Here is a 65,492-nt window from a genome sequence, read left to right as displayed (position 1 = left end):
GTCATGTGTTCATTCCACTAGGTTCTCTCTCATTGTGGGTGAAATTCTCCACAGGGCAGTTGGTTGATGCATCATTTAAGCCCTTTAGCCCAGATTTTTAAAGCTATTTAGGCATTGCTCTGCTCAATGTCTCTGCGCCTAACTGATTTAGGAATCTAAATCTCATTTTCTAAAGGGCTTTAGGCACTGAGGTGTCTAAATTCCATCAGTCAATATGGTTTAGGTTCCCAAGTACCTAAATGCTTTGTGAAAATAAGATTTAGGCTCTTAAATCAGTTAGGTGTATTGCACTGCGGAATGAAGCAATGCCCAAATAGCTTTAAAAATCTGGGCCTTAAACCTTAGTGGCCATTAGGGCCACTCTGTACTGCGATGAATTTCACTCTGTATACACACAATCTGCCCTACTGAATAAAGGACTTACTCCATGTCCTTAACTTTAATAGGACTTAATTAAGCATATGCCTAAAATTAAGCATATGCTTTCATGCTTTGCTGAATCAGCCAAAACGGGATAATCACATATTCATTTTTCTAAACCTTATTTCCAGTAGATCTTAATGCACAACTGCAATCCATCACTCTTCCAGTTTCTTAATAAAAGATTCACACACTTGGCATCCAAATAAAGATGTACAACAAACATTTGCATAAGGAAATGTAAATGAAAACAAGTACATCTGTTTGCTTGTGTAATTTAGCCATATGCTTGGGGCTGCCTTAGAGATGTACGTTCATGGGGATGGCAAGGACATATCACTACATTCCAGTGGCACATCAGTAGGGAAATACCTCCTTAAAAGGTTAGTTTTTAATGATAAACTAATGGGGAAGAAGAAAGAAAGAAAGAAAGAAAGAAAGAAAGAAAGAAAGAAAGAAAGAAAGAAAGAAAGAAAGAAAGAAATTAGGAGAAACAGTGATATCAAAAATATAAGGACATAACTATGTAGCATATTCAGTTGAGGGCAGCTGACCTGCATCCAATCAGATCCATCATGAATGTTCTTAATAATGCAATTCCATCCTGACTGCATTATTAGTTCATTGGCGTCTTTACCCCACAGCATCTATAGACTTTGATTTGGATCCAGGGAACTGTTTAACAGCTGGAAAATTTTAACAGCTGAATGGGAATATCGGGTTGTGTAATTTTCTTGTCTCTCTGTGAATGGGAGAATTATGCATGTTACTCTGCTTGGCACTAATGGACGTTACCGTCACATTCCTAAGTATGGGGATGGGAAAGCACCCCTGAGATCATGCTGTGTGTCAGCTTGTGTCTATTATCTATGCACAGGCTACAAACAATGGTAATGGATTCAGCCCTGGGATGAAGAATCGTGAAATAGTCTAGTTAAAGTTTAAACCATGATTTTCAAACATGCGTTTAATTTAGACATTATAGACAAATATTCAACAATAAATAAAATACTAACTGTTCATTATAGGCAGAGCAGGTAGCAGCACCTAATGCTAAGGGTGCCTGACAATTTCCATTATAAAACTCTGCTTTGAGTTGCTTAAAGCTTTTCTATACTTTAAGCATGTGGGCGGAAATCTTCCATGCTGGACATCTCACTGAGGCTGAACATTCTTAGAAAGTTTCAGCTAAAATAGTTCAGCCATTTCCAAGAATGAGGTTGGGAAAAATACATTGTTTTTCCCCCATGTTAAAAACATTCTTATAACAATTTCCCTAAGAAGCTCTAGTGCCTCCATGGTTTGGAGCAAGGACTTGAAATTTGGAAGGGAAGCTCCCTCGCGTGAGGAATGTGCTTTTGCCACCCTAGTGAAAACTGGGCCAGGTTATAATCCCCCCAAAAATCTTGGTCCACACATGCTCAGTCCGGCAGCTAAATTCTCCAAAGATTCGGTCTGCACTAAGCATGCTTCATCCCTTACAACTCCTAAATCTGACTGGACAGCACATTCCTACAGTGGACTCTGAGTGCTCCAGCCCAGGGCTGCAGAGGCTGAGCAGGATTTTTCTTATATTTACTCCTCTGTGGTGGTGCGGTGCCATGCACAAGAAATGTACTCACTGGTCCTCTTGATGGTACCCTACAGCCCTGGGTACCCCCAAGAAGTGGCATAGTGGCCCTGGGAAAAGATGAAGGATTCTTTGAAAGCAGCACATATCCCTGGCAGCCCTGAAGTCTCTTGAGCTGTTCCCTTCGAGATTTTGGCCAACTGTTGATCTTGTAAGATTTCTGCCATCCTGAAAGGTGCAGTCTTTGTGAGGCAAACTGTTCTTGTGAGATGTTGGCAGCATCTGAACCTTATCTGGAAAACCAGGTCCTTTTCTGATTTGCACCCAATTTATGAACAAAAACATGCAGGCGAATTTGGATCCACCCCTACCCCATCCCATTCTGTGAGAATTCAGTGAGGATGGGGCCACAAGGGGGGAAAATCAAGCCCTGCATTTGTTTCCCCTCCAGTCTGGCTGTGGCAGGGTGGTGGCTATAGTCCAAGGGTACGTCTACACTACGGGATTATTCCGAATGTGCATAAACCGGTTTTGTAAAACAGAATTTATAAAATCGGGTGGAGCGCGGCCATACTAAGCACATTAAATCGGTGGTGTGCGTCCATGGTCCGTGGCTAGCGTCGATTTCTGGAGCGTTGCACTGTGGGTAGCTATTCCCTAGCTATCCCATAGTTCCCGCAGCCTCCCCCGCCCCTTGGAACTTCCGGGTTGAGATCCCAGTGCCTGATGGGGCAAAAATCATTGTCGCGGGTGGTTCTGGGTAAATGTCGTCAGTCACTCCTTCGTCTGGGAAAGCAACGGCAGACAAGCATTTCGCGCCTTTTTCCCCTGGATTGCCCTGGCAGATGCCATAGCATGGCAATCATGGAGCTTGTTTTGCCGTTTGTGACTCTCACCGTATGTGTACTAGATGCCGCTCACAGAGGCGATTCAGCAGCGCTACACAGAAGCATGCTTTTGCTTTTGCATGACAGCAGAGATGGTTACTAGCCATATTGCACCATCCAAATCCTTCCATAAATTGGAACTGAGGATGATCATGGCTACCAGTCCTTTTGTACCATTTGCTGCTAGTGCCCCTGGCCAATCAGCCAGGGGCGCAAAAGCCAAGATTGGTTACTAGCCATATTGCACCTTCCATCGTTTTGTACCATTAGCTGCTGTCATAAGTGCCCCTGGCCGATCAGCCAGGGGCGCAAAAGCAAAAATTGGGAATGACTCCCTGAGTCAATCCCTCCTTTTTGGTATCTAAAAATAGAATCAGTGCTGCCTAATATAGGCAAGTGTGCTAGAGAACCACCGTATCATAGAACCAGAGAGCACAGCTGCTCTGTGTCAGAGCCTGCAGAAATTATTATCTGTATGCTATTCACAGGGGGTGCTCCTGTAACAACCCCACCTGTTGATTCCGTTCTTCCCCCAGCCTTTCTTGGCTACCGTAGCATTGTCCCCCCACTTGTGTGATGAATTAATAAAGAATGCAGGAATAAGACACACTGACTTGTTAGTGAGAAATGAGTGGAAGGCAGCCTCCAGCTGCTATGATAGTCCAGACAGGACATTAAGCAGTGTGTAGGAGAGAAGCCCAGCATCCCACTGCTAGTCCGGGGGCAACTGAATCTTTTCTTTACACATGAAGGGTGGGGGCTGATGGAGCTCAGACCCCTGTTGCTATGATGAGGATGGTTACCAGCCATATTGCACCATCCATCCACCAGAAAAAATTAGGGCCAATAGGCTGATGACGAGGACGGTTACCAGTCCTTTTGTACCATCAGCTGAGGCTGATGATGAGGATGGATTTCCATCTTTTTGTACGATCAGCTTATGCTGATGATGAGGATGGATTTCCATCGTATTGTACCATCAGCCGCCCATGGCGGGGGGGGGAGCAAGGATGTTGGTGTTGAGTGCTGCACTATCGCGTCTATCTGCAGCATTCAGTAAAGATAGGGTGACATGTAAAAGAGTCAGAGGATTGTTTTACCTTTCGCTTCTGGGGGGGGGTGGGGGTGGGTGAGTAGATTGCCAAGCTATGCCCTGACCCGCGGACACTGTGTTTGACCCTAGAAGCATTTGGAGCTCAGCCAAGAATGCAAATAATTTTCGGAGGCTGCAGGAACTGTGGGATAGCTTCAGTCCTCCAGTCCATGCGCATCCATTTGATTCTTTGGCTTTCCGTTACGCTTGTCACGCTGCAGTGCGCTGAGTCCCTGCTATGGCGTCTGTCTGGAGATTTTTAAAAAAGGATTCTGAATTTCATCTTCTGTAACGGAGCGCTGATAGAACGGATTTGCCTGCCCTTACAGCGATCACATCCGCATGGTCCATGCGGGAGCTCTTTTTTTATTTTGATTTCGGACTGCATCGCCACCCGTGCTGATCGGAGCTCCACGCTGGGCAAACAGGAAATATTCAAAAGTTCGCGGGGCTTTTCCTGTTTACCTGACCACTGCATGCGAGTTCAGATTGCGGTCCAGAGCGGTCACTGGTGCACTGTGGGATAGCTCCTGGAGGCCAATACCGTCGATCAGCGTCCACACTAACCCTAATCCGATATGTTAATACCGATACTAGCGTTACTCCTCTCGTTAGGGAGGAGTACAGAAACCGGTTTAAAGAGCCATTAAAATCGATATAAGGTGCCTCCTAGTGTGGACGGTTTTGGCGTTAAATCGGTTTTACGCTCCTAAAACCGATTTAAACGCCTAGTGTAGACCAGGCTCAAGAGTTGCAAGAGGAAGCAGGCATAGCCTGTGAGATACAAAATTTGCATATGACATGGAGACTGACAAAGAGTGAGGTGGCAAGCCACTGTTTGTGCTTAAGTCTGGTCCTGCTAGGACAAAATCTGCACTTTCTACCTCCTGTGATGTGTGTGTCACCTGATACTTAACTTCAAAATAGCATTAATGGAAGCTCTGCTTGTGTATTCAGAAGAGGATATGAAGGACATTCCTGTTTTTCTACTGGCAGGTAAACTCTGAGCTCAGCTTAATTTCAGTGTATTCAAGTGCTCTCTCTCAAAGCAATCCTGATGCCAATGTGCACTATAGGAATTTGGAGGAGATGCTATGCTTTGAAATAGAAACTTCAAATCCAGCCTAAATCCCATATAAAAGTTTGGTCATGATCCATTCACTGGCTTCCCCAGACGAAGTATTTTTCTTGAATTTTCTAACAGGTGTCAATAAATATTTTTGATTATTCTTTAAAGAAAACTGACTGTATCTAGTAGTTTCTAAAATGGTGCAATTGTAACTCTCAGTTTATGGCAGCAGGAAGGAGTCATGGGGATATGAAACCATGAATACCTATAAAGCATATGGGTTGGCTTCTATTAATCAGCAAAGAGTTCCAAATTCCAACAATTCAGCCTCGCAAGACTATAAGGGAATGGAAACACTGCTTCTTGAGGGCTGAATTCTGCCACCATCACCCACACTGAGAGGTACATTATTTTGTGAGTGACCCCTGAGGGGCTCAATTCTGCCACCCCCCCACACTAATATTTAGCTCACTGTGGGTATGGAGGGCAGAATTATGCCCTTAGAATGTACTGCACATGCATGGGGGGTAGAAGAAGGAAGTTCCTTACCGGGTACAGTAGCTGGAGCTCTTTGAGATGTGTTGTCCTTACGCACATTCCATTGACGGTGCATGAGCGCTTCATGTGCCAGACATCAGAGTGTTTTTGGCCAGCAATACTGTAATGGGGTGCTGCTCACCTCTCACAGGTGCCCTCTGGCTGGGTGTGCGTGTGCCTGCACACTTCTCAGCTTGTGCTGCGTGTTCGATGACTCAGCCCTCTGGCTGAGTCACTCACAATCTGTGGGTGTACAAACAAACTGACCCCTTCCAGGGTACAAGTCCAACAGGGCCCTTCTGGAGAACTCAACAAAGTCTTTGTCTGCATTTAGTCAGTCCTCAATTAGTCCTATCACCAGACCCTCAGTTCCTAATGTCTGCAGCCCCGTCCTGGGCTAGCTTTCAACTGTGTCTTGTCCCTGGTAAGGGGACATGCCCCCAGGGCTTCCTCTCTGAAGCCTGCTTGCCTTTGGCAGCTGGTCTCTGACCTCAGCTGAGTCACTCTTCACCTTGGTCCCCTTCTAAGGGTGTATCAGAGTCCACAAATGCTGACCCTCTTTACGGTCTTCAGCCCCCTTTTCTGGGCCTGTTTAACTCCCCTCTCTGGGCTTAGGCCAGGCTGCCTGTGGCCAGTGGGAGGGAGGGTGTGGGGCAGGCCTGCCTACCACTCTGGGCCACAACCCAGGGATCCTATGAGTATCAGGCACCTGCTGCTTCTGTTTAAGTCTGCACCTGCTGCTGCTGTTCCCTGGGCCATTTCCCATGTAGACCCTTCACCTTCGGCTTTGCCTTTACTTCAGGGTTCTGCCAGCTTCCTTGCTGATTGGCTGTGCCCCGCGGCTCCTCTCTAGGCCACCCAAGGGACTCACCTCTACTGCTCTCTTTTTGCAGTGGGGTGTGGTAACTGTAAAAGCTAGTAGCTAAAAGCAGTCTCTCAGATAGTTGGGATCCATCTCTAAGCCATGAGGCAGTGAGAGAAACTGAATGATACCCTTATATGGCCTCTCAGTGAAGCACAAGGACTGAAGAGCACATGTGTGCCCTATGGGTACTACTGTCCAAAAAGACTCTGATCTCTGGCATATGAGGTACATGTGCAGGGCTGGCTCTAGCCATTTTGGTGCCCTAGGCATCCCCCCCCGCAGGGGGGAAAATGTGTGGCCCCAGGCCTCTGTGGGGGTGCAGGAGCGGGCTTGGGGGGGCAGGGGAAAACTACCCCCCAGCACGAGCCAGCGAGTTGGGGCTGAGTTGCTCCACTTCCTGCTGCCCGGTGAGTGCAGGGCAGGCCCGACCCCGCATTCATGGGGTGGCAGGAAGTGGAGTGACCATCCGCAGCCTGCTCCTCTCTGCTCCCCTGGCTCCCAGACTTAGGGTTTGGAGGGCAGGGTGGAACTGCCCCCCAGCACTCACCGGCAGCGCAGCTGGGAGCCAGTGGCATGGAGCAGGCTGGGGCCAGGTCGCTCCACTTCCCACCGCCCTGTGAGTCCACGGCACGCCCGACCTCTGCTGCAGTCCTCAGGGGAAGGGGTGGAGTGGGGGCTGGGCTGGGGCGGAGCAGGGGTGGGAAGAGGCGGGGCTGGGGTGAAGCAGGGGCGGAGGCCATGGGGAAGAGGTGAGGCAGGGCTGGAGCAGCTGTGTGAGGCACCAGGAAATTTGGTGCCCCACGCAGTTGCATATTTTGCGTATGGGTAAGGACGGCCCTATACATGTGCACCAGTAATGGAATATGTATATGGACAAGCATTTGAAAGAGAACCTAATTTCCAGACAAGGCTGCAAGACAGGCTCTCCAAACTCCATATATGGATGCTTAAAATCAGCACTTAGGGCGCAACTTCCCCACTGCCTTGCTTGTTGCATACAGTAATCCGGAGTGGATATAAAACACTAGAAAATCAGAATGGGAGCATTTTACATCCACTTCACCCAGGTATGAACGTCTGCCCAAGGTACCAGGCAGTGGAGAATCAGGTTGGCCTTCTGATGGCTAGCATATACAGTAACATGACAAATGCAGAGTTGAGAATTTAGCCCTAATTTTTCTTTTAGACCTTATGCCTTACAGCATTTAATAGAAAATAACAATTGTGTGTTTTTTAAATCATTCAATATGTAATTATGCCCCTGCTATAAATGCTATACGATAGTTCTAAAAAACATATAGAAAGTGTAGTGTTCTCTGTTGAATTGTATAGTTTTAAGAGTAAGTAATGTCTGTAGAACCCTATTGGTTTCATCCCTATTAATTTCTGTAGGACTCTTCCATAACTAGAAACAATTATCTTGAAAGGTCATCTCACGCAGAAAACTCCCATTGATTTCAACAGTAGCCTAATTCAATGCAAGACTTGTAGGATCAGAACCAGATGTACTTAGAGAAGGAACTGCAATTTCAAGAGGGGTTTTTATTTGATATTAGATTTGTATATGGCTCACCATGCACAGCAAATTCTTTTGTTTGGCTTTGTATATGCCACAGGATGGGGCAATTAAATCCCTTAAGTTACTTTACTATACTGTATAGTTTACGACGATGGCACAAACATGGAGACATGCTGCCATCTGTTTTATGCTAAAGAGACTGTGCTTATCAGCAAGCCTGAGGAAACAATTCCAGTAACTTTAGTGGCATGACAAGAAGTACAACTACTGTCAAAGTTAATAAAGACTAAATCACTTCAGGAGATAGTAAAAGCCAGTAGCTGAAGTAATAGTGTGAAATTAAGGTTTATTCCTAAATGTAGAAACAATGCAGATTTTACCCCAACCAGCACAGGAATTTGAAAAGGTTACACAAGGTAAAGGGGACTGTGTCCCCAGTATATGAGGGTTGAAACTGTTCAAATGATACCTGGAAGAAAATGCCTGAAGGCATGATACTTATTCTGAAGTTCTGCTCCTCCAGCAGGTGCAGGAGACTTGTCTACACCACAATAGCATTGGGGATGTATTATGAGCAGAGATGGGCCCAAGCTAAAAAGTTCAGTTCTGGCCCTGGACTTCCCAGAAATCAACTCCAGATCTGAGCAGCACTTTTATGACAAGTTCATCTGTAATTATCATAGAACTGTAGGCCTGAAAGGGACCTCAAGAAGTCATCAATTCCAGCCCCCTGCACTGTGACAGCACCAAGTTAACCTATCAGGTATCAGAGGGGTAGCTGTGTTAGTCCGGATCTGTAAAAGCAGCAAAGAGTCCTGTGGCACCTTATAGACTAACAGACGTATTGGAGCATGAGCTTTCGTGAGTGAATACCCACTTCGTCGGATGCAAGTTAACCTAGACCATCTCTGACAGGTGTTTGTCAAACCTGTTTTTAAAGGCTTCCAATGATGGGGACTTCACGAGCTCCTTTGAAAGCCTATTCCAGAGTTTAACTACCAGTATAGTAGGAATTTTTTTCCTAATATCTAACCTAAATCTCTCTTGCTGCAGATTAAGCCAATTACTTCTTGTCCTACCTTCAGTGGACATGGAGAACAATAAGCGTCCTGTTTATAACAGCCCTTAACATATTGGAAGACTGTTCACTGCTCAGTCTTGTTTTCAAAAGACTAAACATGCCCAGTTTTTTCAACCTTTCCTCATAGGTCAGGTTTCTAAATATTTTATCATTTTTGTTGTTCTCCTCTGGACTCTTTCCAATTTGACCACATCCTTCCTAAACTGTGGTGCCCTGACATGGACACAATAGTCCAGCTGGAGCCTCACCAGTGCCGAGTAGAGCGGGACAATTACCTCCCATGCCAGAATGATATTAGCCTTTTTTGCAGCTGCATCACATTGACAACTCATATTCAGTTTGTGGTTCACTATAACCTCCAGATGCTTTTCAGCAGTACCACCACCTCAGTCATTTATGCAAGCGTTCAGTGACTCTTTCATAGAGCTTTTGCATGGCGGTCTATGTTCTTGGAGAGGTGCCCATTTCAGAAGATAAAAGTCTGTTGTTTGCTTGTTTGTTAACCCCTTGATGTGTAAGGGGTTAAAGTAAACCGAAAGTAAGGTTTAGTTATGATTGTTTTATTATTTCAACTCCGTTGTGTCCAAAGCATTTGTCTACACTTAAATCCCAACCTAAATTCCATACAACAGGCAAAATCCTACATCCAGGACTTGCACAAAACTCCCACCTGTGAAGATATGCCCCAGTGTAAATCAGGTCTGTGACTTCATTGGAAATTGAGAGTATTCAACATGTCTCAGCAGGTTGTCAACACCTCAGAGGATTGAATATCTCTGTACCTCAGTTTCCCCCATAAAAAACAACAAGGAGTCCGGTGGCACCTGAAACACTAACGGATTTATTTGGGCATAAGCTTTCGTGGGTAAAAACCCTCACTTCTTCAGATGCAGGTTTTTTACCCACGAAAGCTTATACCCAAATAAATCTGTTAGGCCTGGTCTACACTGGGGGGGGGGTGTCGAACTAAGGTACACAAGTTCAGCTACGCGAATAGCGTAGCTGAACTCGAACTACCTTAGTTCGAACTACTCACCCGTCCAGACGCCGCGGGATCGAAGTCCGCGGCTCCCCCGTCGACTCCGCAGTTCCGGAGTCAACGGGAGCGCGTTCGGAGTTCGACCTATCGCGTCTAGATTAGACGCGATAGGTCGAACTCCGAGAAGTTGAACTCTACGCGTCGACCCGGCAGGTAAGTATAGACCTACCCTAAGTCTTTAAGGTGCCACCGGACTCCTTGTTGTTTTTGTGGATACAGACTAACACGGCTACCCCCTGATACTAGTTTCCCCCACGTGATCCTTACTCGCCTTGCATGGGGTGCTAGGAAGGCAAGTTAACTCCTGTTTGTAAAGTGGTTTATGATCCTCTGATTGAAGACACTACAGAAATGTATCAGAGAGGTAGCCGTGTTAGCCGTGAAACTGATGAGCTTCAGTTCATTTGCAAATTTGACACCATCAGTTTAGGATTAAACAAAGACTGTGAATGGCTTGCCAACTACAGAACCAGTTTCTCCTCCCTTGGTTTTCACACCTCAACTGCTAGAACAGGGCCTCATCCTCCCTGATTGATCTAACCTCGTTATCTCTAGCTTGCTTCTGGCTTGCTTATATTTACCTGCCCCTGGAAATTTCCACTCTTGCATCCGACGAAGTGGGCATTCCCCCACGAAAGCTCATGCTGCAGAACGTCTGTTAGTCTATAAGGTGCCACAGGATTCTTTGCTGCTTTTACAGAAATGTAAAGTATTTATTAGTACTAGCGGAAGGACTAGCTGCTTCTCTGCATGGCTCTGGGGCAGTGACTACATTTTCCCTCTTCAGTGCTCTTCTAGACCATCTTTCATGACTGCATGCACAACTGAAAGTGGAAGTACCAGAATCCCTAGAGAAGCAGCTGAATACTACTTAGGAGGAGAGAGAATGTTGGAGAAGACAGGCTGGTCAGGTGAGGGTGCTGGAAGATTCATGACAGGAAAGTATTAAGGGACCAACAAGAGAGTGTTTGGGGGAGCACAAAGAGCTCAGGGTATAGTTGTCAATATAAATTCCAATCAAATATGGACCCACTGGCTTCTCTCCAAATCAGTTCTCATTTTAGACTGGTTTAATGATTGATTCCATGACGCATCTCATTACCTGCTGTCCCACAAGCTTATACCTTGTCGTGCATATACTCAGTGATGTTCCTTGTTTATGAAGCTTTAAAACTACCCAGGATTATATTTGATCTTTTTAAAAAGTGTTTACTTTTAAATCATCTTCCATGTTCCTCTCCTTTTGTATCTCCTGTGTCTTTTGTGATAACTTCAATGATCGAGCACCCTGGGCTTTAAGCTACCACCTCACAACCCTGACCTATAGCACTCCCCATATTGTGTATAACCACATAGAGGCCTGTGATGTTAAATACAAAAGAGAAATAAGAGTGTTGTAAGGTCATATGTTTCTTGCATAAGGGATTTCAAAGGAAGCAATTGTTTAAAGGATTGGAAGATGACAGAAAATAATCTGTGTAATCCAACAATCAAAAAATGTATTCATTAGCACAGATAACTTTGTTGGGTGCCTCAAAAATGGAAAGGTGAGTAGTCAAACTGAGAGCAGCTCTTTAATTTCCCATATTTCAAGGAGCAAAGAATAGGCTCTGTCAGTTTGGACTATTGTACTTTTGACTTTCATATTTCTAAACCTTAGGATTTAGATCTGGATCTTGAAAGTGATTCAGACTTTAGCCAGTTCTCCTGTCCTCAGCCGAAATACAATGTGGAGTTTTTTGAAATAATTGTGCGGCTCTGACCATTCCTTCAATAAGGCATTTTCTACATGAACAGCATTCTTTGAAGTGCGGAGCCATGAAGACAGTGAAGGCCAAAGGTGAAAGCTGTGCAATAGAAGTTTACATTCCAGTCAGAGATCGGGTTGAAGGGGTGAAGGAATTAGTCTATTGATATTCAGTGCTTTGACCTGCTAACAATAACTGTGGCACAGGGATTCCACCAGTGGCACATCCTTACATTGTGTGTCAGTGGAGAGAAACAAACCTTATCTGCTTTAGTTTGCTTTGGTGGAAAAATCAGCAGGCTTTTGCCGTGTGGTCACCAGTCACTGCTACTGGGGAGAAGGGGGAAAATTTGTTTGTAATTTCTCCACCACTGAACCGGTGGTAAGAATAACTTAGCCACGGGTCTGCAGTGGGATGGGCATTAAAAAAAATGATGCTGGGAAAGAAAGAGATAATAAACTAATAAGGTATTTGGAGCTGGATTTTAAAGGCCATAAATTTAGGAAAGCAACTCCCTGCTGCTTCCCCCTGCACCCCTTAAGAAAAAAAATCCACTTTTTCTTTTTGAAAGTATTTTTATTAAAAAAAAAAACCCAAAAACCTCCACCAACAATTTTTGACACTAGAGAACACTTTCCCCTTGGTATCCAGCACATTTATAACATAGTTCAGCTTCCCTTGCAGAAGCAATTTTGTGCTGGGGATTTACTGTTCACTAACATGGACCCAACCAGACTGAGCACATCCAGTGGAGAAAGCCCTACTCTAGACCCAAGAGAACTGGTTCTAGTTCCAGCTTTGCCACTGACCTCCAACAAGTCACTTTCTCTATTTGTGACTCTGCTTCCCCTTCTGTTCTTTGCTTTGTCTCTTACTATGTGTTTATACAGAACCTAGAACAATGGGGCCCCGTCATTGCTGGGGCATCTAGGTACTACTGGTTTGTCTGTGGGATCTTAGATGTAAGAGATGTAGATGACCTGTTAGGGTCATCTAGTTCATCCCTTCAGCCAATGCACAATTGTTCCTTATTGTATACGTGCCACCGTGTAGTCTGGTTGCCATTTCTTCATATTCAGAATGTGGGGATGATTTTGTATTTAAAATAAGCATGAGCTTGTGCCCTATCTGGGCAAATAAATTCACCTCCCCAGCCCCCGGAAGCTGTAGATCTTCTTGGTCTCTGCAGTAGGCAGGGTTTCTCCTTGTTCAGAGACAGGAATGTTCAATCTCCTGCTGCCATAGAATGCTGGATTATGGATGCTGGAGCTAAACCCCCCAATATCTTATTCCTGGGGTAGGGTCACAGGCTCTGTCCTCCCATAATGCCATACGAGACAGTTACTCTAACAGGAATGGTACCCATGCCCAAAGATGCTCTTTCTGAAGTTAGCTAAAGCAGCCTGGGGGGGCAGGGGGAAAATGTACAAACCCAAAATAACTCTGTAGGGATAAATGAATTTCACCCCTCACAGACCCACAAAGGCAATTAGTGGTACAGTGCTCCACTAATGACACCCAATAGTAACTGGGGAGATGCAGCTGCTTGTGTCTCTTAGGGCTATATTGCACCCTTACAATCTGCCCTGTTTCAGAATCTGATCAGAGAAAAACCTGTGAGTCAGAGAGCTGGCCAGCTACTCCAGCTGGTGAACGGGGCTCCAGCTCCCTGCTCCTCTCCACCTACTTGCTCACAATGGGGAGTATAGGCAAGCAGCCTCTGTTCTCCCCATCAGAGCCAGAGTCACAACCTGAATAGGGAGTAAGGTGGGGCCTTACTCTCCCTTGTCCTTTGCACAGGCCAGGGCTTGGATAGTCTCGCCCTTAGTGTTTTGGAGCAGGGTGGTGAAAAAACAAGCTCCCACTCACCCATGCACATATGAGAGTCACACTCCGTAGTATTCTGCCTGCTCACTGGGGTGGGGAAGATTTCAGATCTGCCAGTGTTGACATGAATCATGCACTAAGGTAAAGCAACCTTCACAAACGCTGTATTAATAATTATTAAACAAAACATCCACAGAATGGAATAACATGCCAAACTAGCTGATTGTGAGTTGTTTGGACAAATGTGGCAGCACACTCCATCCAGTGAGTGCAAACAGTTTTCTGAAGAAGGCCAGAATACAAAGTATTTCAGTAGTCAAACCTGGAGATTGCCATCTCTGAATCAATCTTTGTAGCAACACCAGCTAAACTGAAGCCAGCATTAAGTATAGGTGACCCCTTAGCATGCCACATTGAAGGGAACTCTGATAAGGAATGTGAGCTCTCTCTAGTGGGCTTTTCATCGCTGCACTTTGGAGTGGGAACCTGGATTACAGGTAAATTGGGAGGGAACATGCCAAACCATTCTTTGCCTAATATTCCAGTACATCAAGGCTTGCCTCCACATGACAGCACATAGTAGCCCCTTAGAAATGTGCTTGTTCTACCACAGATTACAGTCGGTCAAAAAAATTGCAAAAAAGAACATGCAATTTGTCCCTTCTTTGGTCAAAATTTCCATGGAAAATGTCAGATTTTGAACATTTTTCAAGTCTCTCTAAAATAAATAAATAAGGTGGATTGTTCTGTGGTTAGGGTATTAGGCTAAAACTGGGCAGACCTGTATTCAAATCCTGCTTTGTCATAGGCTTCCTGTGTGACTTTGGACAAGTGACTTGGTCTCTCTACACCTCAGTTCCCCATCTATGGAACGGAGAAAATATTATTCCTCTACTTCACTGGGTTGTTGTGAGGACAAATACATTACAGATTGTGAGGGGTTCAAACACGAAGGTAATGGGGGCCATATAAGTAAATTAAACAGATTATACCTCCTTTTATTTACTGTAGAAAGTACCTTAACCACTGCAAACGCTATGGCTGTATAATTGCTAATACTTATTTAATTATCAACTGGCTTTTTTTAAAGAGCTGTTGCTAAATACTTTGATGGCAATTGCTAACCACAGCTGAAATCAGAGGATAGAAAGACCAGGCTGAACCCACAGGTAGTTCTGAATCTTTTTTTTACCTGTATACACAGACTGAGCAATTGGGTCAGCAGTGGAAGAGGAACAGAACACCTCAGTTCAGTTTGACTCATAAAAAGGGAAAGGTCAGGTTTTCAACTCTTTTTTTTTTGTCATTTCACAAAGGTTATTAATAGAAATCTGTTAAGAAATGACTACTGCTGTCATTATCTGGCACAACCTGCTCTTAGGAATGGGCAGCTAATACAGGGTATAAAGTGGGGGAGGAGTTCTCACATCTTTCCCTCAGGCCTCCCCCGGCCCCCCCCCGAATTTCTTGTGGTTTTCTTTTAATTTCTCTTGTTGAAAAGACTGAGTGATCCTTTTCCTCAGATGGTCTTGCTGGAACCCCCAACAGAGTGTGAATAATTATTCCCACTCTGTTAGGGCTTTGATAAGACTCTTACAGCTGCCTTTTGCTCAGCCTCTCAGCCTTTGTTCCTACTGAAGTTATTTTTTTTTTATTTCCTAAGAAAGAAAAGTGGTGAAAGCTGTAACTGTAATACAATCAAGCAAACCAAACCAAAAAACAAAACAAAACAAAAACAAAAACCACACACACACAAAACCCCAACCCGCACTCCAAAAAAAAAAAATTATATATATATCATGCACTGGTCAAAGGAAGGACATTTTCCATGGTGAGTAGGTAAACGTCAAGTGTTTACATCTATTTTAAAGAGAACGTATGGACAGTTTAGAAAGAGAATAAGCTGGAAATGGATTTGAAATAAATTATGAATATCAGCTTTGACCTTTGACTGGCAGCAGACAGTCCAGTCATTTAGTTAGCCAGAATACACTCTATTATACTGAATGTATGTCACCGGTTTGGAAGGTTTTACAGCTTTACCGTGACTACATTTGGAAAATGTGTCCATGAATAGACCCAAGGGCCCTATGTGTTTATACCTATGGATATATATGAATTAAAGCACATTGCTGCCTTCTCTTCCCCTTTGAAAAGGGACACAAGAAGGTATTACTGTTGACTAAACAAAAAGCTTTGTCTGAAGGTCTGTATGCTCTGATGCTCATGGGACTAGGCAAAGAGGTTAATCCTAAATTCAAACATCCTTTCAAGCACTGATTAGCTGTCTTAATACAAAGGACCACACATTACAAAGAAGACCATTTTAACCTTTCTGCTTCAGTTCATGTTCTGTGTACCACAGGTCAAACTCTGCTCACTGTTACACCGCTGCAAATCTGGAGTAACTCAATAAAGCTTAGACAGATATAACTGTAAGCAGAACTTGGTTGGTCCTGTCTACATGTCCATCATGATAGGAATATGAAGTAAGCAACAGCTTGACCAGAATAGGTTACCCTCCAAAGTACTGGAAAGCAACCAGCTGTTGAGATGCGCTCCGTTATGAAAGTTAAATAAACCTGAAGCCTATAGGTTTTAGCTGCAATCTTATTGTAGGCGCTGTGGTGCCAGAAAGCAGGGTGAGATCAAAGTAATGGTGCACACAGCTCTACTGGCATTTTGAGAAGATTGGAAGATAAATAATTCATACCTTAAAAATAGAGTTGGGTTGAGGATATTCTAGATTAATTCCATCTCACACTTTTTTTTTTTTTTGCCAGTGGGAGACCTACTGCCCTTGTCCCTTTCTTCTGATTTCTGAATCTGCCACAGGCACTGTTAGAATTACAGCACCGATAAGAAAAATCAGGCGTGGGATTTGAATTAATGCTTTTAGACAAATCTCCATTCCATCTCTAATTCTAATGCTAATTACATTTGCAGATCAAAGTCTGTTCATTAAAGTTTTTCTTTTGAATATATGTAAAAATTTTACTTTATATACATATATTTAGAGAAATATTTTTCCAGTAGGGATCAGATGTTCCTAAAATATATTTGGGGAAGCATGGATTGGCTTCCTGCTATTCTTCCTTTCAATCTTTGTATGCATTGCACGCAGTATTGTTCTGTTAGTTACGTGCAGCCCATCTTGCTGACTTTTAGGTTGAGTGTTAATAAAAATCTTGGACAAAATGCAGTAGTCATTATTCATTATTACTAAGACTGTGCTCCTTAAAATATTTATAAACATGCTTATTTTTCAGTCGAGTATTGCCAGCTCCAACTTTTCAGAACTCATGAGTCAGCCTCCAACAAATCAGACTGTCTTGAAAATAATGAGATTTTTTAAAAATAATAAATGTTGGGTTGTTTCTATTTGCCTCCTGGTTCTTGAGCCTGTAGCATTTGTATTTTCCAACTGTTCCACAACCAAGAAGTCTAGAAACTTAAATTTTATTTTAAAATGAAAGCTGAAAGGCTCATCATATGGATTCTGGGATATGGGCTTTAAGAAAAACCCAAATATCATGAGCTCCGTAAAATGAGAGAGTTGGCAACACTGCTACAAGTCTCATTGACTTCAAGCATAAAGCTAGGCATGTGCATAAATGTTTACAGGATTGGAGCCTTATTTTGCAAATGGCAGATATAGAAATTCAGAGACAGTGATTTTTAGCACCAGGATTGTAGCAAAAGAGAACAAACCAATTTGGAGATGAAATAAAAGGAAGGAAGGAGAGAATAGTGGAATCAGAGTGTGAAAAGTAGGGATTAGGTGGTGAAAGGGTTCCAGTTGCATGCAAGAGGCAGCAAAAGAAGTTCAGAGTGTGAAAAAGCCAATTAGTGGAGTATAAATCTTAAAAAAAAAAAAAAAAAGGCAATTTCTGAAATAAAGAGGTGTTAACTTAAAGCAGCTAGGGAGAAGATGGGTTTAGTGAAGTGACAACCTGCAGTTAGGAAAGAGGGGGGTTGTAAAGAACTGATCAGGAAGACAGAACACCATGAAGAATGAAGCCAAATATATATATATGTTATTTATATGTAAAAGTATGGCATGAAAACTCCTTCCCCTTTCTAGACATTATGCTGGCACCCCCCCTGGAGGTGTGATGCAGATAGAAGGAAGCAGCCAGAATTCTGCGATCTGCAGGCTGTAGCAAAGGGCCTGCTGACTCAGGCAAATTACTTGCAGAATCTCCTTAGATGTCAGACTGTGTGACTCTTCCTATCTCTCCCAGCAACAGGAAAACAGTCAACAAGAATCATTACCTCAGCCACGACAGAGCTATCCAGTGGTTTTCATTCCTTCAGATCTGACAGTCACAGAGTATAAAAGGTCCCCGCTTAGCATGAGGCAGCCTTTCTGTACCTTTCCCCAAACACCTAGGAGTATCTCGGACTCAATCCTATTACAGTAGTCAAAATCCTCCTGTACAGATGACAGTAATAGTGCTATAAACTCCCATTCACCCCTCAAAGTCTTGGGTTCCCTTTCACCAGAAATTGCTTCATTTGGGTTTTGTTTCTCCAATGCATGGATAAAATGAAATACTGGTAAAATAATCTCGTCCCCACTAGGGATTTGCAAAAGTCTTGCAACTCACCCACTCAGGCAAAGGCGATTCTGTTATCCAAACTGTGAAAATAATAAGTGTCAGTCATTGCTGTCTCTCTGGTCCATGCTCTCTGGACAGATCTGCCTGAAATAGGAAATTGAAAAGCCTGGGATTTTCCTCCCTGTTGATATGCAGCCAAACCTAGGTTCCTCACAGACATTTGGGGAAGAACTAAGCAAAACAAAACAGAGTCAAATTCTGCTGTCATACACCCCAGTGTAACACCATCAACTCTGGCAGAGGTACTTCCAGTTTGCATCAGTGTAACTGAGAAAATAATGTGATCTTTGTCCTCTAATGTAAAATTAATATAGATAATGGTACATTCAAGAATCACATTCTCTGAAGCCTGCCTGGACAGGACCTCTGGTTTGATTCCTTCTCCAGCAAGTGTTACCCTCACTGAATACCTGAGGACATGCTCAGATTTTAGATACATGTGGGAGGGCCTCAGAAATCCTCCCAAAGAGCCTGAATCTCAGGTCTTAAGAGTGGACATAAGAGCTGTCAAAGGAAGCCATTTGCAATGCACAACCTAGGTTTTTTGCTCCTAAAAGCCTCAGGAATTATGTTACATTTTCTTGAATGCCAGCTAGTAGCACCTTATCAATTAACTAGCTATTAACACCCATAGCTCACTCCTTTATCAGTGAATATATCCTATGATTGGAGCTGATCAGAAATTTTCCAACTACACTTAGTTTCTTCAGAAATGCTTATTCAGCAGAATGAAATGTTTTGTTGAATCTAGTGCAAATTCATTGAAACTTTTGTAGAACTCTGCCTTTTCCCCAGCTCCAGTGGATGGGTAGCACTGCTCCTGCTATCAGAGTTGGGTGTTTGGAGGAGAAGCAAATGCTCCTCAGTTTCACTGATGGGAAGCTGAACAATTCCTTCTTGGCTTTCTCTTAAATCCCTTTTGGTGATAATTTGGGGGATTTTGATGTTTTGTCCCTCTTTGGGATGAAACTTTCTCAAAACCTTGAACATTTTCATAAAAAGGGATCCTCCCATTTTCAGCCAGCTCTGGCCATGAATCACATTTTCTTATTGCTTTGCCACAGGACTTTAATGGAAAACATTGAACCAGGGGAAATCCTCTTCCCTTCTGTCCCGTCCTCCCCACCCGCGTGCTGTAGGACAATAACTCAGACAGACTCAATCTGCCACAATACACAAGGGTTACTTTACTGCCCAATCAGTTGTGTAAAATTAGGAAGATGTCCTTTACTGAAGGAGAATAAATCAAAAATATAAAATGTAACAAGCTAACTCCTCAGCCAATGTAACTCAACATACTTTCATTAAAGTCAGTGGAACTATGCCAATTTACATCAGCTGAGAATCTGGCCCATTAGCTGTGCCTGATAGCTTACTGTGGGGAACATACATAGTTTTATCCAATTAAATATTCAGGATGGGATAGTGGGAAAGAGTCAAGACACAAAACCAGTCATCATCTGTGCTCCAGCCCTTTTCTCAAGTGATATGTTAACATTTTTGGAGCACTTTTCCTGCCTATTATTGTTATTTTATTTGTATTACCATAAGCACCTAGAGAGACTCTAAAGCCTGATCTACATGCAGTTTTTGTTCTCTGTTATCTATGTTAGAAAGAAGTGTGATTTTTGTACTGCTAGATTTATACCAGTACAATCCCCTAGTGTGGACACAGTTATACTGGTATAGCTTATCTTTACATATCAGAAAAATCTATACTGGTACAAGCCTCTTTATACTGATATGACTGCATCCACTACTAGTTTCAAACTGATGTAGTTAAAGCAGTACAAAACTTGTGAGTAGACAAGTCTTTACATGAAACCTGTCTCTAACATTAATCTGACAGAGACCATAGGGAAATCAGAAGAGGCTGGGGACCAACTAGCGCTAAATGTGCCTTCCATAACAGAATTTATGCAACACTTAAGTCCCACTTAAATCTTAAGAACAGGCCTTCACCAATGCATCAATCCACTGCATTAATCCCTGATGTGTGTCCTGCTACTGTGTTCTCCAGAATGATGGACTTTTAGTCATAAAGTGCAAACCCCAATCAGCTTGTAAAACAGCAGCAATGCCAGACATTTACACTCAGATCTATTTCATCACTTGAAGTGCTATGCCCATTTTGTTAATATATTTCCATTATGACTCGCACACACGTAACTTAGAAGCTATTCTAATTCAACCAGTCAACCAGTAATTCCAAATGAAAACTCTGTCAAAAGGCATAGAGCAGGGATGTCTTGGCTGGTTTTCAAAGATGATGGAAATGGTGATAAGCTGTAATAGCTGATATTTCAAAATAAACACAAGGAAAAAATGAACTGGGAAAATCTGTAGAAAAACCACACAGTCTGTCTTAAGTGTGGAGGACAGAATCTTTGGAGATTTTGGCTATTAAACTCTAGTCTGTGTACTGAGCTAGCATGTGTGAACTACAATTTTTCAACGTCTTATAGCTTAGCCAAATTTTTGGCTATTCGCAGGGACAGCAGAAGGCAAATCCCTAACTGAAAGGACATCCCCAGCTATTCTATATTTCCCTCCATCCTTCTCATCAGCAGACTGTTCCTCTTGGATAACAACTTAGGTCATAGCCTCTGGCCCATCTCACTGCCCAGTATTCCTCTAAGTCATCTTATATAGCTGGGGCATGAGCTATATTCCAGCAGCTACTTTCTGAGACCAGCTGCACAGAAAGCTTCGGTATTAGAAAAACACCGAACTGGCCATTGCCCTATCTATTGCAAAGACAGATTGAATCTCCATGTGTTAAACAAAAGTAATTGTTTTAATCAGAGGAGTTTAAGAAAAAAACATAACTGTCCAGTTTACAAGGACAAATCCTAACCATCTCACAGACTACCAAGCTTTCACATTCCACTCTTCTTAATTAGACGTGACAGTTATCTTACAACAGAAACACACGGTCTCTTGATTCCCAGCAATTCTGCCCCTTTCTGCTGCCCATCACGCAGAATTGCCAGTTCCTTGTGCATTCTTCCACTACGGTCCTGCTCCTTGACCTTTTCATGCTTATTATTTCTGCAGATTGTTTCCTCACCAAAGACCAGTTTGGAATCCATCAAGATGCCTCCAGAACTACTCTTGGCAACTTCCCACTGAGGGCTTGGCTACACTTGCAAGTTGCAGTGCTGGTAGAGGCTTTCCAGCGCTGCAATTAGTAACCGTCCACACCTGCAAGGCACATCCAGCGCTGCAACTCCCTGGCTGCAGCGCTGGCTGTACACCTGGCCAGGTTGGGGTGTAGCGATTGCAGCGCTGGTGATCCAGCGCTGCTCATCAAGTGTGGACACACACCAGCGCTTTTATTGGCCTCCAGGGAATAAGGAGATATCCCAGAAAGCTTTTAACTAAATTAGTCTGTTTTGTTATGCAGCCTCTCTTTGTTTTGTTGTGAACTCCGATCGGAGCTCCGTTGAACTGCTTATCTAAAAAACAAACACTGATCACAGCAAACAGGAGCTATCTGTACCTGGCTGTGAATGATCAAATGAGAGGCAGGGAGTGAATGTTTGCTTGACAGAGAAACAGCGTTGGATGCAGGCTGTTTGCAATTAAGACCAAGGGTTCGTGAACATTTTGTGATTTTTCAATCCAGGAAGCTAAACTGTTGGCTCCAAAAATCCACTCTCTCTCTCTTCCCCACTCCCTGTCACAGTACACCACAGGGAGTGAGTGAAACAGCGGGGAGTCCGTGTTGGAGGCAGGCTGTTTGCAATTAAGAGTTAAGACTAAGGGCTCGCGAACATTTTGTGATTTTTCAATCCAGGAAACTAACACACAGTGTTGGCTCCAAAAATCCACTCTCTCTCTCTTCCCCGCTCCCTGTCACAGTACACCACCCTCCACCCCCCTCTTTTGAAAAGCACATTGTTGCCACTTGAATGCTGGGATAGCTGCCCATAATGCAGCACTCCCAACAGCGCTGTAAATGTTGCAAATGTGGCCACACACCAGCGCTGGTAGCTGTGAGTGTGGCCACACACCAGCGCTGCTCCTACACAGCTGCATGACCAGCACTGCAAACTACCAGCGCTGCAAACCGTAAGTGTAGCCAAGCCCACAGTCAGCATTAACCGGTGATAATCCACATTGGGACTGAATTCCCAGTAATCATGTCATCACCCAAAATACAATGAACGATTCAAAAGGCAAATTAGAGAGGATTCACTTCAATAATTGAGGCTGCCATTGATGTGATTCCACCAAAGCCTGAAAACTTCAATCATTTCACCCAGCTCAACCAAATAGCTGCATAAAACCCATCTCTTGTGGCTATTGAAAAAGCTATACCCCATGCTGGAAACCAGAAACAGAAAGACTATTAAAGGAGCACCACATGTCTGGTGATCCAAGCACTGCAACATCCCTACTAGAGTCATGAATTTAGTGCACCATCAAAGATGGATTAAGATGGGTGAAGCTCTGGACTTCAGTCACTCCAGTTCTGAAGCTTGACAATTGTTGCATCAGCTGGGGGCTGCAAACCCAGTGAAACATCGAAATCCTGAGGAATCAGCTGGTGCAGTCACAAGAACGTTTCTTATGAACTCAAAAGCACCAGGGCACAAGTTGTCTAAGTGCAAAGTGTGCAGAGAGCTCCAACAAACAGCCAGCTGACTACCCACCTCCCTGCCATCACTGCCCTTCATAGCTGAGGAGGTAAATAAGGCCCTCTCATTCATGAAAGCTGGAAAAGCTGCAGAACCTGGTGATGTCTTTCCATCCATTGGCTCTGATGTTTTCAAGAAATTCTGGAAATAGCTGGCAGCATTGTCTTCCAATAGCCATTCCTCAGGGCTTATCCCAAGGATCTGATGCAAGGCTCTGGTCTTTGCCATTGTCAAGTCTGGAAAGCCAATCAGTAATCCTTCCTTCCATCCTTTCTCATACCAGATAATATATCACTCCTTTGCATGTTGTATAAGCTTATGGAGAGAGTATTACTGACAAGGATAACACTGCTTGTAGAAGCAATATTACTAAATGAACAATCAGGTTTCTGACCAGGCCACAGCTGCACTGACCAAGTATTAGCCTTAACAACATACAATAAGGTGGGATTCCAGGAAAAAGTCAATATTGGGGCAACTTTCTTAGAACTTGTCTACACAATTAGTTTCCAGCGAGGTAGGGTGTGAATCTACCCATCACTAGCCTGCTGCAGACTAACTGTCCAAGAAGCTCTGCAGATGCACATTAACAGTTCATGAATGCCAGGCTCAGAGGCTAAAATAGGGAAAGAACAAGTTAAAAATTACGTAGACAAGTTAGATGTCTTTAAGTCATCAGGGCCTGATGAAACGTATCCTAGAATACTCAAGGAGCTGACTGAGGAGATATCTGAGCCATCAGAGATTATCTTTGAAAAGTCATGGAAGATGGGAGAGATTCCAGAAGACTGGGAAAGGGCAAATATAGTGCCAATCTATAAAAAGAGAAATAACAACCTGGGCAATAACAGACCAGTCAGCTTAACTTCTGTACCCGGAAAGGTAATGGAGCAAATAATTAAGCAATCAGTTTGCAAACATCTAGAAGATAATAAGATAAGTAACAGTCAGCATGGATTTGTCAAGAACAAATTGTGTCAAACCAACCTGATTTCTTTGACAGGGTAACAAGGGTTGTGGATAGGGTGGAAGCAGTAGATGTGGGATATCTTGACTTTAGTAAAGCTTTTGATACTGTCTCGCAAGACCTTCTCATAAACAAACTAGGGAAATGCAACCTAGATGCAGCTACTATAAGGTGGGTGCAAAACTGGTTGGAAAACCATTCCCAGAGTATAGTTATCAGTGGTTCACAGTCATGCTGGAAGGGCATAATCATTGAGGTCCAGCAGGAATCAGTTCTGGGTCTGGTTCTATTCAATATTTTCATCAGTGATTTAGATAATGGCATAGAGAGTACACTTATAAAGTTTGCAGATGATACCAAGCTGGGAGGGGTTGCAAGTGCTTTGGAGGATAGGATTAAAATTCAAAACGATCTGGACAAACTGGAAAAATGGTCTGAAGTAAATAGGATGAAATTCAATAAGGACAAATGCAAAGTACTCCACTTAGGCCTGGTCTACACTAAGGGGGGGGGTCGAACTAAGGTACGCAACTTCAGCTACGCGAATAGCGTAGCTGAAGTCGAAGTACCTTAGTTCGAGCTACTCACCCGTCCAGATGCCGCGGGATCGAAGTCCACGGCTCCCCCGTCGACTCCGCCACCGCCGTTCGCGGTGGTGGAGTTCCGGAGTCAACGGGAGCGTGTTCGGAGTTCGAACTATCGCGTCTAGATTAGACGCGATAGTTCGAACTCCGAGAAGTCGAACTCTATGCGTCGACCCGGCGGGTAAGTATAGACCTACCCTTAGGAAGGAACAATTATTTGCACACATACAAAATGGGAAATGACTGCCTAGGAAGGAATACTGTGGAAAGGGATCTGGGGGTCATAGTGGACCACAAGCTAAATATGAGTCAAAGGTTTAACACTTGCAAAAAAAGTGAACATCGTTCTGGGATGTATTAGCAGGAGTATTGTAAGCAAGACGAGAACTAATTATTCTGCTCTATTCCGCACTGATTAGGCCTCAACTTGGAGTATTGTGTCCAGTTCTGGGTGTCACATTTCAGGAAGGATGTGGACAAATTGGAGAAAGTCCAGAGAAGAGCAACAAAAATTATTAAAGTTCTAGAAAACATGACCTATAAGGGAAGATTAACAAAACAAAAAAAAAAGGAGGGGGGGGGGAGGTTCACAATGTTTGAAAATGCTTCTTTTGCTTCTGAATTCCACAGAGTGATGCTGTAGAGGAAAGATGGTTTCGGGGACAAGACTCCCATTGACTTCAATGGTAGTTGGATAGAGCCTTAAAACAAAAACAGACAGGCATGTCTCTCTACAGAGTGAAGTATCTTGAAGGCCAGATTGTTAGCAATGAGCTACTCCTTAACTGGAGATGACAAGAAAAGTTTAGAAATATTTATGTGAAAAAAAGAGCATTTTTTGAACGGCATTTAAAGTGGTAACTGTGAAGGAAAAAAGGAAATTCAGTCAAATGCTCTGAGACTTGATATTTCAGCCAGTGAAGGAATCTCTCTTTCCAAATCAATACATGTTGTGGAGGAATTCATACTTAGGCTTCTGGAACTGAATATGGATGCAGGCCTCCTGGAGATTGGAGAGTGGTATAGGAAACATAACTAGAAATTAATAGTATTCACAAATTCAAAAATATGTATTGCTAACTGCTGATTTTAGGGGACAAGGACAGTTGTTTAAATGACTGAAGTGGCAGGGAAGGAACTAATTTGCAAAGGGGTTAAGAGAATGGGTCAAATTCTGCTCTCAGAATGAAAATTACCCCAGAAAAAGGCCTATGCTTTACCCAAATTCTGAAAATAGGGCTTAAATAGGATGTTAGTGGTGCCTCGAGCTAGGGAGGTGCATCAATAGGGCTTGGGAGGGAAGTCTGAAGCAAATGGTTGAATATTAGGAAAAACTTTTTCACTCAGAGAGTGGTGAAGCACTGGAATGGGTTACCTAGGGAGGTGGTGGAATCTCCTTCCTTAGAGGTTTTTAAGGTCAGGCTTGACAAAGCCCTGGCTGGGATGATTTAGTTGGGAATTGGTCCTGCTTTGAGCAGGGGGTTGGACTAGATGACCTCCTGAGGTCCCTTCCAACCCTGATATTCTATGATTCTATGAAATGGGATTGAATGGGAGTAAATGAAAGCAAAATTTGTCCTAATGTATTTTCCAGGCTTGTGTTTTCATGCATCCCATACCTTTCAACCTCCCAAAGGATCAAATGTGAAATAAATACCCAGAATGACACAGGATAAAGAGGGTTGCTTGAAACTAAGCTATGCAAAAGTGGTTTTGTTATCATTAAGATCATTCTGTAATAAACTTAATCTCCTCATTCAACAGTTCTGATTTTAATAAATAAAAGTAATTAAGAATATTCATAAACTGTGAAGTTGGGATGCAAATCCAAACACCACCAAAAACTTTGGAGGGTTTTATTCAGTCTAGTCTATTGGTGGGAACTAGCACTGAAGTTTTGGATCTGGACATGAATTTCCCAAGACCCAGGGTTTTGATTCAGGCCCTGTCTTAAAATTGTAACAGTGAGAAAACCCTCTGTTTGCCCAGAGCAGAATGAAATGTGATTAAAATGAAAGCTGTACCTTAGACTCAAAGAGAGACATTTCAGCATACACTGGCTCAAAGGGAAATTTCCAGCCACCTAACATGCCCCTGCATAACTCCCATTAGGATTATACGTTATGCACATGGCAAGTGAGGAGGGTGGACTCCAATTAACATGTTTACAATGCAAAGTGCTGCTTCCAGTGTACTGCTTCCCAACTGAGTTGAGAGTGATTTACCAAGTTAAGACCCTGCTGTTACTCAGCTTCTAAATAAGGTAAGAGAAGACTTGGCAATGGGAAGTTCAGATGGTAACGTGAATTAGCCTTGGAATTCTGAAGTGCTTACACTGCAGTCTGCAGTTCAGCTGTTTACCTGGGTTCTGGAGTTTTTTTGTTTTTGTTTTGAATTTATCCTCACATTAATAAACCTTGTTTATTAAGTGCTTAGTTTAGTTCACCAATTGCCCACCTCTGATCCCCCGCTACCCAGTTTATATGTAACATCTATTTTGCTGACTAGAATTTATTTGGTTTCCATAAGCCTTCATACAAGGCTACAATCCAAATTAATTCATTAAGGCTAATGAGATAGAAAGTTACAATGCAGTAATGGGAATCTTGTCTTTACCTGCACACTGATGGCAGCTGATGTATAATTAAGGAAACAGTCACCCACAGATACCTTGAGTGATATTCCCTTCTTCAGGGGAACCACCGGTAATTTGGGTAGGTTAAAACCACTGGTAATACAAATAGATTAATTCTCTCTCCATTATCTTACTTTAGATGTGTATCTCATGGAGGGCCTTTGCTGTGGGCAAATAGTCTGATCTGTAGCCATTCCACCTCAGGCTGATTTCACAAGCTGAACCGACCTGGGCTGGCTCCATGCTCCATTGGCAGACTTCTAGGAAGAACCACCAGTGCTACAAGGAAGCTGGTGATGCAGCAAGTTCAACTCAGTCCTGACTACTTATGATCATTAAAGGATTCCAAGGCACTTTTTAAAAAAGCAAGGGCTCTGATCACATTCCAAAATGGATAATTACATTGTACCTACTTAAAATTCCCCTGCAGCTTCAATTAGATATAGTATTTTCCTTCACAGTCTGTCCTCCACTGCAGTGCAATGTGGCTGTGCACAGTTAAACAGCTGCTATTTTCCATCCAAGATGTGGATGCAATTCAGTGGTAGGCAAAGTGACCTATAATATGTAAATAAGAGGGACTATATGAAAGAACTTATATTTGACTGGCTCCTGTATTTATTGAATATAATTGTATAAATCAGACATACTTCCAAATAACTTAGAATAGGACAGATGCTCCCTTCCTGATGAATGAAGAAGGGGGAAAAAAATACAGGTTTTGATGAACAGCTGCTGGGCTTCATTCTCACTCCTCCTCCCCTCCACCAACAGCAGGACTGGCAGGAGTGTGGGTTGAGCAGAAAGTGAGACCAGAAAAGGCTACATAGGCCAGGCATCCATAGGAAAGCCTGGTTCTAAATTCATGGTTCCCAACCACAAGGAGAGGTTATAGAGGAGACTCCAGCAAAGGCAGGACAGCCAGCTTTCAGCCCTTCTGTCTTCATTTCCTGGCCAGCACCTGTGTTCTAAATCTTTTAGAAAAACATCCAGTCTTGATTTAAAAATTGCCAGTGATAGAGAATCCACCATGACCTGTGGTAAATTGTTTCAATGGTTCATTACTCTCACTGTTAAAAAAATACGCCTTATTTCCCATCTGAATCTGTCTAGCTTTAACTTGCAGCCATTGGATCGTGTTAGACCTTTCTCTGCTAGATGGAAAAGCCCAATATTAGACATTGTTCCCCATGTAGAGACTTACAGACTGTGATCAAGTCACCCTTTAAACTCCTCTTTGCTAAACTAAGGACTGCATTAGTTTTGTTGGCCACAGAGTTATAGTGGGAGCTCATGTTCAGCTGATTATCCATCATGACCCCCAAATCTTCTTCAGAGCCACTGCTTCCCAGGATAGAGTCCCCCATTCTGCAAGTATGGCCTACATGTTTATATGTAGCTGTATTAGAATGCACATTGTTTGCTTGCATCCAGTTTACCAAAAACCCAGATCGCTCTGAATCAGCGACGTGTCCTCTTCATTATTTATAACTCCCCCAATTATCAGTGATGATTTTATGTTTTCTTCCAACTCATTGAAAATAATGGGCCAAGAACTGGTCCCTCTGGGACACCACAGGAAGCACAACTGCTTGATGATGATTTCCCATTTATAATTACATTTTGAGACCTATCAGTTAGCCATTTTTTAATCCATTTAATGTGTGATATGTTAATTATATTGTTCTAATTTTTTAATCAAAATGTCATGTGGTATCAAGACAAATGCCTTACAGAAGTCTAGGTATATTACATCAACATTATTACATTTATCAACCAAACGTGTAATCTCATCCAAAAAAGATCTCAAATTAGTTTGACAGGATCTATTTTCCATAAATCCATATTCATTTGCTTTAATTACATTACCTTCTTTAATCTGATTTGATCTGATTGCGTATGCACCAATTCCAAAGCTTGAGAGCGTTGGTGCAGAGGGAGAGGGATCTTGCCCCTCCTTGCTGGTTTATATAGAACAAGCCTGACAAGTTGTCTGTCATGACCTTTATGTGTTTGCCTCGATTAATGGTAGAAACTGGAGATAGGCATATCTGACTGCCCTGAGTTTCAGGAGCTTGATCTGCAGAGTGGTTTCTTGAGGCGCCCACCTGCACCAAGCCATGTGGGTGTCTAGATGCATTCCTCACCCCATCAGGGATGCATCCATTGTTATGACAAACTTTGTGGGAAGGCAGGCAAAAGAGACTCCTGCACAACACTGTGAGGGTATTTCCACCAACTGAGAAGTTCCTTTATGAAGGTGGGTATGGAAAGCAGTGTAGACAGACAGTCTGTTCGGTGACTAAATAGTCCTGAGCACCCTTAAAAGCAAAGCATTCACAGTTTTGCATGGTCTATAATGACAGTACCTGCTGCCATATGCCCCAGCAGCTGAAGAATCACTGTTCTTTTTTGGAATCAGGAAATATCTGGAATAAAACCCCTTCCCTTTGTGCTGCATGGGAACCAGTTCTGTAGGACACAAGAGCAAGAGAGAGTCTGTTTCCTGTCATTGCTGGTTTTCACGAGGGGGTCCCTGAAGAGGCATGGGGAAGGAGAATTGGCAGATGGAAGAGAAGTAAGGTGGATGGCGTACCCTGTGGAGATGATCTCCAGAACCCACTTGTCTATAGTGATTGACTCCCAAGTCTGCTGGAAGTGGTAAAGGCTGTGCTGAAGCGAGGAAGGCAGGTGAAGCAATGTAACTGGTAAGAATGGGAATGGTAATTCAGGACATTGACCACACTGTCAAAATTGGTGCTTGGAGGCGGAAGGGTGCGAGGCTGAAGGTTGAGAAGTAGGTGGTTTGTGTCTCTGGAACCTCTGTCTCTTACAAATCTCATAGCATGATCTGTGAGAGCTCAAGACTTGGAGGACACAATCTCCCTACTATCTGGGACTTACTAAATTTTCTCTTGTGAGCAAGTGTATAGATCGAGAGAACACAAAGTAGCCCCAGAGTCCTTTAACATGTGCAAAGATTCATCTGTGTTGTCAGTGAACAGTTTGGTACCATCAAAAGGGAGGGCTTTGACCATATTTTGGACCTTCTTTGGAAATCCTGAGACTGATGACTTGTGGGAGCTCTGACCTTTACAGTGCCTTTGTTATCTGAGGAACCAGCAGCCTTGTGGGGACCAGGTTGGAAAGCAGTGGGTGCCGAAGTGGCTGGAGTCAGAGACTGACACTTCTTTCAGGTAGATTCCCTACCTGGAAAACTCGAGGGACAGTCTTTGGGAGTCTTATGGGAGGAATCTTGGGTCTTCCTCTTAGATACCAGCAAGGATGCAGTTCAGAGACAGTAGTGGCAGTGTTCTTACTCAGACACCTGTGTATGGGTGTGGGGAGGTGTGTCTGGGTCAGAGGCGGGGGTGAGGTGAGCGCTCCATCATGAGAAGTGGAAATCTGATCTCTGTTTTTTCTGACTCTAGATTTTAATGCCAGATAAAAGTTGCACTTTTGGGAAATATGAGGTTCCCCGAGGTAATGCATGGGGAGTGTCTGTCACTCATCGAGATTGCCTCCTGGCACAACAGGCAACACTTGAAACTGGGAGAACTTGGCATGCCCTCCCAGTAAAATAAAAACTCCTAGGAGGGGAGAAACTAGAAGAATATATATAGTTTTTTTAAACTGCTACAGCTAAAACTACTACTAAGTACTAACTACTACTAAGAACAACTATAATGAGTTAATCACTAAAAGAGCTACAGGGAGACAGTTGAGGTAAAACAAGGCAGACCACTGGTATGGCTCGGTCTAAGGCCGAATGGTTGAGAAGGAACTGAGGGTGGTTTGCTCATGCATTGCTATGTAACAACAGCACGGAAAACACCGAGTACCATGCATGGGTGGGCCGAACAGAAACTGCTGTGAGACATCTCCAAGCACACCTAGAGTGGAGCACCTACATAGACACTATTTGAAGAAAAACTTGTGACTGCTGGCAACTGTTCATAGCCTCTGGAGAGAAAGCAAAGCATAGGTGGCCTACTGAGGCACTCTGGCTTGCTGGGAATATTATAGTAGGGAAGGAACTATGCAGCCTGGAAAAACCCTGGTCAGGAGAGAGAGAGACTGGGATCTCTACCCAAGAGAGGTGATGACTGAGGAGCTTGGAGCCTAAAATGGGTGTCATTGATTGGCCACAGAGGAGGAACACAGGTACAGTTGCCCTTAACAGTGACAAGAGCAATTAGGTGTTGTTAATTGTGCTTTCAGCAGCATTAACTTATCCAATTTTTTTTGTGGATTTTAGTCCACATGGAGGATGGAATATGCTGCTCACCACAGCATCTGTTCCAAGCCTCCTTCCCCTGGCCATATTCCTTGTAACCTGTGTTCCCTGGCCACAGACACATTCCTTGTACCTGGCCATGCAGATTTGTGGCAGAAGGGATGGAAGTGACTACATAAAGGAAAGGAATATGGCTGAATTGCTTTCTCCCCCATGAAGCTTTTCCTGAGCTTACTTTCCCTCAGCACCATTCAGAGGGTGCTGGAGAGGATGGAGGTGGAAACAAGAACCAATACTACAATTAACTCTCTCCCCCACCCCCGCCCTTATTTATTAAAGCTGTAGCATTGCTTTGTTACACTTTATAGTCATATGAGCCAAATCCTCAGCTGTCACATGAGAGTATAGTGAATGGAGCAACACTGATTTATACCATTTGAGGATCTGACCTCATTAGTGAGGTCTCAGAAATATCAGCTTGGTAACAACATAACAAGGATGGCATACAGGGTCAGACCCATGGTCCATCTAGCCACGTATCCTGTCTGCAGACAGTGGCCACTGCCAGATGCTTCAGAAAACACAAGTGCTTTGAGGAGAGCCACTTCTTCAGTAAAACAAAAGTTCTAAGTACCGTGTGCTCCATTCTTTGCTCCAACTCCTCAAATTCTTCCAACTTTTCAAATTCTTCCCCTTTCACCAAAATAGGCTATTTGTTTATTACAGCTGGAACTAATATTTCCCCTGTAGCCAGTTAAAAGAAATACATCCTCTTTGCGGCTTTCAAAATCCCTACAGGATTATGAATGAATACTTCAAGAGCGCATTATAAATTCAGACATGTCTATTGGGCTTTCAAGTATCACAGCAGGAGCTTCTTACTGAGGCAACCTGAGGGTAAAGGCTTTCCCACCTTTCCAAAGTGACTCCTCCCACAAAATTTTCTTAGGCTGAAGTAAAAAAAAAATCCTACCTAGTTCAGCTCCTTAAAGCCACTCCATTCGAAGCAGAGCTGAATATAAATATAATTTAACACAATCACATACTCAAACATTACTCTGGAGTCTGCGCTAGTTTTCCCAATATTCTCAGTACTTTGCACAGTATGTGGCAGGTTATTTAAAAAAAAAAAACTAACATCCTTAAACAGGTTTGTTAATGGGTTTGTTTTCAAACACACACTGTCCCAGATGAAGTCTGAGCATCTGTCATTATCTTCCACACCAAAATCTGCCATTGTTCCAACTGGCAGCATTGTTGCTTTGTGACAGCGATTACAACGGTAGGATTAGATATAGCCCATTTCTCCTCTCCCCTGCTGTGTGTGCTGAACCAGCAACTTCGCCATGTTTTGATCAGATGCACTCAGCACTGACATAAAAATCAGGGACAGTACTACACAGATGGGGGAGGAATCAGGAACAGAGACACAAAATCAAGGGCAACTTTAGGAAAAAAAAAAAAAAAGAGAGAGAGAGAGACTGAACACAGTTTAAAACGCACCTGGCTTTGAATCTATAAATGTGTATTGCTAACGGGTCTGGGAAAAGCGGTTATTTTCAGATGTTTGCCCTATTTTCAGCTTCTCAAATGCTTGTCATCTGATGAAAAACCTCCAATGGGCTGACCCAGAGAAGGGATTGGTGGGAGACTGCAAGAAGGAAAATGAATTTTAACTCGAAGATCAAGGCTAGTTGTTGAAGAGTCATGTCATACAGCCTTTGAAATTTAAGAACCACCTGCAGCAACTGGTGTAGGTGGTACTTGCAATACTGTGCCTGCTGTTAGGGTAATTGCTCAGCAGAGGGCTTGCATGGGTGTAACCTCTTTTTAAAAAATTATCAGGAAGGGCCCAAGGAGCTAAATTCATCATCTTTATGGAGTGTTGTGTCAGCTAGAAATACAGAAGGGAGTCTGGAGGTGGAGGGGATGGATTGCACTCATCCCCTGGGGATTTTTCTTAGGTCTGCTATAGTATGCATATATTCAGAGAGGAAAAGATGGTGTCAATGAGCCCACTGATTATGGCACATGAGGGGGGAATATAGCCTGTACTTAAAACATGCGCAAGATAGCACATGACGATGGAAAAACTTTATATTTTACCGTGTTTTGCATCTGAATTTGCACGTCTCATTCATTCAATAGCATATACTAAAGAAGTCACTGTTAAGATTCATTCGCTCTTAAAGCAACATTCAAACTAGTTGCTAAGGAGAGAATTGCCACAACACGGCATACTCATTTTTGTACCATACAGCTACACAAGAAACCCTTATTTGCCACACTGCAATTGCTGGCTGCTGAAACCCAAGACCCTGCAAAAATGCTGCTACTGGTTTTAGCAGATCAAGTCAAGCTGATGGCTCAGAGTTTCCATTACAGAATCACTAGAGCATAGAAAGAAAGGTTTATTTTAGTGACTAATGCTCCAGCCCTGCAAACACATACACACAAGCTTAACTTTAAATATGCAAGCAGTCCCATTTGAAATCACTGGGGAAACCACTCAGAAGTTGAAAATGTAGTATGTCCCTTAGTTTTTGAAGGATGAGAGAGACAAAAACCTGAAAAGTTTTCCCAATCCAGTTTGCATTTAAACTTAAAATGGGGGCGGGTCAGAGAAGAATCAAGTACATTATGGGATTTGGGACTCTCTGAGTTAAGAAGAACATAGCAAGCGAGACATGAAGAACTCGGACGTCAGCACAGGTTACTTGACCAAGATCAATCTGCTCTCAGTTTAGTATATATCCATAACGACTTCAGTGAAGGTACTTCATATTTCTATTGTATTCTTCAGTATTGTAATGGAAATCCCAGTTTGATTCTTACTTTCCCTCTGGCCCATTTAAGCTGCTAATTTGTTATTAAATTTAGCAATACACCGTTTCATCCACTGGAGCAAATATTTTTATGGGTTTTTTAAGTTCTCTAGTCTAGACTTCCCCAATATATGATTAGCAAATGCAACAGGCACAAGCATAGCGGCATTAGGATCTCATAGACTTGACAAAACAGATTGTGATCTCCCATTTTCCAGCCACTCTTAGCAAGACAAGTAACCTGCAATATGTAGGTCAGTGTCAGTAGCAGCTCCTGTAGTTCGAGAACAATCTAAACAAAGGAAGAGATTTTTCTTTGTACTTGAATAAGTCATTCCACATCCATGCAGTATCTGTGCCTCACCTCCAAAGGAAGAAGCATTGTGAGCAAATGAATGAACTGGGCATCCCATGTTATGTTAGTAGCATTGTTTTTGTACACATGGGAGACAAAAAAACTGGCTTCAGTCATGGCTTTTATTGTGCAGTCTGTCATCTCAGCAGAGCTACTTCATTAGCTTATGCCTGCTGGCTTGGATTGAAAGTGACAGCAAATAACTCTCATTGGCATCTTCTTGCAACTGGCACAATAACAGTGGTAGCAACTCTGCAGTGGCCTTCCAGTGTTTGGAGAGATCTGGAAGTATACCAGAAGATTTCAGACCTTTTCAGAGCACAGACCGCATTTTAACAGGAAGTTTTTTCATGCCCTGTCTTCCCATTCATGATAGCAATGGACCAACTCTTCCTTCCCACCCCCCCAAGAGGCCAACAGTTGCTTACTAGTAAAAAAATAAGATTATTAGGGAAATAGTACATGCATTTTTAACTTCATTTAATTAATCTAAACAGATGCAAACAAGGAGCTAGCACCATGTGATCAGTTAACTCTTTGCAGGCCACCTGCATGGGATACAATGCATAGTGCAACTGGTTCTGTGACAAAACAATATTTGGCCAGGAAGCTGACAGTGAACATGAAGCAGTAGTTAGAAGAGAGATAGAGGAATTAAAGCCAGAAACGTGTAAAGGGGAAGAACACTGTGTTTTGCAGAGCTGCATTACATCCATTTCCACTATACAAAGAATAATAATTTCTTACTCAGTGGCAATGATTCACTATATGGTACTGTAGTGTAGATGTGATTTATATAAGTAAAGAAATGCTTTTGCCAGTATAATTTATATCAGTTCCTGAGCAAATTAAGTTATAGTAGCAAAGGGACATTTTTGCCAGTATAACTGTATCAACACTGTGGCTTTTGCTGGCATAGTAGCGTGATAAATTTTGGAGTGATACATTTTTCCAGTGATGCCATAACTCCTTACCAGTCATTCTCCCCTTTCCCCCTCCACCTCCTGTACCCCCCTTCCCCCCCTCACGCAGACTCATTCTCTGTTTCACTCATTCTTGGGTGGGGCTACAGAAACCAGATCTCAGGTGGCAAGTGGCAGTGGTCCTGTCCTACCCTGCTCTTACTGCTGTGTGTCTCTTGGAGCACAATGGCCCTGTTTATGTGCTTTTGTATAAGCTCTTCGAGGGAAGGATGATCTGTTTGTTCTGTTCGTACAGCACCTAGCACAATGGCGTCTGGCCCTGGACTGGAGCTCCCAGGCATTGCCGCAATACAAATAAATAAATTAAAAATACTACTACTAATAAAAAAATGGGCCATACCAGCCAACGGTGGGATGGGAGAAGCCATCGTTTCTAAAGCTGCTTGCTCCTCCAACCCCTGGCTGAAAGCCATTCGGTTTATGTGCCCCTTTTATTCACATCACTTTTGAGTCATAATGACTCTACTCCCTCTTTAGTTCTTCCAAAGGTCAGTTCCTTCCAGGCATTCCTTTACACAACCTTCTCCCCTACCCCTTGATTTCCTGCAGTCTCTTGCTTCTGAATTATTGTTGTATTGTTCACAGCTACTCACTGTAGCAAAAAGTAACAATGGTACAGTGACTCTTTAACACATCACTTCACATTGTTAGTTAAACATTCCAATGCATCACGTTAGAGTGAAGGGGAGGAATTCACTGCAGGGTCAGGGAATGGCAAAATAATAGTCAGAATGCACAGGCTCAGAACAGTAACCTTGTTTGGTAAATTTGCTAGTGAATCAAGAACTGTCGGGTTTTTTCCCCCCTCAGTCAAGTAGCTGTATCATCAAAGGGCTTCTTGCATCCTGCTTCCACAGAATCCAACAAACTAGCTTAAAGTCTCAGACATTTAGATACAATCCTCCTCCTGGATTCTGAGCAGGAACTGCAGGATGTGATAATAAGCTTTGTTACTTGCTAAGTTAAAGATCCTTTTCTCTGTGTAAGTAACTGTGCATGAGACAGAGTGGCTGTCTTGAACAGATGATCTTAGCTTCTTGAGTTACTTGAATTGAATGGGCTAAGCAGCCCATACAGGATGATTTCATTTATTCTAACTCTGATACCATAGGTCTCTATGTGACTGTGATGTGGTGCGCTCACCACTCCAGTGCCTCCTTGTGGCCAATACGGGAATTAGCTCTGGTAGCCAGTGCTTTGGTGGTGCTCCGCCTGTCACCTCTTCTGCTCCTGGACCCACATCCCTCCAAGGACTGCAATATTCTCTTCAGTGACACAGCCCTTCGGCCATCCCACACTTGGTGCTCCCCCATTCCAGGGGAAATCTCTGTAGTCCCTGTCCAGCAACTTATCTCAGTGGTGACCACAGTCTACTGTTTAGCCACTTCCCCAGTGGTGAGTGGGGGGCACCTGGACCTGCCCACGACTCTGGGTCCCAGCACAGGGACCCTGTAGAAGGCCACTGCTGTGGCACCCTCTCCAACTCTTCAGGAGGTGTCCCTGGGCCATTTCCCCGCAGCTCCAGCACGCTCTTTGGCCTTACCTCATGACCTCAGCCTGCAGGTCCTTGCAGCCCGCCAGGAGCTCCTTTAGCTCCCCAGGTCTCTGCCTACAGCACTGCTCTGCCCAGGGTGCTTTCTGCTTTCACTCTGCAAGGCAGCTAGTCCTCCTCAAGCTCCAGGGAGTAACTGAAGCTGTTCTGCTCTGCAGCCCTTTTTATATGGGCCTGCCCAGTCCTGATTGGCTACTCCTTGCAGCCCTTCTCTAATTGGATGCCTCCTGCGCAGCCTCCCAAGGGCTCTATTAACCCTTTAGAACCCAGTGTAGGGCGGGTGCCCCACCATAGTGGCACAAACATTACACTTGTGTAACAATGAATAAACCAAATTATTAATCATCTAAGAGCTGTGTGCTGCAGGGGGGCTCCAAAGGCTCCTGGGGGCTCATTGTGAAAATCCTGCCACCTGATTGCAAGGGACGGTCAGGGTTAGGGATGAGATGAGATGAAGAAAATCTCGGGACACATGGGGGAGGGAGGGGATTCGCCGGCGGAGCAGAAAAAATAAAAAGCCGAGTGCTGCCTTAGTCAGGGTACTCAGCTTATCTCTGGTGGAGTCACCCCTATTTGCATCCCCATGGACAGAGATAAGTTTTACCCCCAGAACCTTTAAAAATACCTCTGAAGAGCACATTACTTACTCCTGGAATGGAGCGGCTTGCATCAGCTGTTGGATATTTTCAAAAAATTTCCAAGGCTATGATACTCCGGTTCCTTACTAAAAGGACCCTTGTTTGTGGACTGGGACTTGGGAGATCTTGGCTCAGCCACAGACTTCATAATTGACCCCGGGCAAGTCACTTATACAGGGGAGATTTTCAAAGGCACCTCAGGAAGTTAGGAGCACAAATCCTATTGACTTTCTTCTTGCACAAAATGGGTAGTTCTGCTCAGCACACTGTTTCCTCATGCACTTACCCGTATTGCACATGCAAAATGCATGTTTTGCAGGACAATAAGGGTTTTTAGCAACTGCATCTATTGTGCCCTTGTTTGAAAGCTGCCATCTGTTGTTAAAGTGATTTGGGAAACAGATAAATGAAAATAATTAATTAAAAGTAATGTTTGCCAAGGAGGAGGAACGGTTTGTGAAAATTTTTCTCATATGTATATATATCATGCACACAGACTTGCAGTTCTTTAACATATATTATACACACAAATCACACTGAATTCCTCTTAGATATGACTGTGATGGGTGCGATGAAAAACCTGAAGACAGACTACTGGGACAACCAGCTGAGTAAGGTTATGTCTTCACTGCAAAAAATAGGTGTTATTAGAGAACTCGAGACAGCTCTCTTGCTATAAGATCTTAGTGAAGACAAGGACAAGGTGAATACTTTACCTCCTGCCTGGGTTTTATCTTGACTAGTTACATCAAGGTAAAAACTACAGTACTTTGTCTCCATTAGGATTTTGCACCGAGATAGCAACTGTAGGATTTTCTGACTGTGATTTTAACTGTGCAGCCTTGAGGTTGAATTAACAGTTTTTTCATTTAATATCCCTTTTTTTAACAGGAGAAAAAAGCAAAAGAAGAAATTGGCTATGCTTAAGCATGTTAGCATTTAAATGGTTCTAATTAGACTTTGAAGTTCACATCTCACTTAGGTGAATGAGCTAGGGGAGGGCTGAACTCCCATCTCTGCAGCTTTGCTTCTGTTGCTTAGTGGCACACGCTACCATAAGGCCAGATTAACATGACAGCGGGTGTATTTACATTGTAGTAGCTATATATATATATATATATATATATGTGTGTGTATATGTGTATATATATATATATATATATATATATATATGTGTATATATATATATATATATGTATATATATATATATATATATATATATTTGTAACAGACAGATACGTTTGGTTTAATGAAAGCTTGGAATTTGCAGAAAACTGTAAAATACAATGAAAATATGGAAGGACTTTAAAATGCAATATCCCCCCTTTTTTTCTTTCAGTTTTCTCTTGCTCCTTCTGTTAAAATAACATTTTCATAGGCAAAAAAAAAAAAAAAAAAGCATTATCCTTTATATCCTCCTTCTATTTTTTTTCTCCTTTTTCTTTTTTTCCAGGATGAAAAGGAAAAGTAAGAAGTATAAAAATATAAAGATTGGTCCATTTTTGACAGTACATTTTTTGGGTGAAAAACCACATGAACTCAGTAAAAGGAATAAAATAATTATAGATCTAAAATACATTTCAAGGAAAGTGTCTGTTAGGTACAAGTGATCATTCCTCTCTTCTCCTCCTCCCCCCCAGTGTTTTCTCTCCCAGAGTGTCACACATCCTGCACCCTAAAGGGATGAGAAAACAAGAGTTAGTATTCAGTTTATGGCCCTGTCCAACTTTAATCATGATTTGGTATCACAAGTAGCATGGTTCAGTTTATTGCCACACAACAGCTCTTCTGTCTGTTTTAGGTATTTATATGGCCCCCATTTTCTGCTACCAAAACATCGTTTGTCCATTCACATCTACCATGCTGCCACATAATCAAATCTGTACCAGTGCATTGTGGGGAAGTCTGGGCAGTTATCCTAAAGTGCCTCAGCAAGGGATAGAGCACCAGAGAACATGCATGCAGAAAAGCTTTAGCAGCATGAGGGACAATGCATCCTAGGATGTCCTGTGGCTCAGAGAGGTAGAAGAAAGGAAGATCAGCTAAACATGGTTACAATGTCCTGTCCACACTGTAAAAAACGAAGATCAATGTGCTGAGCGCTGGAAAACAATGAGATGCCAGCCTTCTCACAGGGATGGGCATGCTGTTAACTAGTTCTGAATACTAGCTGAGGATTAACCACCTGAGGTGTGGACATACCATGTTCAGAGCCAGCCCTCTCCTTAAAGTCTTGTCTGCACTACAAAAAGACTTGTTGCTGAAAATTGATGACGCTGATCACAGTTTGTCCTTGGCTACATCCGGTCTGCTACACCCAGAGCTGACGGACATTCTCAGCAATGGATACATTTTGTAGAGTAGACAAGACTGACCAGGTTACAAACTCAGTTAGAATGTATAGCCTTGGCAGGGCCTAAACTGAGGCTCAGATTCAATTCATGCGATGTCATGTAAGTGCTAGGCTCCTAGGTATTTTTCTGTGGTGGTTCAGGTAAAGTACATTCCTCAAGCTGTTAACTGTCATGCCCAGAAAGGTTACAGAATAAATCAGTGCTATTCTTACACAAAATGGTCCTGTTTCTAAATAGGCACACAAACCCTCCTAATGAGTGCGTGAAGCCTAGGTCTCTGACAGTGGCAAACAGATCAAGTTCCTTTTCTATATATCTTGTCACAGCATCACAGTGAGAAAAGCGTCCCCTTGATACAAAATGTATTTAGTTGAGAAATAGTGAAGATTGCCTATGCTAATGATCAAACATGGTTTCTTACTGAGGATTCTATCTTACCAGCATGCTATCCTGATGTCAGTTGTTTTAGGGTGCAACGTCTATTGACCTCTACATAGCATAACACCCATTTAGCGCTCAGTCTTTCTTTGCAATGGGCCAGATTCTGGCACTGTTGAGTAGTACCTTACTGCATGAGTAGTCTCATTGAAATAAATGACTATGGTACTACATATTATAACAGTATCGGAATCTGGCCCAGTGAGAATAAAGGGAGGGAAACTCTCAGTGCAAATAAATTCTCCATCCTTCCTTCTTTCAGTTTAGTGCTTATGAAAGCTACCAGCCCAGTAACCCAGGAGCTCAAAATCCTTCATGTATCCCTAGAATGCATACAGTATGGGCAATAATAAGACAATAGTACAATAGTTGCCCTGACACTGGGTATAGGGGTAAGACTGCACATCATCAATATCTGCAACCCAGATCTACTTGCTGGGTATTTTAACCTTTAATTAGCTATCTTGTCAATCTGCTGTAATAGGATGTGATAATGCACCACGAGTATCCAACGGACAGTAGTTCTAGTCTCTGTCTTCACTACAGCTTTAACTGACTAAGAGGGTTGTGTTACAGCATGGTTACCCCAGATCTGGTTACAACATAGTTAAAAAATATTGGTCCAGATCCTCAATTGCTATAAATCAGTGTAGTTCTGTTTAATTATTTTTTCCTACAAAAAAATAATGGGTTTTTTTCATCCTCCTCCCCCCCGTTATAATACATAAAGAAGGTCAGAAAGATCTAGGGTATTTTTTCCTCGAAAAGTATTTTCCCATTCATTTATTAACCTTTATAAATATCAGAATTTTCAAATATTACCTTTACTTTGTTTGCTAGAGGATGGCTTGGAAGACTAGAGAACTGGAATGAGAGCTTTCTCAAGATTTTCAATGAAGGGGTAAGGAATATCAAATCACTAACAAAGAGAACATTTCTCCCTTCTTTTTGCCAGAAGTTTGTTAAATAGATGTTAACAAATACACACAACAGCCTGATTTTAACCCCTTTCAGGTGCTCAGTTTTCACTTTTTTAGTACTTGTAAGGTTATAACCTTATTGGTTCCTCAGTTGTCCATAAAGTCTTCCATAAAAAGAGGCTGTACAAGACCTTCATTTCTAATATAAAAACAAACCAAAAAAAGAATCTGTACACTAAATTGAACACTTTACAACATTTCCAGGCTTTCTTTGCACATCATAAAAGAAGGAAAAAATAGCAGAAGGCCATATTTCTCTTTTGCAGGTCACCTGCAAATCTCACCTGGTTGAATCAGTCATATGAACTCTGTGCAAAGGAACAAGGTGGACTAAACGTTGGTTCAAGAGTTTAATGGAAGACTAAGTTACTTATGTTTTCTAGAGCACCCAAGACAGGGCTTCTTCAAGAGAATTTGAATCAAGCCCTGTCCACATGTTACTTCATGTAGGAAATGGTTCCCATTTATTAAATTCTAGGATTGCCCTATGCGCACAATTATAAAGTAATAGTTCTCCCTTAATCATGTAACTCTCTACTGATCTGACCTCCCACCTCAAGAAACTGCATGCACCATACTTTGCAAGAAGTTTATAGCTTGAAAAACACAAAAAGACAGCCAATTCTGATTAAGTGCATTAAGTCATTGTGTGTTCTCCACATAAACTTATGGTGCACCCGATTAGAGTAATACAAAATAGATAAATAAACAGTGATGTCTTGCCTCTGTTAAACAAATTAAAATATGTAATCAAAATAATTTGGTACCTGTTCAGCTTTGGTATTGGCTAACAAGAGCCAGACTCCATACCCTAGTGAAAGCAAGATCAAAGCCTTCTTCGGCATTAATGAATGTTAGGCAACAAAAACAAACATTTAATACAGAGGGAACAAAAAGTCAAGACACTTAGGTCAGGCTATGAGATCTTTCAGATTTTATGTAGTTTACATTGGAATCTTATCTAAGGCACTGTCACTGTATAGCACAAAGGGAACAAAATATGAGTGACTGAGGATGGGATTTTCAAAAATACTCAGTTTTGGTCTAACTCTGTTTCCATTGAAGTCAGTAACAGTAGAGCTGTGCAAACAACAGATTTGTTAGTTCACAGGCAGTTACAAAATATTTTAAAAATATTGTTTCACGCCGAATTGAAAGTGACATATTTCAAATTTTTGGGTGAATGGAAACATTGGGAAAAAAATTAAATTGGGGTCAAACAAAACATTTTGTTTTGACAATCAAAGTGTTTCATTTTGGTTTCAACTAGTTTTAAATGGTTTTGATTTTTTAAAAGGAAATTAAAGGAAATTTTTAAACAAAATGTTGTTTCAAACCAAAAAATTGAAACATTTCATTTTGAAAAAGTCAAAACAATATTTTGATTTTTTTAAGGTTTTTTTTCCCCCAGTCAAAACAATTTGGTAAAACAGACATGAATTTGTAAAACATTTTGGTGTTGCCAAATCTGCATTTTTCTCTGGAAAAAGTTTCATATGAAAAATTCCACCCAGCTCTAAATGGGAGTTTTGCCATTGACTTCAATGGGAACACAGTTAGGCCAATGCACTTTTGAAAATCCCATCTTAAATGTGCATTTCATCAGATGCCTTGTTTCCACTGTGGTGGAACATGATAAGTTTCCAAAACAAACTCTGAATCCTTCAGAGGAAGGTAAAAAAATCAATGCACTTGGCTGGTTGCGTAATGCTGCTCACAAGTGAAATTATTCTTTTGCAATTAATGTGGCAATCAGCTGATGTCCTGAAGCATGAGATATGATTATCCAGCTTAGCAAGCACAATGACAATTGTCATAATATTATCATAATAATTATAATTATTTATCATTTGTATTGCAGTAAGCCTAGAGGCCTCAGTCATGGATCCAGGCTCCCCTATGGTAGGCACTGTACAAACACATATCAAAGAAATGGACCCTGCCCTGGAGAGCTTACAATCTAAGTATAAGGTGAGATACACCAGCTAAGGAGAGCATATGGAAACACCGAGAAGATACTGATCCGCATGAGATGAATGGCCACAGCACATCAGTTGCCTAACCATTATCAAATTATTTGTAGGCATCACAGCACAGGGAAGTTTTACAGAGAGATTTAAAGGAGGACAAATGGGGTAGATTTGGGGTGTTTATGGGGACCTCTACTCACAAAGAGTGGCATGGAAATGCAAAGAAGCTTGTTTGAAAATGCAACAAATGAGTGATGAAGGCTGGCATCACTAGTAGAACAGAGTTGGGAGTCAACATCTCAGTAGTGTATGAGAGATGATAGATAGAGCAGGGATGGGCTGTGAAGGGCCTTACAAGTGAGGACAAGTAGGTTGTGTTTGATGTGATGGGAGAAAGGGGAGGCAATGGAGGGATACAAAGAGAGGGGTGAAATAGTCAAAGCAAGGAGCCAGAAAAATATTTGCAACAACATTTGGTTGGGATAAAATGGAATGTATCAAGGCTGGTGAGGAAGAGATTGTAGTAGTTGAAACATGAGGTGATGAGGGCCTGCACAAGAGTTTCAACTGTGTGGACAGAGGGGAAAGGCTAGATCTTAGAGATGTTATGCAAGAAGGTGTGGAAATATTTACACATGGCCTGGATGTGAGGATCTAGAGAGAGCTAAGTGGAAGATAATGCCCAGGTTACAGGCCTGAATGACAGAGAGAATGGTGATGTTGTCCGTGGTGACTAAGAACACAGGGGAGGTGCAAAGTTTGGAGGGGAAAGATTAAGAGCTCTGTTCTTGCCACATTCAGCTAAAACTGACACCTGGATATCTTAAGATGTCAGAAGGACAGGCTGAGATTTGTAGATTTTAGTTTAGGAAGGTTTTCTTTATGAGAACACAAAAGGAAAACAAAAAGTAGCAATCCAGCCTCAAAAAAAAAAAATCCAAAACATTTATTTTATACCTTGTGCTGCCACCACAGCTGAGCCTGAGTAAGACCAGGATTCCATTTCTTCTTTGCATCATCAGCAGAATTGTTTACACCTGTGCAAAGCCACTGACTGCATTGGGGCTCCACAGGTATTTAGCGAGGGCAGAATCTGGCCTGCAGAACTTTTATTATTGGTAATGATGCACAGGATGATCAGCTTGATCCTTAGAGCTCAGGTAGGGTTTGGACAGCTGGCAGTTAGCAAAAGTATCCTTTTAATTGCAGGGACAGTACATTTATGGTGGAAATCACAGAGAGCCAATAAACATGGAAACCGACTGTGCCATTTGTAGGGGAGTCACTTTTCAGTGTGAACTAGTGTGTATCTTTAATTTAAACATTTAAGGTCAGATCTTCCGTTGGTGGAGCACCAGTGAAGTCATTGAAGTTGTGCTGATTTGTACTTGGTAAAGATCTATCCCCTTGTTATAGCTGTATTACCTTTGTTTCTATGAAAGAAAACCATCAAACTTAATGTGGACACTTTCTGCATTAGTTTAGAATTTATTTTGTAGCTGAGTTTTTATGTGGAAACCCCCCCCCAAGAAAATGTGAATTGCTGGCAGACTTATTTTTTCTAAACAATATCACATAAACAATGGGGCAGTGGATTACTTGGACTGTTGGGATGGAGTAGCAAGTTTTTTCTTTTTTTTCCTCTTTGTTTTAATTATGAAGAAGGATGGAAGAGGCGTTGCTTTTAACTTCTTGGTGTCTGGAACAAATTAATGTGGAACATTGAACTATTTAGACTAACATAGATGAAGAAAATAAATTCCCTGTCAGGTGGGTACATGCTGATGCTGGGAGATTAAGGAAACGTACTTCGTAGTGCATGGTTCCTTGTCAAAAGGGATCTTACAGAAATGCAGCAGCCAGAAAATCTCACAGAAGACCCAGACCCTCTATTTTTCAATGGTGTCAACAGTCCATTCAGGACTGTAGAGCTGTTCATTGTGTACAAAACTTTCAAAGGAGAACAGAGATGCAAACACTCCTGTTGCACTCACAAATGCTTGCATCTGAATTTTAAAGTGGGGCAATTACCAGCTTCATTACCTGCTTGCACATACAATTAGCTAATTTTTGCATCCAAAGGTTCATTTTTGTGGTAGCATTCTCCTTTGAAATTTGTGCCCTATATTTTCATGCAGAGGCACTGAAGTCTAGTGATTAAAGCAAAGGATTCTAATGTATGTTGAGTCATCAGTTGACTGCCATGTCACATGGTCTCCTTATTAGGGCAGTGAGTTGAATTAGCTATTTTCACCTGGGAACTACCTACATGCAAAAACAAATACTGCGGTGAATAGTCACAAATCTCAGAGGGGATGGACTTCTGAATTTTGAAGCAGAAATCAGAGGAATTCCACCATATTGCAAAACTGCCAATTTTTGTCAGCTGATTCAGAGCACCACCCCACCAGTGTTTCCAAAGCATTTAATTGTTCGCCATTAAAAATGACAGGTTATACCCACTAAATCTTGTTTGCTCTCAACTCAGAGAAAAACAATTTTTTTTTGTGAGTGGTGAAAATGTCGTCTCCATTTGCTTCTCTCACCTTACCTGCTCAAGTGGGTCAGAAGCAAGATCACACTGAAAAAGAGAGGCTGCATTTGACCTGAACTTCAAGGGGAAAAGGAAACTAGAAAAAAAGCACTGAAACAGTTAATGACAGTGGATTTAAAGTCTCCACTCTCAGCTGTACTGGAATAAATCTATATAACTGTGTTGAAGGTGACAGAGTTACTCATGATTTACACTGGTGTAAATGAGAGCAAATCTATCCCAGTAACTCTAAAATGACTGCAGGATCATTCAGTGTTATACATCATTGATTAGTGAGCTTGACCAGAAACACATTCTCTGTGGCAGTCTCCTTCCTCTTGAGCTGCTCATTGTCTAAGAAATAGTATAGCCCAGTGACATGTAGTATGGGAGGAAAGGACAGATGTGTAGGACATTGGGGCAGAACTGCTGATTGCACTGATAAAGCAGAACTAAATCTATCTAAGTGAACTGAAGTCATGCCTTCTTACTAAGGATGTTGTGGGTACCCATATAATAACCAAGATACCTCTATCCTGCCCTCTGCAGATGCGACAGGCACAAACTCCAACATGCAGCCGCAACCCTTCACACTTGGGGAGGCTGAGTTTGGAATCCAAATCAGGATCTGAATCTGCTGAGAGCCATCTCTATTCTGTAATGTGTGCCCGTTGCTTCCCCTTTGGTTGTTAAGCTTGCTTTCACTGTGTCACACAGGCTAAAGCACTGCATGGGTTCCCCCCTCATCCTCATGCAATTGTTAATAGATTAAAAAATGTTTAAGGACTCCAGAATTTGGTCCATGATTGGAGCTGTATGTATAAAAGACTCTCTGGGTGAATAGTGCAGAATAAACAAGGACTGCCTATCCTGAAAAGCTTTCATTCCAAGCAATTGGGTACTGTAAGTACAATTCACAAGAATCTGGAAGAGACTCAGAATGGCCCTCAGACTTTATGGGCTGTTGTAGATCTCAGTGTAGTTTCCATGATGTACCTACGGAGTTTTGTACCTATGGAGTTTTATACCAACTGTGAATCCAGCCCTCACTCTGAAAAACCTCTCAAAATAGTTGATTTGTAGTTGTTTTTTGGGGGAAAAGAGCACATGAAGTGGGAGGCTGCTTTGGGTGGTATGGCAAGATGGTGCAAAGTCATGAGTGGGTGAGGGAGGAGGGAAGTTTGGATGGAGTACAAAGAACAGGAGTGGGGTGTGGAATGAGATGATGGCACAGCTTCAGGCAAGGGTGACAAACACTATACAGTTATTGCAAATGGTTTGTTTTGAATTGATGCCTAGGATTCCATTGGCAGCATTCTATGTTTCTTGTGTCCTTGATTGCTATTTATGCTACATGATGGGTGGGGTCCCCTTGAATCCACAGTGGAACAATGTTTGGGTAGCTTTCCTTCTCTGACACCCACAGAGTCCTTCCCCTGCTCAGGGTATGCAAGAGAATCTCCAAAGAAAATAGGTTTGTTGCCTGCCCCTCCCCCAGGACAGGGAGGATCAAAGTAAAGAAAGAAAAAGGGAAAAAAAGGTACTCAGTCCCTCTAGAGCCTCGCTTGTCTGTACGCTTTTTGGAGTCCTGATGAGGATTAAAGCCTGTCCTGAGACCCTCCCACTGGTCCAGGTAATCTCAGGGGTGGCAGAGTCCATGACTGTCTCACTCTTTGCTGATCTAATCCTGTAACCAGATGTCTCAGGGTATGTCTACACTACAAGAGTAGTTTGATTTAATTTAGGTCGAATTTGTGGATTCGACCTGATGAATTCGAATTTGTGTATCCACCCTAAGGACACTAATTCGACTTCGTGAGTCCACACTAACGGGGCAAGCGTCGACATTGGAAGCGGTGACACAGCTGTCTTCCCCTAGTACTGCCCCTTTCTGAGTCAGGCTTTTCGTTTTTAAGATTCCTTCCTCCAGGCAGAGCACGCCTTCCAAGTGCATCTAGTTAGTGCTAGCTGAGTCCAGACGAGCTTGTTAGCTTCCTCCTTAACAGGGTGAGAGAGTGTCCCCTCACATATCCCACCCCTCAAGTTGGAAAGGCGGTCTTGGGGTAGGTTGCCTGTATCTCCAATTTCTCTCAAAAAAATCAACACTAGCATGGTCTTTTCCCACACGATGTTGCATCCTGAAGACATAGGGCTGCAGTGTGAGGTACCATTGCATTACTCACAAGTTTGAGTCTTTTGTGGTATGGAGCCAGCGTAGAAGAGTATGATCTATGATTAAGGAGAAGAATTAATATCTAAGGGAATCCACAGCCCACTTAATAGGTAGTGCATCCTTTTCAATAACTGAGTAGGCCTTTCCCCCAGGGAATAGCTTCCTGCCCAGATATAGGACTGCTGTTCCTCCTGCAAGAGCGCAGCCCCAAGGCTGACGTCCAAGCTGTCTTTATGTACTATAAATTCCCAGGAAAAATCAGGGTTGAAGAGTACAGTGCCCTGCATAGTTGTTAAAAGCTTCTTTGTAGTTCCCATCCCACCAGATCTTCTTTGAGTTGTTACCTTTTATGATGTCCATAAGGGGGAATGTGATTGAGGCAAACCTGGGGATAAACTTCCAATAATATCCTGCCAGGCCTCGAAAACTTATCATTTGCCTCTTCATCCAGGGAATCAGGCATACCATTAGGGCTTATACTTTATCCATCACTGGTTTCAGAAGGCCACCCCCTACACAGTATCCCACATAGGTTACCTCAGTTGCGGCTAGTCTACATTTTGCAGGATGGGCTGTGAGCATAGATGACTCGTGCCTCCCCATACTGGGGTAAGGCACAATCTAAAGGGGGAGGGCACGTGACTGTCCCCAGGCACATTTGGCTGCTCTTCCTGGCAGCTGGACCCAGGCAGGGAGCGGGACGAAGCTGCTTCTCACGCGGTTGAAGCTGGCCACTCCGGGTTGCTGTTCTGTGCAGCACAACAGCTACCTGAGAGAGCCTGGTTGGGGAGTTGTCGGCAACGGCCCACTTCCTGCCTGGGCCTGGCTGCTGGGGACAGGCAGGGCCGCCCGGGGCGGGGGGAAGTGGGGCAATTTGCCCCAGGCCCCGCTGGGGCCCCCACGAGAATACAGTATTCTATAATATTGCAACTTTTTTTTTATGGAAGGGGCCCCCGAAATTGCTTTGCCCCAGGCCCCCTAAATCCTCTGGGCGGCCCTGGGGACAGGAGCTGAGCATGCTGGGGAGAAAAAGGGGGCTCTTGGGTAGTCTCTCAGTCAGCCCTTTGAGGCCTGGCTTGTCTGTGGGCTTTTTAGTGTTCAGATAAGGGTTATGGTCTGTCCTTGGACCCCCCACTTCTAACAACACCCATTCTGTACCTGCCCCAGGTAGTCTCAGGGGCGGCAGGGTCTGCAACCATCTCCCTCTTTGTTGATCTAATCCTGTAACCAGCTGCCTCTGAGGCACAGCGGCCTTCCCCTACTTCTAGCCCCTTCCTGTGTCAGGCTTTTCCTTTTAAAATTTCCTCCCTCGAGGCAGAGCAGGACTTACCAGTATGTCTGGTTAGTGCTGGCTGAGCCCAGAAGAGCTCGTTAGCTTCCTCCTTCATAGGGCGTGGGCGTGCCCCTCACAGGCTATCTACCTGAGCTGGAGCATAATTAGACATACTGGTTTTGGCAGTTCTTTATATCATTGAGACCAATCTTTTTTGTTCATACCATTCTTTACTTAGGGCGTGTGGCCTAATTAATAGGTGGAGTTGTTCAAAGGAAAAAAATAGAGGCATCCCTCATCTTTTTTTTTTTCTTTTTTCTGCACTGACAAAATCCTTTATTGACAGAAAGATTGGCTTTGTCATTGCAACGACTGCAACACCTCAGCTCCATCTTTGATCACCGGACGCAATGCTAAGGTATGGATTAGCAGCCACAGCCTTTGCCAGGATCATGGCCAAAAAAGCCTTATTTAAAAGAGAAATAAACAACTTAGACCCAAAATGTCATGGGCCAAATGAGATATTCTTGAATCAGCCAAATCTCCCACTGAATTGAACAAGGGCTTTGCCTGATTATAAATATTCCAGAAAGGAAAGTCCAGTGGATGAAAAGACTAGTCTAGGACTTAGGAGACGTGCCACAGGTTTCCTTTGTGACCTTGGACAAGTCATTTAACCTCTGTGCCTCAGCTGGCAAAATGGGGCTACTAGCACTCACAGAGGAGTTGTGAGGATAAATACATTAAAGAGTGTGATGTGTTCAGATACTCTGGTAATAGGGGCCATACAGATATCGAAGATAGACAGACTCAAACATACATAGTGCTGAGCTCCAATGTGGGTCCTCAGCCCCTCACAGAATCTGGCCCTGTTTAGGGACATTTGACCCAGAAGTAAAACTGTTGTATGCTGTAGTGAAGAATACTGTCATATTTTTAAAGGGATTGATCTCCTATCCACCATTAACGTACACAACTGCTGTATTTAATTCTCACCTGCACTTCAATGAGGGCTGAGATATACTGGGGATAAGTTGTTGAACATAATTGTCTCTCATCCCATGTGAAACATGAAAACCAGCTAATGTAACAAAAATATTCCCTTCTTCACATGGCCCCAACATAAACAACCCTCAGATATTTGGAAATTTGCTCTTGCTGTTTTCGATGTGCTTTTGCATACAATTGGAGTGAGGAAAGGGGTAGTTTGGGAGATTCATCCTGTGTCTAAAGAAAAATCATACTGTGAAACCCCACTGGGTAGTTTCCAGATGTATTATTTGCACATACAAAGTACAAGCTTCAAGGATTTAATTGTTGTCATTTACTAAATCAATAGGCTGAACACTTATTGCCTGTAGTATTTTCATACTGAGGGTCTTATAAACAAGTTGTGTTAGGAGGGTATTTTCTCATACACCTTGGTTGAAGTAGTCATTGACTACAGCATTGTTGATAAGATGCACCTGAACAGGTACCCTGATAAAATCAGCCAGTCAACCAACTGCCATGTAGGGGCCAACATTCATAGTAGTTACCCTACCTGCTACCCTAACCTTATTATAAGTTGCAACCTTTTGGGCCATGTAGGGCCTGATCCAAGAGGGACTTTAAAACTTTCAGCATGGACACCGCAAGCTCTGAACATGCAGTTAACCACAGGCTACACTGGATGGCCACACTGCACCAGGGAGCCAAAGAGGCTGAAGAGACAGGAAGTGAGTGAGGTGGAAAGAAAGCACAATAGGTGCTAGTGCTAGTAATGCATCAGCTGCATCTTCCGGCCTTGTGCATCATGCCTGCATTATCTGATATTCTGACAAGGACTGTTGCTCGAGAACTGGAGATTTTTAGGTACTTGTGATGCTGCAGCATAACACATAGTTACTGAATTGCTTTGGCGCTTCCACCGTCATTTTTTAGATGGACCGTTGCCATTGCATCAGGGCCTGATCCTACACCCATTTAAGTCAATGGCAAAACTCCTGTTTATTTCAGTGCTGTAGGAGCAGGTCCTTATTGGAGAATACGGTAGTGTAGTACTATAAGGAAATTACTGAGGCTATTTTTTTAATTACGTGTGTGTGTGTGTGTGTGTGTGTGTGTGAGAGAGAGAGAGAGAGAGAGAGAGAGAGAGAATATTTTGTATTCTTTTCCTTTGAGGAGAGAGGGGTTGATCTCCAAGCTGCATGGCCCTTTTTCTCCTTATTGGTGACAGACACAAGTGTGCATTTCAAAGGAACCTCCTTGCTCCAAAGTCCAAAGATCTTTTTGTTATGTAAATTACATTAACTTTTTATTTTAAATGGCAGGTTGCAGTTGTCTCTTGCATCGAAAACATCAAACAAGGAACCAGAATGTTCAAGCCTCCTGCATTCAGAGTTTGCTGCAGACATGGATAGTTTTGATTAAGGCTGCATTTCAAACACATGCTGTTTGACATTGTAAATACCCAGCTGAAGAGTGGCCATAAACACTAACCTACAACAAGGCGGTAAAACCATGCAGTCAAATGGAGATTGCCTCATTCAAAAAGAGGGGTGGTAACTTTATTCCTAGCAATCTACATAAAGTCACAGTGTCACCCATTCATTAATTAAGTTAGCTGTGGTCTAGGGGCCTGAACCAACCATGAGTGAAGTCAATGGGAGTCTTTCCATTGACATTGATTGTGGATTAGGGCCTACTGGACTCACCAAAGGGCTGGATGTCAGAAAACCAGCATTGTGTTCCCAACTCTGCTCCTGATGTAACTGTGCTTCTGTAAAATGAGGCTACAGTATGGCGCTACACAAGCTTATCCACCCTGCCAAAGTATTTTGAGATCTAGAGATGAAATGTGCTATTTTCAGTGTCAGTATAACAAAACAAAAGGACATTACCACCAATAATAACACAAAGATGAAAGGTTTAGCCAGGCTACACACATAGGTCCTGATTCTGCATTAGAATCCACTGAGGAGGAAGTTCTCAACCTTTTCCAGACTGTGACCTCATGTTACAACAGAAGAAACATCAGGACTCCCCTTGCCATCTATTCAAAAAAGAAGGAAGTTTATTGTGACCCCTTCCATCCTTCAGTCTGCCTGTGACCTCCCTGGGATTTGTGCAGGGGCGGCTCTAGGTTTTTGGCCGCCCCAAGCAGTCATGCCCGGGAGGCGCCCCCGAGCCGCGGGAGCAGCGGACCTTCCGCGGGCATGACTGCAGAGGGTCCACTGGTCGCGCGGCTCGGCTGGACCTCCCGCAGCTGCGGGCGGTTCGCAGGTCCGGCGGCTCCGGTTGAGCTGCCGCAGTCATGCCTGCGGGAGGTCCAGCCGAGCCGCGGGACCAGCGAACCGTCCGCAGTCATGCCTGCGGGAGGTCCACTGGAGCTGCCGGCCGAGCGTCCCCTCCGCAGTCATGCCTGCGGCAGGTCCGCTGCTCCCGGGGCTCCAGTGGACCTCCCGCAGGCATGACTGCGGCAGGTCCGCCGGCCCAGCCTGCCACCCCCCCGGGAAAGGGCCGCCCCAGGCAGGTGCTTGCCCCGCTGGGCTCTGGAGCCGGCCCTGGATTTGTGACTGCCCAGGTTGAGAAATGATGCCTTAGTGTGACCTGCCCATGCTCAACCCACTTGCGCCAGAGTTTCCCTGGGCACAGACACAGCGGTAGAGTTTCTGCAATTACTACAATAACTGGAGTTTTAACAATGATTTCTAGAAACTTGCTTATCCTTTTCCAACATTTTATGCTTATAGAATTTTGGTCCAAAATACTGTGAGATAGAAATACTCTCCCTCCTTCCCATAGGAGATAAAGTCATGCCCACTATAGCTCCAATCCTACACTGGTATCTGCTAGTGGTGCACTGGCATGGACTCCCGTTGCAGTCAGGTTATCAAGAGAAGTATCTTACTCTTTGAGTACAGTATAGTAGCCCCACTAATTTCTATGAGACTACTTGCATAGTGTGGTCCTACTCCACATGAGTAATGATGACAGAATCTGTCCCTTATTAGCTTAAACACAAGTTCTGCCTTAATAAAGATTGCAGGATTTGGACCAAAATATTTCTCATAAATAAAACCCCAAATCTTATTTGGAGGATATTAAGTGTCAGCATTTCATATGGAACCAACCGTAGGTGCTACAGAAAGGAGTATGGAGCATATTGTATAAGTGCCTTAAAAGATTCATTTTCGGCTCCAGTGGATCAAGAACACTGAGTAATTTTCAGTTTTCAAAACTGTGATCAAGCAGCAATTTAAAATAATGGAAGCCTTAGAATACACATCCCTTCAAAGTCCTAGCAATGCAGCTAAAAAAGGTGTATGCTTTATAGCATCCAGTAGAACTTATTGCCAGAATGGTTAACAGAGATTACAAAACCTTGTAAGGTCTGAAGTTCTGAACTTGATTTTCCATCAAATCTTTTCTCCCAGCCACATTGTAACTTGTTGCAAAATGGCAGATGGACAAGTTCCGTTTATCAAGCAATGAATAATGCTCTTTGTGTCATCAACATGGTCGCTGCTTATCTCCACAGTAGGAAGCTACTGCTAGACTGAGCCATCAAAGATAATATACATGAGTTTGAAGGGTTGTTTTTGTAAACACTCCTTTGTTTTCAGTATGAGTTGGCTGACCTCAACTCATATCTTGATTCAAGAACCCCAGAAATGAAGCTAAGCACACAGCAAACAGGCTGCCTAATATTTCACCACCCCAGTGATGCAGTGTAAGGTGCATAAAAGTTAGATAACTATCCTCCATTTGAGGTGGCTGCATTTCAGCTCTGCTGTGTAACATCTGGAAAACACTTTGGAATCCTTCAGAAAGAAAGCTATTATATAAGCAAAGAATGTCATTTTTGTGGGAGCTTTGGCCTAGGGACCCGAGTGTAATTTCTGGAAGAGACATGGGATCTAATGGTAAAAGGAGTGAGGACAGCGTGACAAGATTGGGTTCTACGGTGGGTCAGAGCAGTGTCATGGGAATCAAGGCTCCAGGGATCCAGATATTGCTACTACACTAGAAAAAAACATCACTAATGATTCCCTATCTTGTCCTCGAATCTCTGCTGTGACAGCTCCTTTAGGATTGTCCATGTCTCCCCTCTTCCCTTCCTGCTATTTTGTTCACTCAGCACCTTTATCTTCATCACTTCCTATGCCTATTTTTTCCCCCTCCCATGATGCTGGCACCTCCTGGAGGAATCTAGTATTTGCAATGTTTTAATTGGCCCTGAAAAGACGCCTTTCCCCGAGCCCTCTCACTACCGGTGAAATGTGCTACCCCAGAGTGCTGCCCTGTAGAGGCAGGGGGTGATGAGGTTTCTGGTATGACTTGCAACACCATGTTCCCTCTCATCCCCCACCTCTCAGCCAGTGGAACTGCAGCAGATTCACTGCTTTTCAGGCCTTGTACAAGGTGAGTAGAGGTATGCATATGGAGAGAAGGGGAGCGCAAAATTTGGTCCATACTTAATTTACTTCCTTTTCCCTTTAAGCTATAAATCCTCTCAGAGAATCTTTGTTTCTCTGCAATGATCTAAAAAGGCAAAAAATGACAAGGATTACAATTGCCTCTTTATAAAACACTCCTCAAATGCTGTTTAATATCATGGTTTGTGATTTAAGGAAGGGGGTTATAATTAGTGATGGGCAAACTTCAAAAGGTTTGGATGTTTGCCTCAGATAAGACCCCAAAAGTTTCCTGGAAACGTCTTGGTTTTGATTGGGCCATAACTAGCATCAGTACAATATGTAAGCACATCTGTTCCAATCTCAGCTGGAATCCAGAAGAACAGAGGTGCATGAAGATGTAAAATAACACGAGGGAAAGGTCATGCTAAGTTTTATAAACTTCATAAAATGGTCAGCTTGAGTTCAGTTCAAGTTATGGGGAAAAGTTCAGGTCAGATTTTTTGGGTTTTTTTGTATTTGAACTAGTTCCCCGCCTTAATTGTAACAGGGTTCAAATAACATTTGTTGCATATGAGAAATAACCTTATAAGTATCATGAAGTAACCGTTGAGTTTAATTAACTTGGGACTTGTGTCGGTGAATAAGAATGCAAACTCAGCAGTAGTGCCCTTTACATAAGTATGCTGCACCCACTACAGCGAATGCATGAAAAGAATGCAATGTAGAACAGCACAAGTATTTCACTTCAGTTCAACAGACACCACAGAACAATAGGGGGCAGATTTTCAACTGGAGACCAAGCCCAATGAAAGTGTGACTTGTGCCCCTAAACTCCTTGGGTCTTTTTGAAAATCTCTCCCTAATAGTTAACAGACATGTGTAAATTGTCTGTATTTTCATGAGAGTTGACAGCTAGCCTTTCTGAAATAGTAGAAAAGGTTTAAGGCCTTGAAGCACCAAAGCATTTAAGCACATGCTCAACTTTAATAAACATGTGTCACCTCACTGAAGCCAATGGGATTAAATCCATGCTTAAAATAAAGCCTGTGAGTATGTGTTTTGCTGCATTGGGCCCTAATCCTCCAGAGTTTGGGATATAAAACTCACAGTCATCTCCTTGGGAGCCACAACACATTAGGACTCATGAGCAGGCCCAAATTTGCATCTTAAAAGCGACTAGTAAAATAAGAGTCTAACAAATGGCCAAGAAAACAGAATTTCTGTAAAAATGAATCCGTTTTACAAAAGGCCAATGTCTTTTTTTTTTTAAATGGACCACAAGACATTCTGATTTAATTTATGACACAGGCTAAAAGTTTCAAAAGTACATAAGTGACTTAGGGCTGGTCTCCACACAACTTTGTACTGATTTAACAAGATCTACATTTTGGTAAACTTACAGAAATAATGGATAGCATTATAAGTACATTTATTCCCATATCGCTGTGCCAATGGGGTTGCTCCTAATATATCAGAACTGATCTATTTAAATTGGTATACAACTATGTGTAGAAAAGTCCTTAGGAGCCTAACCTAAGTGCTTTTGAAAATGTTATTAACACGTCTACCTTCAAAAAATTAACATGCTTCAGCAATGTGAGATACAGAGGAATGAGCGACAAGGACGGGGACAATGCCGAGTCTAAACAGTAGAATTGGTACCCTCCCCTCCCACACCCCATCTTCCCCAAAAATAAAAAAAATCATGGTTATTTTTTAAAAATACTGTTTTTTGAAATGTCAAATTTTGAATTAAAATTTTCAATTGTCAAAACACTCAAAAAATCAACAGAAATTATGGTTTAATTTTAGGGTTTTGTTCCCCCATCAAAAATTCAATTTTTGACAACAACATTGGTTGATAACTGAAAATTAAGAAAAATTTGACAGCTCCACCAAAAACGGTTAAAAATATTTAAAAGGAAAGGGATATGAAGGGGAGTCAAAATCAAAACTGTATAAAAGGCCCAAATTTCAGCATCACATTTTATGGTTTATTAAATAACTTTAGTGATAGGGTCTCATGCTTTACAGTTTTATTAAATAACTGTAGAGATAGTGTCTGATATTTATTGAAAGTTAAACCAATATCAAACTTTGAGAAAATACATAGACCGACTAGAGTCTTACTGTTATTTCTCATGGATGGATGTCAGTCCCAGATGATGATAAGGGGAAAAAAATAAAGTTACAAACATAAATAAAGAAAACAAATGTCGCTTTTCTGAAACAAAGAAATGTTTCCAGGTTTAATGCTCCCTCTCAGAATCTGCTGCCCATCTGTGAGGTTTTCTGGGTTCACCAGAACCGTTGGCTGCTTGGAATTTTCAATGATTATTTGCTACCCCTTTCTCTCCCCCGAAAAAAAGATAAAACACAAGTTTTGAAACAGCTCTTAGTTAACCTTTCAAAAAAGTTCAAAGCTGCTGGCCACAACCACAGAAACATTTGTGTGGGCAAATGAGAGATTCAAAAGATTGTTTGAGGAGGCTAGTGAGGGAAGAGAGACACATGGAGATGAGAAAGGCTGATCAGCACTGCAAGAGAAGGAAGGGAAAGAGAGTTGCAGCAGATCAGTGAAGAAAAAAGGAGACAGGAAGAAAGCAGACAAGGACAGCACTGTGGACCCAGCTCCACAAGGTGTTATGCACCTTCATTTCTTGGTGGAATTGCAAGATCAGGCCCCAGGAGAAGAGTGGGGGTGTCTGTGATGCAGGAGTGGATATTAAAGCTGGTCAAAAAAATTCTGATGGAAAGTTTATCCATTGGAAAATGCTGATTCATCAAAATCAAAACATTCCATGGGAATGTGTTAATTCTGATAAAATTTCATTAAAAACAAATCAAAATGAAGTGTTTTGATAAGGTTCCACTCTTGAGTTGATGAGAATGGAATATTATAATCTTTTTAAACAACTTTGCTTAGATATTTATTTTATATTATATTAATTATAATATAAAATGTTTTAAAAGCCGAAATAGAAACAAAACATTCTGATTGACTCTAAACACTTTTTATACTTTTATTTTGTGGAAATTTTCACAACTAGATGTTTCATTTCAATTTAGACTGAAAACACATTTTGCAAAAGTGGAATTTACATGAAATTGAAATTCTGGTTCTCACACAGCTCTAGTGGAGATCTGAAGCCTGATCCAAAGCCCACTGAAGTCAGTGGAAAATCTGTTGACTTTACGAGCAAACACACTGACTTTAGTGGATCAGCTCCATGGAAAGGGCTGTGGAGCAACTGGAGAATAAAAGGAGAAACAAATAGCAACAAAGCAAAGCCAATTCCTTTTTTAACAAACCACACGAAGCCCAGGTTTGCCTCCTGCAAAACTCCCATTTGGTGGTGTAAGGAAGAGAGAATTGGGTTCCCAGCTGTAAATGTCTGGGCCAAACTCTGCTCTCAGACACACTGGTGTAAATCCAAAGTGACTCCACTAACTTCAATTTACATCTGCCTAACTGAAAGTAGAATGTGGCTCCTAGGTCTGTAAGACTATGCTGATGACCTGCAAACACAATATTAACAAACCACCAAAGCCTCATTCTTGTTATTTATTTGGTCACTAAAACCCCTTGGTGGAATTAAAGCTTTATGATGTGCCATTTCCTAAAGATATCTGTAACAGTTCAAAAGCAAGACAAAGAACAATTTGGAATAACATTTATTAAGCTAAAATCTGAAACACCAAACCATGCCCCATCTCTGTTTTACAAACCTGTTTCTAAGTTTCTCCTAGATGAGCATGAAAAAATAAACAGCACAATTTAAGGTGAACAGTCCAACAGGCTGCAAGTTGCTGAGGGGCGGGGGGGGGGGAAGGAGGAGATCAAACCATGCTGGGATTAGCACCCAGTCTGATTTTAGCCTGGAGTTAACCGAAAATAAAGCTTTTGTAAAGGGAATGTTCATTGTAACAACACAAACAGTACCACTGCAATATGGTTTTGGGTGAGCTGAATAAAACAGTGTTTTGTAAATGAATAATGACTTTGCTTAAAGCCAATCAACTCCAAGTGTGTTAAGAGAGATGAAATAGTGCTGGAAGGCAGTGGGAGGTAGTGGAGCCTCAAAGTGCAAACAGGTGCTGATCTCCCTTCAGGGGGGACTGAATGCCACAGACCTTACGGGCTTGTCACTTCTGATCAAAGCGAGCACCAAGACCACATAATCACCGTCACTCACCTTGTAAAGCATCCCCTGATTTATCATCTGTCAGTGTTAATAACTTGGCCATTCTGTCTTAAATACTTAAAAACATTACACGAGGCTAACATTTCAGATTTTTTTTCAAGAAACGTGTAAATGTTTTTAACTAAAATGCACTGAAGTTTGAGACCATCTGTTGTAGAAGACCACCTGTCATCAAAAGACCACCTGAGCACATAATATCCCATCATTACAGTGCTACCCCTTGAAGCCATGGGTTTTAAATTTAGGATAAGAAGGGTGTGTGTTACAGACATTGTTGGTACTGGTCTTTTCATATAGTTTGAAGCCATGGGGTGACAGCCATATGTGAGTAATGGCCTCATAATAACATACAGCTGAAATGCTACTTCTGGAAAAATCTGATATGGGCTCTGAACATTATATTTGAACTCAGTTGTCTTCTCCCAGGTGTCGTGATACTTTGGTATTCTAGGTGTTAGAATCAGTCCAAATCCACCACATCTTAAGCCAAAGTTTGAACCTATTGGACTGGATTCTGTTTCCTGTTACACCATTTTAAATCTCCTGTAGTGGTGTGATGTAAAACCAACACCCGTGTACGTGTAAGCCGAATCTTGCCCAGTTGATTTAGAATTCTAAAGCAGGAATAAGATTCTCTATTCAATTCTTAGTGTTGTTCAGAAACCTATTGAAAAGTGACAGGTTTCAGAGTGGTAGCCGTGGCAGTCTGTATCAGCAAAAACAACGAGGAGTCCTTGTGGCACCTTAGAGACTAACAAATCTCTAAGGTGCCACAAGGATTCCTTGTTGTTTTTTCTATTGAAAAGTGATCATTTTCTAATAAATGCTACCCCACGTTTCTATAAGAGGTCTAACATGGGCTTCGCCACCTTCTTGCAGTAGCAACATCAATACTATCCTGATAGAACTATTTGAGGATGCAAGACAGGAAAAGATGCAGTGTTGAAGCTAACTCATTCTTGAGATGCCCTAAGAGGCGATCATTCTGTTCAGGTGTATTTTCAGAACATTAAGGGCTGAGTTGATACCATCAGCATCAATATACTTGAGACATCCAGCTTGCTTACCAGAGATTAAAAAATAAAATAAAAAATCAGTACTTAATAACAGTAAAGCTTGGGGTTAATACTCAAACTCCTTGCTCTAATGTTAACAAGTGTACAATTGACATATTTAGCTAAGCACTCATATATGGTATCTTTATAAAAACAACTTGTAGTCCCTGCTCTGTTAACACTAACGGGCCCACACTGAAGATAATTAATTAAACTTTTTTTTGCAGCTGAATGGAAAAAAGGTGTACATTTTAAACAGTGAGAGGGATTAACCACTGGAACCATTTAGTAAGGGTTGTGGTGGATTCTCCATCACTGACAATTTTAAAATCAAGATTGGGTGTTTTTTTTAAAGATATGCTCTATGAATTATTTTGGGGACATTCTATGACCTGTATTATGAGGCCAGACTAGGTATCACAATGGTCCTTTCTGCCTTGGAATCTATGAATTCCATCTCTGCTTCCTTCATTTTTAAGGCAGATCATTCTGTTTACTGTTCCACAATTATAGTTTACCATGAAAAGAAACTAGCAGCAATTTATTTTTTAAGTGTTACCACTCAGTGGACTTTGCCATATATCGCATAAACCAGTAAGTGTGGTGTTGATCTTGACTGCTCACGTACTTTAGATTGTAGCATAAAAACATTATCTAAATAGATGTCTATCACTTAAAACCACTCCTAAGCTTTATCCCAAAGAGGACGTCGTATTTTTATAATGTAGACCCAGTGTTGGAAATGCTTAGTCTTTGTGGGCTTTCTATGTTATTTTGGCATTATGAAGCTTCTTATTTAAGGACGCTTGTCCTCCTTAGGATCTAATATATCTGTTCTTAACTAGAATGCACACAGATCTGAAGGCATTAATTCAGTAGTTTCAGAACAGAATGCGTTTAGAGCAATGTCCTAGTTTGGCTCCACCAGGGTGTGCTCTGACAGGATTAACTTCCAAGACATCTACAAAGCTTCATTCCAAACAGTGGTACATAGACACAAAGGGGTGGGGAGGGGGAGGAATAACGTATTTACTGACAAAGATGGGGAGATTCTATATTGCAAGCTGCTTTGTGTGCATTTTAGGTATTAAGATAGTTAATAATCAACCCATCATCTCTGTAACTCAAGTTTCTAGTCCTTGCTGGGAACATTTTATACAGATGACAACAAAAACTTGAAAAACGTATCTGCAGCCTACACAGTTTAGTTATAAAGCTACTAGCCAGTGTGGGGCAACTGTTGTGGGAATCCCAGCTCTACCAGGGTCCTTCTTTATAACATGCATGTCCTTATAAAAGAGCTCTCAGGAGCGCGTCAACAAGAAGGTAAATTGAATTAATATCACACCACCTACTAGCCTGATGGTTAACTCCACAAAAGGCTTAACGTTCACACAAACTCCACTGGATACTTTTGGTATTTGCATTTATAATTGTAACTTCGTCACAGTTTACACCAAACTACTATATAAGCTCTGTTGTTCATGAACTGTTTTCCTCTCCTGATCTTTTCCCAGTCTCTTTATGGTTATTAATACACTACCTTACCAGGAAAGAATCTTTGCAATGTACAGGTTGCATTATAGAAAATAGTGCTGAAGTGATTCAGCTCTATTTAACATGCTGACCGTGCCCTCTGCAGATTTTAAAAGGGTTTTAACCAAGGATCATTATTGTAATCTCTGTGCTTAGTAAACATGGTATTATACTAAATCATTGGATGTCTATTTTAAAGCTTCTTCCCATTCAGTTTTCCCAGTTGCAAAGATTCATAGAAAGATTCAACTTAAAACTCTTATATTTTTTTCAACTTGCAATTCCTTCTTTTGCATATTAAGGGTCAAGCTGATTATACTTGCAATCCTTATGTGTCAAGTATAACATATTAAACACTATGCTATATTCAAAATGTGCCTTTAATAAATCATTTAAAAAAAAGTTTATTAACCACAAAGCACATGATGAAAAGTTTAGAGCAGACAAAATTATCAAACTAAAGTACATATTTTATTTTTTATAAAATAGTGGAGCATGAAAAATAACTGTATATTACAAATATATACAGCAAATAATTGTGCCCTTCCAACACAAGTAAAGAGCATCACTCAATACAAAGCTTGCCTTTGCAGAATCTAGTGCTTCTTGATCTATTCATGGTGAGAATTTGTTTAACAATAGAAAGAGTCAATAAGCCCTTTGGGTCTCTTTGAATTGACCCCACCCCACACACACTTTTTTTTTTTTGCACAAATCAGTCCAAACGTGTATAACATTGGCTTGATTTCCATTAAAAAGCCACAAAATGTAACACTAAAGGGTTTCTGAGGACTAGACCTCTTAGTTCTTTTGTTAAGAGATTTCTTTTGTTGTCTTTATGTACAGCAAAATACTTGTTTCTCTTTTCATGTCATGGTAAGAAAAAAATGTATTGCACATTATTCTTATTCACAAAGTTTGTGTCTCATGCAGGAAGTTTCTCTTTTAGTGAAAGAATATTGGTGAGCATTATAGATTGAACCTATTTTTAGATACTTCAGACCCACTAAGCTGAAGAAGTGTTGTAAAGGATTTCTCTTTTCTTAAGTTAGCACAGAAGTTGCTTTCACTTAGGCCTCTATGGAATTGTCAAGTTTCCCAAAAAAGACACAATTTTCAGTCAGGCTCTTTAAAAAAAACAACAAAAAACATAGCTCCGTAAAACTTGATTATATCTTGTTACTTAGAAATCTGTAGGAACTCCAGCTCTGCTACATATAAAGATTACACACAGGTTTTTTTTTTATCAGAGGGCTGGATGAAACATCTTACTACAAATTAGTAACAGAAGAGGCTGCTTTAATTGACAATATTCCTTTCACTGAAAACCTTTTCCTAAGTACATTAACCTTCAGTTTATCAACAGGTCCTGAATTTCAATGTCATACATTTTTGCTTTGATTTGCTATACCGTTCTCTGACAAAAAGCACCTTTTAAAATTTTTACTTCTGACTGCTACCGTGAGCATTTATAAGTCTCTACAAACTGAGATACAGTTTTCTATACATCCTGTTCATACACAAGTGGGTGGCTGTAATGCTGATTCATATTTTGCATGGTGAGTTTTCTGTGGATGTTGAGTTTTTTTGTAGATTCCACTGTTTGTAATAACACTTGCAGGTTTTCTCCTACTTCTCTTCTTTAATCTCTGACTGCAAACATTTTGCCAGGATTGAAGAGTCTTGGAAGTCCAGATCCACATACCACTAGTAATGCCCACAACCAACAACATAAAAATTTTCACCATGAAAATTTCTACTGCAGGAATGGAGTTATTCATCATGCAGTCCAAATGTTTAGTCTGATTGTTCATCTTGCATTTATATTGCATTGCCACAATTTTCCAATAATCCATGTTAAGTCTTTCATAAAAGTAGCAAGCTATTACACATGTAGCAGGCACTGTATATAAGACTGAGAAGACACCAATCCTGACCATAAGTTTCTCCAACTTGTCTGTGTTTTCTCCACCTGTTTTCATCACCCTCCTGATATGGAAGAGGGCCACAAAACCAGACAGAATAAAAGAAGTGCCTATGATGAGATAACAAGCTAAAGGAATGAGTACAAACCCAGTCAAGGCATTCACATCCATGCTTCCAACATAGCACAATCCTGTCAGTTCATCTCCAGCTACCCTTCTCATAACTAAGATCATGATGGTCTTCACAGCTGGAATGGCCCACGCTGCCAAATGAAAGTAGCTGCTGTTTGCTTCAATTGCTTCGTGCCCCCATTTCTTCCCAGCAGCCAGAAACCAAGTTAAAGTCAAAATGACCCACCACAATGAGCTTGCCATCCCAAAATAATATAGGACCAGGAACACAATGGTGCATCCAGTGCTTTCCAGCCCCTCCTGGATAACGTAAAGTTGACCACTGTCTCGGTCACAGGCTATGCTCTCAGCACCTGAAAAGAGGCGAATAATGTACCCCACAGAATAGACACAATAGCACATAGACAGGAAGATGATGGGCCTCTCGGGGTACTTGAAGCGCTGGGGATCTATCAGAAAAGTGAGTACGGTGAAAGCGCTGGAAAAGAAGCACAGGATGGACCAGACGGCGATCCAGATGACAGCAAACTGTTTGTCATCCCTGCTCCAGTAAACATCAACCCCAGGTGTGCAGAGTGGGGCACAGGAAGCGCTTTTTTCCACATGGTGGAACTTGCCAGGATTTTCACAGGTGGCTCTACTGAGGCTGTCCTTGTGCTGCTGCAAATCATGACCGTTGCTCGGCCGCTGTGGCCTGAACATGGGTGGCAACATGCTGGAGCCTCTGGGTGGCTCATCTGATCCGTTGTTAGGGGCTTCCATGCATAGGTAATTGGGGTCATTTTTGTTGGGCAATTTGCTGCAGTCTAGGGAGTCTGGCCACTTGAAATTGAATTGTTCCATGATGGGAGAGCATTTCAGCCTGGCCTGCTCACACATCACCCTACAGGCGGGGATTGGCGTGGAGACCTGCTCGGTGCACATCGGGGCATAGAGAGAGCAGAGGAAGAATTTCAAGTGGCTGTGACAGCCATACTCCACCAAGGGGGCAAACTCGTGCAGCTGGATGGCAGCTTCCCTTTGGTTCTCGTGCCCCATCAGGTTCGGCATCCTCGTCATGTTGTAGCCGATCTCCTTGCACATGGGGATTTCGATGGGCTGGCATCTGCCATCGCCCGGGCGGTCAGTGTCTATGGAGCTTATCCCGGTGCAAAAGCGAACCAGAGGCAAGAGCAGCCAGAGAGTTGGCATGAAGTTCCTCCTCCTCGCGGGCCCCATGTTTGCAGCCGCCACGGGGCAGCGGAGCCCGGGTCCTTCCCGCAGCCGAACCGGGGGCGGGGGGGGGTCAGTTCCGCCGCCCCGCGGCTCCCATCGCCCCCCAACCTTCGCAAGGGCCGTTCACGGCGCGGGCTTGGCGCGCTCCGCAGAGCCCCCGGCCATGCGCCGGCTCCCGAGCCGCGCTCAGCAACCGTCCGGGCGAGTCACTGCCCAGCCCCGGCGGCGCCGGCCGAGGGGGGACCCCGGGGAGGTGAGACGCGGGGGTGGCGGGGCGCGTGGCAAACCACCAGCCGCGCTGGTGCCGCCCCCAGCCATAGACGCCCCCAACTTACTGCGGGGATCCCGGAAACTTTCTCTTGCCCCGGGCTGCCACTTCTGAGCGCTCCCCGCGCCCCTTCCTCCGGGCACGGGCAGCAGCAGGGCTGGCGGCGGGCTGTGAAACCCGAGCGCTCACTGCGGCCACTGCCCCAGGTCTCAGGCGGCTTTGGGTCGCGCTCTCTCGGGGAGCTTCCTGCTCCCTAGCACGGGTCGCGGGTTCCCACACTTTCCTCCCCGGCCGGTGGGGGCGGCTGATCCAGCTGCACAGATAAAGGAGGAGGAA

At 42.6% G+C, this 65,492-nt stretch overlaps 1 protein-coding gene and 1 long non-coding RNA gene across 2 annotated transcripts in view; one reads left to right on the top strand and one right to left on the bottom strand.

Annotated features, from left to right (window-relative positions):
* The first annotated feature begins 4,816 nt into the window (after window positions 1-4,816).
* Window positions 4,817-43,442, top strand: LOC123351103. The gene is made up of 4 exons (XR_006573921.1): window positions 4,817-4,966; window positions 10,868-10,991; window positions 41,330-41,390; window positions 43,331-43,442. It is a non-coding gene; the product is annotated as an uncharacterized LOC123351103 (long non-coding RNA).
* An 18,668-nt stretch (window positions 43,443-62,110) lies between these two features.
* Window positions 62,111-65,492, bottom strand: part of FZD10 (frizzled class receptor 10) — a 3,752-nt gene continuing 370 nt past the window's right edge. The window contains exon 1 of the mRNA XM_044990550.1: window positions 62,111-65,492. This exon is cut by the window's right edge and continues 370 nt beyond it. Within this exon, the coding sequence (XP_044846485.1) occupies window positions 63,131-64,891 (1,761 nt within the window). The 5' untranslated portion in view covers window positions 64,892-65,492 and the 3' untranslated portion in view covers window positions 62,111-63,130.

Source organism: Mauremys mutica, chromosome 16 (assembly GCF_020497125.1).
Source record: "Mauremys mutica isolate MM-2020 ecotype Southern chromosome 16, ASM2049712v1, whole genome shotgun sequence".
NCBI classification, from domain to species: domain Eukaryota; kingdom Metazoa; phylum Chordata; order Testudines; family Geoemydidae; genus Mauremys; species Mauremys mutica.
Note: the sequence above shows the minus strand (reverse complement) of the source record. Positions and strands in the feature narration are given on the sequence as shown.